The 54,271-nt window shown below is 46.7% G+C and overlaps 1 protein-coding gene across 3 annotated transcripts; it reads left to right on the top strand.

The window, feature by feature from the left end:
* Positions 1-5,637: 5,637 nt before the first annotated feature.
* Positions 5,638-53,773, top strand: APOM (apolipoprotein M). 3 transcript variants are annotated; one of them, XM_073548815.1, is made up of 6 exons: positions 5,638-5,831; positions 9,197-9,342; positions 10,017-10,090; positions 23,353-23,451; positions 33,499-33,597; positions 53,631-53,773. In XM_073548815.1, the coding sequence occupies exons 1-6, from the start codon at positions 5,718-5,720 to the stop codon at positions 53,651-53,653; spliced, it is 555 nt and encodes a 184-aa protein (XP_073404916.1). In that variant the 5' UTR covers positions 5,638-5,717; the 3' UTR covers positions 53,654-53,773. The 3 variants fall into 3 exon arrangements, with proteins under 3 accessions (XP_073404916.1, XP_073404915.1, XP_073404917.1); XM_073548814.1 differs by having other exon boundaries at positions 9,185-9,342; XM_073548816.1 differs by lacking the exon at positions 23,353-23,451 and having other exon boundaries at positions 9,185-9,342.
* Positions 53,774-54,271: the final 498 nt, after the last annotated feature.

Here is a 54,271-nt window from a genome sequence, read left to right as displayed (position 1 = left end):
CTGGCGTGATGTCAGGAGAAGAAGCGTATAATTGGGTGTCATCAGCACAGAGATGGTACTGGGAACCAAATCTACTGATTGTTTGACCAATAGGGGCAGTGTACAAAGAGAAGAGGACGGGACCTAGAACCGATCCTTGAGGAACCCCAACAGTAAGGGGAAGGTGAGAGGAGGAGGAATCGGCAAAAGATACAGTGAAGGAGCGATCAGAGAGGTAGGAGGAGAACCAGGAGAGAACGGTGTCCTTGAGGCCGATAGAGCGGAGCATAGTGAGGAGGAGCTGATGATCCACAGTGTCGAATGCTGCAGAGAGATCCAAGAGAATTAGCATGGAGTAGTGACCATTTGATTTAGCTGTTAGTAGATCATTAGAGACTAGAGATGAGTGACTTTGCCTTTTTTAGGGTCGAGTCGGGTTTCATGAAACCCGACTTGCTCAAAAGTCGAGTCGAACGAAATCAGCCGACTATTGGGAAAAGTCAGAGGTCCGACTGAAACACGAAATTCAATGCAAGTCAATGGGGAATCAAAGTCGGCAGTGAGTGGAGGACAGTAAACACACCTACAGTGCCGGATCTCTCTCTTTCTCTCCGGACGCTGCACATGTCATCTTGTTGCCCACAGTGTACGCCCTTGCTCATTGGCTGAAAAAATTACGTACAAGCATTCTGGGAAATCCGACTTTGACGCTCGTTTTGCCGACCGCATGGCCGACTTCACGCTGTGGTCAGGTTTCGGTCGGCGAAACCCGACTTTGGCATAAGTCGGCGACTTATGAATCTGGCCGACCTGTTTCGCTCCACTCTATTAGAGACTTTAGTGAGGGCAGTTTCAGTAGAGTGTAAAGAGCGGAAACCGGACTGGAGAGGGTCGAGAAGAGAGTTATCTGAGAGACAGCGGATAAGACGGGAGTGGACCAGGCGTTTAGAGATGAAGGGAAGATTAGAGACAGGTCTATAGTTAGCGGCACAGTTTTGGTCAAGGGATGGTTGTTTAAATAATGAATGTATGATTGCGTGCTTAAATGCCATGAAGCTTGGTTTTTTTTTTGGCATTTTTTCACAGCGATCTGCGGTTTTTATGGGATCATTTTGGGTTAAATATTTATTGCATTTTAATTTTTTTTCTGAAGTGCAGTGGCCAAAGGAACGTCAGTGTGGTTCATGTATTTGTATTTTTACCTTACAGGGTAAAAATAATGCAATATATTTATAGATCACCCTCTTTGGGGTGTGGCGATGCCGGGTAAGCCTTTTTCCCCCCTTCATTTTATAAATAAGAACAAGAGGCCAACTGGAATTTTTTTTTAATTTACTTTTTTTTAAATATATTTTAACTTTTTTTTTACGTTAATGTTTATTTTTGATCCCCCATACTTGAAATTGAGCCCACATGGCTATTTATGTATTTGTTTATTATTTTTTTTATTTTATAAATTAGAAAAAGAAAGCGATTGGAATACTTCTTTAATTTATTTATTTCTACTTTTTTATTTATTTTTTTTTACTTTAGTGCTGCTTTTTTTAACCCCCATACTTGAAATTAAGGGCCTGTCACACTAAGCGATATCGCTAGCAATATCGCTATAACGTCACTGTTTTTTGTGACGTAGCAGCGATATTGCTAGTGATATCGCTGTGTCTGATACTTACCTACGACCGGCTCCCCCGCTGGTTATCGGTGATCGCGTCAGAACGTCCAGGACTGTTTCTCGTCGTCAGCTTCCTGCTGGGCTTCCTGTGGCGCCGACGAGCGACGCGTGGACGCGGGCGGGAGGACGCAGGATTGCCTCGTCTGACAGGTAAGTAGCGACCCCCGTCCCCAGCGATGTCGCTGGTGAGATCTGCCTGTGTGGCAGCTCACTAGCGACCACTTAGCGATGCATCAGCGATCCTGACCGCGTCGTATCGCTGGTCGGGATCGCTGGTGCATCGCTAAGTGTGACAGTACCTTTAAGGCTGTATGCCAAATTTGTATTTATTTATTTTAATCTATGATTTAGAAAAAGAGGGAGATTGGAATTTTGTTTTCTTACTTTTTTTAATATTTCTTTTAACTTTTCTTTTACTTTACACTTTTATTTTTTACCCCCTTTACTCGAACTCGATCCTTTATTCCTATTTTTATATATGTTTTTATTTTATGAACTAATAAAGGGGGCGATTGGAAATATTATTTTTCTTTTACATTATTTTATTTTTTTTATACTTTTTTTCGACCTATTATTGTTTAGCCTCCACACTTTAACTTGAGTCTGTGATTCTATACAGCAATATTCCTATCCTTTGATAGCAATGAAGCCTAGCACCAAAACGGCGGCACAGGTCTTTCAGCAGGCTATGGCAACCTCTCAGCACCCCATCAACCAAAACGACAAAATTGATTAAAATTTTCAACATGGGAAAACTAATATATATAATACAAATCATTTCTATAATTCATCCCATTAGGGAATTTAGTATGTAGATGCAAGACCCAGTATGTGTCCCTGAGGGCAAGTTCCCTTTGCCAATTGCCACCTCATTTGGGACAGGGCACCCTTCCCAAGCCAAAAAAAAAGGGGTAAATCTCCTGCACGGGCAGAAACAAAATGTTTGCAAGCTCCAGAATAAGAGCAATTCCTATTGGTAATGTTAGCTATATGCTCGGCAATTTTCTGTTTGAGTTTTCTAATTGCCCTTTTATTAATTATGCATGTATATGCGAATGAAGCCCAAAAATTAGTATGATAGCAACTCTAGTAAGTATATCAACAAGGAGAAACCTGAGCCCACGCTACTGGATAAAAATCATACATTTTATTGAAGAAAAAAAAATCACGCCCCCTGAGGAAGCAACAGAAAGCGAAACGTACATCGGGCACACCGAGGGGGCGCGCTGCCACAACAATACCAATGTGTATTTGTTACTTCACTTATTGTCTGTGTCACTATCCTTTTCAAAGTCATCTACTTTATGTGTTACTTCATGCACTCACAGGTGAGTTTATCACCTGTGATTATGTCAGACTCCCGTGTGTTGGTGAGCATGGATGTGGAGCCCACATTTGACTCTGCCATAGTGCGTGGACTGCTGGAGATGGAAATTCTTCTTGATAGCATTAAATTAAGGACTAAATGAGGCTGAGGAGGTAACATATGCGTGATCATTATCATTAGATGAATGATGGTATGGCTTTAGCAACATGGCGAGGTGGGAGATACTAGAAAGAAGAATAGTATTGCCTGAGACATCCTTTCTGAACAGAGATGTCTCACCTATACACTATGTCTAAGGTGATTGCCTTTCAAAATGATTTCCAAAAAAGAAATATGGGCAGAAGGTCTAGAGACTGTGACACGTACGTTTAAATCATTTGGTTGAAAATCCCTCAAACGTGGATATGGGAACCTCCCAAACAAGAAGGAGGTCAACTACATATCGACCAAACCATTTGATGTGAGGGAGAAATGGATTGTTATCAGTGAAAACATCATTTTCTTCCCACCATGACATATAGAGTATTGTCAAACGGGGAAAAAGGTAAATTTTTATTTAATTTATATCTTTCTTTTTTTATGTTTTTAACTTCTATTTTTTATTTTAATGCTGATTTTTTTAACCCCCATACTTGAACTGGAGCATCTATGCTAATTTTTATTTATTTATTTTAATAAATGATTTAGAAAAAAAGGACAATTGAAATTTTGTTTTCTTACTTTTTAATATTTATTTTAACTTTTTTTTTACTTTACACTTTATTTTTTACCCCTCTTACTTGAACTCGGGCCTGTATGCCTATTTTTGTATTTTTCTTTTTTTTATTATGAACTAGAAAAAGGGTCAATTAGAATATTTTTTTTTTACTTATTGTTCAGCCCCAACACTTGAACTTGAGTCTGCAATTGTTTGGTCATTTGCACTATATACAGCAATATTCCTATCCTTTGATAGTAATGAAACCTATCACCAAAAAAGTTAAATCTATAATGTGTAAATATGAGGGCCCTCATTCCTCTTGGTATCTGTTTTGGTCTATGGGGTTATTGTTATGCTGTAATGTCTATTGTCTGTACAAATCCCCCCTGAAATGTAAAGTGCTGCGGAATATGTCGGCGCTATAGAAATAAAATTATTATTATAAATTATTATTATATATATTCTATGTCTTTATGTATACTGTCTTATATCTTGTTGCTGCTATTTGTGCACTGTGGTTTATAGGGAGAGCATAGTACCTTCATTTGGCCACAAGATGGGGTGCATTTTAGTACACACTGTTCCCAGTATAGTGTAGAAAGTAAGTAAATGGTTAAGCACATAGGAGGGGCTGCCGGGAGTTAAGGTTAGAGCAGAAGGTATGTTAGTTGAGACCAGGCCAGGGTGCCCGAAATGTCCACATGGGCTATAGGCCCAGGATGGCTCGGCAGCCACGCAACATTAAGCAGTGGCAGCCCACATTATCCACGGCCACTGGGCATCATTGCAGTGGGCCAGTACAGTAGGAAGAAGATGTGGTGACTCATAGCTTGGGTGGACGCCTTTAGGGCGGGAGTCGGTTGGAGTGAGGAAAAGAAGGAAGTTGAAACTTCGCAGGGAGCGATACAGATGGGCCGGATGCTTTTCCAGAGGCAACTAAACTGGGTGGCAGATGATTTCAAGTCTGGGGAGAAACAGGCAGAAGGAATTGTCATCATGGCGAGGTTAGGCCAAGAAGCGGCTGGGAAGCAGTCTAAGACGGTCCGGTCCAGACGTGTGCTGTACAGAAGCGTCAAAGTAGGGAAAGCTAAGGAAGCAAGTAAAGTTGAATGTGAATTCAATTATGTGCCAACTGTGGATATAATGTGTGAAGGTCTAAGTAAAGAAAACCTTCAAGTTATTCTGGACTGTGTCTCCATTACTTGGGGTTGCCTGGAAGAAGGGCCGTCGCCGCCTGGGAAGTGCCCAGGGGGACCTGAACTTGGAGACGCAGGTACGCTGAGCAGTGGATTACAGTTTTCTGTGAGGGAAGGTCGGGACACAGATGCTTCGGTGTTTCTGGCCATGACTACAGTCCTGGCCTCCCCTTACAATGGCAGCATCAAAGCTTTCAGTAGATCTCTGGCTGCCATGGCAACCACTCAGCACCCCACGATCATGTCGCAAGGGAGTCAATTGGGTCTAGGCTGGATTTGACTGCTGAAATGTCACTGTCAGAGATTGACAGCAGCATTCAAGCGATTAAATAGCAGCGATCAGAGCTTAGCATAATGGCTGCTATTAGCGTCAGATGATGACTGTATGGCACAACCATCTTCTGCCAAGTATGGAGCAGGCTCAGCTCTGGACTCCCCTCAATGAACCCCCATCCACTGCATGATGTAATAGTATGTCGTGGAGCGTGAAGGGGTTAAAAGACTTCTGGAGGCCCATTGTGGCCATGCTTTTGTTGCTAAGAAACAGTTCACCTGTTCAGGCCATTGCCCACCATTATGCTTCACTATTACAGGCTCTCATCATCTTTCTCATTTAGATATCGGACATGTCGGCCTAATCTGTAAACTGACCATCAGCCAGGAGTTAATGATTGATGGATGCAGAGAACAAGGGTCTGCCAGTGGGCAAAAATAAACAAAAAAAGTGAAAAAAGAGCAAGGTCCCGAGAGATAAGAGGCCGAGAGGAGGCAGAAGGAGGACAGAAGAGACATACAGTCCCAGGAGCAGTCACACACTCCTGACTGACAGAAACGCTCCCAGAAATGATCGTCAGCGCATGGCGGTATTTCCTCTACTTTTATGGACTCATCTTCGACTCCGAACCTCGTTGTGACAGGAATGACCAACTGTCGGCATCACGCATCAACAGGACAGAGGTAACCAAATGGTCGTGGAAGCTTAGATATAGTCATTGAAAGGGGTGTTCCCATCATAGAGTGTTAGGCGTATGGGTTTCTCGGTTTGATGCACGGACCGGCCGCGGGTCTCCTGACACGAACGTGACAGCCTCATACTTTCGCATACTTTCGCGGTCTGATGCATGGACCGAATGCGGGTCTCCTGACACGAACATGACAGCCTCATACTTTCATGGTCTGATGCACAGACCGGCCACAAACCTCCTGACAAACAGCCTCATACATTTGTGGTCTGATGCATGGACCAGCCGAGGGTCTCCTGACACAAACCTGACAGCCTCATACTTTCATGGTCTGATGCACGGACTGTCCATGGGTCTCCTGACACAAACTTAACAGCCTCATACTTTCGCGATCTGATGCACGGTCTGGCCACGGGTCTCCTGACACGAAATTAACAGCCTCATACTTTCGCGATCTGATGCACGGTCTGGCCACGGGTCTCCTGACACGAAATTAACAGCCTCATACTTTCGTGGTCTGATGCACGGATCAGCTGCGGATCTCCTGACTCGAATTTAACAGCTTCTTACATTCGCGGTAAGATGCGTGGCCCATCCATGAGTCCTTAAGTTCACAGCCTCATACTTTCGTGGTCTGATGCACGGATCGGCAGTGGGTCGGTCTCCTGACACTAACTTGTCTTCTTCTTATGAGGTTGTCAAGCTCAGGTCAGGAGACTCATGGCTGGTCAACACAACAAACCCTGAAATACAGATGTATGAATCCAGCCTTTAAGCATGGGTTGATCACAACATTGTGATCTGTGGGGGTCCGACCCTTCAACTGTTTCCCCTGAACAGCAGCGCTCCCATACATGATAACGCAGGCCTCACTCTCATACATAAGAAAAAAGGGCACAGGACACGGAGTTCTAAGTTTGGCATAAAATGGCTGTGGCGTTTATTTTGAGTTACTCAACAACCAATTTTATTTCATCATAACCATTAAAACATTAAATATCTCCATCACTGAATAAAATTATTACTCTCATGACCCAATCTTCCCTAAAACAGGGAGATTATCTCACAAATAAACGACACGACAATACAGTGAAATACTTTTTAACACTATCTTGAAATCTTCTTGAGGTAAACTGAGGTAACTGTATGACACAGCTGATTATATACCACAAATTCTTCCCGCTCATACTCTGTCAGCCAATCAAACAAGCTCAAAAAAAAGAGCAGGAAGCCAAATCTGCCTGACAACAGGGAACCTGCTCCTGAAATATCACAGCTTACTGAAACATTAACTCTTTGTAAACCAGAGCTTAAAAAACCAACTGAACACCATCAAATTAATAGTTACGGGAGCCACGTTATCATGCGACTCCCCTTATATTCACTAAGGGGAGGGCGTTCATTCTCCGTGCAGGAAGTGAAAGCAGTGGCTCATTCCTGTATGTGCAGGAAACACTATCAGAAACCTGCATCAGATCCGAAACTCTAGGATGCGCCATCACTTACTGTGATGGGAAATTCAAAATGATCTTGTGGTACCGGCATAAATACATATGAAGAGGAGACGTCCATAATTTTGGACCCCCACTGACTTACAGATATAAAGTGGACCTGTCACTTGCCATAAATATATCATATTTTATACATGATGTAAATGGCCTGTTTTCCTGAATCCGCCGATGTTTTTCTGTTCCTGCGCCTCTCAGTTCCTGAGATATGGCCTCTTCTTCCCTGTCAATAAATGTAGTCAGTTTAGCCAAGTAGGCGTGGCTTTCAATTCTTCCTTAGGATGACACCCACTTGGTTAACAAGACTAGATATATATAGAGGGCAGAGGGCGCTGTATCTCAGGAACTGAGAGGCACAGAATGAAAAAAAAAACAGCGCCGGATTCAGGAGAACAGCGGCGTTTACATCAGGTAAAAAAAAATTGTGAACCCAAGGTGTTAGGGGGGGATAATATTTTTGTAATAAAATATATCACAATTCAGAGTGTCTGGGGCTCTGTAATATGGAAACATGGGGCCTCTATGTGCCGCCATATTGGCTTGGGATCAAAGAAAAATGTATGTATGAGTATGGCAACTACAGAGGTTTATAAAACTTTAAATTTCAAAGGGATTTCCATAGGAATCCAATGGGGGCAGGGGCTCATTCACAATCTCCCAGGTGGTGGGGCAAGATGGAGCGCTTTTTTCCCAATCTACAGTGTTTTTCTATATGGCAATATTTGTCTAGTGAGGCCCATAAGATATCCGCTTACTATGCTCACAGACACCCACACATGTCAATAGGAGCCGGAGGTCAAATTACAAGAAGATTCAACTTTCAGCGCTTGAGGCAAAAAAAAAGGTGTACAGACCTTCTAGGTAGCCTGTAGTTGGCCCATAAAAGGCAGGCCCAGGCCTCTCGATTAGTTGAGGCCTCTCATGTTAAATTGTCCACTTTCATGTAATCATTTTTGCAACTGGTTTTCATGAAAAAAGAAAATGTTGCACAATTTGGTTTTTACAGGCTCTTTGATTTTCCAGCACAATCAACTTTGATGTAGTCTCAGGCTATGTGCACACTTTGCAGATTCACCTGCGGGTTTTTCCGCGCAGATCCACAGGTAAAACCGCAGGTAAAGTGACCTGCGGTTTTCCTGCGGTTTGGCCTGCGGTTTTGCCCTGCGGTTTCACACCTCTACTATGTTAAAGGTGTGAAACCGCTGCGGAATCCGCCAAAACAATTGACATGCTGCGGTTTGTAAACCGCAGCAAAACCGCGCGGAAAAAACCGCACCGTGAGCACAGCGGTTTTTAAAACCCATAGGGTTACATAGTACTGTACCATGTCTGCGGAACTGCAGTGTTTCCGCAGGGCCAAAACCGCAGCGGAAACGGAGCAGAATCCGCAACGTGTGCACATAGCCTTAGGTCATACATCAGCCTAGAAGGCCTGAGAAGAAAAAAAAATGGATAAAAGAGTTACAAACTCTCCCTTCATTAAATCTGAATGAGCTCACTGAAGAATTCTCAGTTAACTCATTCTGCAGCCAGCAATAAACTGTGAAAACCAGAAACTATTGAAAGTAAATGTTGAAAAAAACATTTTAATGAACCCAACTGGAAAAAAGAAAATTTAGAGCCCCAAATGCATGCACTTAAGTAAAAAAAAATGGCACCCAAAGATAAACAACCCCTTTAATAAAAATTTCATAATGCCTCTCTCAATCCCAAAGAGGAAAATAGGACACAAATATAAAATGTTATTACGTTTCTGAAGTTAGGTAAGATTATAATGTTTAGAAGGCAGAGGGGGGCTTTAAGATTTCCGTGATTCCTTGTTCATATCCTTGCATTAAAGTTCCCATTGCAGTACATGGGGAGCTGGTATTTCTTGGCAGCGGCGGCAGAATCGGGGACTGGAGCGCTGGACATCTTCAAGGTGATGGATAACGGACGGTTCTTAGTCCGGGGAAGTGCAGAGATGGAGAAACTGGAGTTCACAGCGTCCATTAGAATGTGAGATTACCCGTCTGTCTCTCTCGCTCTCTCGGGTCCTCTCGACCACTTCTGCCCTCGCTCTCTCACCTCCTCTTCCTTGGGTCCTCCATCTAAACTGGTATTCAGCCGCTTTAATAGGGAGGGGCAAATAGGGCAATAATTGCAAGGACCCCCGCTGCCTCCACCACCCTGTCTCCAATGTGCTCGTTTGTCTTTGGACCGGTCAGCCCTCCATCTCTGGTTCATCTTTCTGTGCTATTCCCCTCTTGAAAACATGAATAAACTGACAACTGGGCGTTACCATTTTTTTATATGGTATGTTCCTCTGCCAACTGACGCTGGTTAAACTCATTGGACAGTTCCCACTGGATGTAGAAATGCCCTTTTAAAAAGAGGCATTGGTTAACGCCCAGTTGTCAATTAATCCATGCATTTTCAGGAGAAATAATAGAAGAACAACACAAGAGGAATCTAAAGGACCGTTATTCCATAGACAATACTAGCGTTTACTGAAACCTCAGAAGAGATATACGTCCTCTTTAATGAATGTAGGCCAATGTGCTTCTCTTGAGTAATTAAAGGGGTTGTCCTGGGGGTAAAAAATATATTTTCTTATCTGATAAAAAAATCTGCTTTTTATTACTGTGCTTCTTTCCATCTACCTACACCAAGTTCCCTCATTTTATTTCCAGTAAAGATGGGTCGTGTGTTCCCCGCAAGTGGATTTACCTGCTGACCGAAGAGAGCACAGAGCTAAGGACGGAGGGTGAGAGAGCAAGCTGGTGTTTTAAAGCAGAAAAATAATGTTCTCATATATATATATATATATATATATATATATACACACTCCTCAAAAAATAAAGGGAACACTTAAACAACAGAATATAACTCCAAGTAAACCAAACTGTGAAATCAAACTGTCCACTTAGGAAGCAACACTGATTAACAATCAATTTCAGATGCTGTTGTGCAAATGGAATTGACAACAGATGGAAATTGTTGGCAATTATCAAGACACCCTCAATAAAGGAGTGGTTCTGCAGGTGGGGACCACAGACCACATCTCAGTGCCAATGCTTTCTGGCTGATGTTTTGGTCACTTTTGAATGTTGGTTGTGCTTTCACACTGGTGGTAGCATGAGACGGACTCTACACCCCCACACAAGTGGCTCAGGTAGTGCAGCTCATCCAGGATGGCACATCAATGCGAGCTGTGGCAAGAAGGTTTGCTGTGTCTGTCAGCGTAGTGTCCAGAAACTGGAGGCGCTACCAGGAGACAGGCCAGTACTCCAGGAGACGTGGAGGGTGCCGTAGGAGGGCAACAACACAGCAGCAGGACAGCTACCTCTGCCTTTGTGCAAGGAGGAACAGGAGGAGCACTGCCAGAGCCCTGCAAAATAACCTCCAGCAGGCCACAAATGTGCATGTGTCTGCACAAACGGTTAGAAACCGACTCCATGAGGATGGTCTGAGTGCCCGACGTCCACAGATGGGGGTTGTGCTCACAGCCCATCACCATGCAGGATGCTTGGCATTTGCCACAGAACACCAGGATTGGCAAATTTGCCACTGGCGCCCTGTGCTCTTCACAGAAGAAAGCAGGTTCACACTGAGCACATGTGACAGACGTGACAGAGTCTGGAGATGCCGTGTAGAGCAATCTGCTGCCTGCAACATCCTTCAGCATGACCGGTTTGGCAGTGGGTCAGTAATGGTGTGGGGTGGCATTTCTTTGGAGGGCCGCACAGCCCTCCGTGTGCTCGCAAGAGGTAGCCTGACTGCCATTAGGTATCGAGCTGAGATCCTCAGACCCCTTGTGAGGCCATATGCTGGTGCAGTTGGCCCTGGGTTCCTCCCAATGCAGGACAATGCCAGACCTCATGTGGCTGGAGTGTGTCAGCAGTTCCTGCAAGATTAAGGCATTGAAGCTATGGACTGGCCCGCCCGTTCCCCAGACCTGAATCCGATTGAGCACATCTGGGACATCATGTCTCGCTCCATTCACCAACGTCACGTTGCACCACAGACTGTCCAGGAGTTGGTGGATGCTTTAGTCCAGGCCTGGGAGGAGATCCCTCAGTAAACCATCCGACTCCTCATCAGGAGCATGCCCAGGCGCTGTACAGTAGGGAGGTCATACAGGCATGTGGAGGCCACACACAATACTGAGCATCTTTTCCTTGTCATGAGGCATTTCCACTGAAGTTGGATTAGCCTGTAATTTGATTTTCCACTTTGATTTTGAGTATCATTCCAAATCCAGACCTCCATGGGATATCCATTTTGATTTACATTGATAATTGTTATGTTTTATTGTTCTGAACACATTCCACTATGCAATTAATAAAAATTTGCAACTGGAATATTTCATCCAGAGATATCTAGGATGTAGTGTTTTAGTGTTCCCTTTATTTTTGTTGAGCAGTATATATATGTATATGTTTTACAAGTGACTTCCCCAACCTCCTGCAGGATCTGACTACACCGAGTTTGTAGTCTGTCACCATGGAAACCCATAAATAGTTGATACAAAGCATCAGTTGGTTCAGTTAGAATTCAAAGACAGAATGCAAAGTATACGGCCAGGTCGTGTGTACCCAGATATTAATTATGCCTTAAAGGGAATGTGTCATCAGAAAATAGCCTCATGTTTTAAACAGGGTTTTCATGTTAACTGTATTTTTATTTTACTTGTTTGTTTTTAATGTTTTTTTCTATATTACAAACAGTATTAAAAAGTAAAAAAAAATCTTGCAGATTTCACTCCAACTGCCGCCACTTTTTTTTTTTTGTTTAGACTCTAATTTCCAAGTATTTCAGGAAGTAACACATGTGCATTAGCCACAATAGTCGAATCCTGACAGTATCTTTTGTTCTGAAGCATCTAATGAGCGTGTGCAATAGTAATTGTGAAGGGAAGAGTACAGCTGTGACATCACCGATTGTGATTGGAGGAGGAGGTGAGCTGTGACATCACCTATTGTAAATGGTGGATCTTGTGTTGTCAGCTGTGTATAGAGGTGTTACTTTACATATCAAAATGAGGAAATGGTTGCACTCAATTGCATTAAGGCATGTCAATGGGGAATACATGAAGTGTGAATAGCATAATGGCTTTTGAAATTTAGGAAAAACACATGAGATGCTTAGCACAAAATTTGGCCAAAAAATGTGAGCCCATTCACCAACGTCAAGGTAATGATGCATGACCGGTTTGGCAGTGGGTCAGTAATGGTGTGGGGTGGCATTTCTTTGGAGGGCCGCACAGCCCTCCGTGTGCTCGCAAGAGGTAGCCTGACTGCCATTAGGTATCGAGCTGAGATCCTCAGACCCCTTGTGAGGCCATATGCTGGTGCAGTTGGCCCTGGGTTCCTCCCAATGCAGGACAATGCCAGACCTCATGTGGCTGGAGTGTGTCAGCAGTTCCTGCAAGATTAAGGCATTGAAGCTATGGACTGGCCCGCCCGTTCCCCAGACCTGAATCCGATTGAGCACATCTGGGACATCATGTCTCGCTCCATTCACCAACGTCACGTTGCACCACAGACTGTCCAGGAGTTGGTGGATGCTTTAGTCCAGGCCTGGGAGGAGATCCCTCAGTAAACCATCCGACTCCTCATCAGGAGCATGCCCAGGCGCTGTACAGTAGGGAGGTCATACAGGCATGTGGAGGCCACACACAATACTGAGCATCTTTTCCTTGTCATGAGGCATTTCCACTGAAGTTGGATTAGCCTGTAATTTGATTTTCCACTTTGATTTTGAGTATCATTCCAAATCCAGACCTCCATGGGATATCCATTTTGATTTACATTGATAATTGTTATGTTTTATTGTTCTGAACACATTCCACTATGCAATTAATAAAAATTTGCAACTGGAATATTTCATCCAGAGATATCTAGGATGTAGTGTTTTAGTGTTCCCTTTATTTTTGTTGAGCAGTATATATATGTATATGTTTTACAAGTGACTTCCCCAACCTCCTGCAGGATCTGACTACACCGAGTTTGTAGTCTGTCACCATGGAAACCCATAAATAGTTGATACAAAGCATCAGTTGGTTCAGTTAGAATTCAAAGACAGAATGCAAAGTATACGGCCAGGTCGTGTGTACCCAGATATTAATTATGCCTTAAAGGGAATGTGTCATCAGAAAATAGCCTCATGTTTTAAACAGGGTTTTCATGTTAACTGTATTTTTATTTTACTTGTTTGTTTTTAATGTTTTTTTCTATATTACAAACAGTATTAAAAAGTAAAAAAAAATCTTGCAGATTTCACTCCAACTGCCGCCACTTTTTTTTTTTTGTTTAGACTCTAATTTCCAAGTATTTAAGGAAGTAACACATGTACATTAGCCACAATAGTCGAATCCTGACAGTATCTTTTGTTCTGAAGCATCTAATGAGCGTGTGCAATAGTAATTGTGAAGGGAAGAGTACAGCTGTGACATCACCGATTGTGATTGGAGGAGGAGGTGAGCTGTGACATCACCTATTGTAAATGGTGGATCTTGTGTTGTCAGCTGTGTATAGAGGTGTTACTTTACATATCAAAATGAGGAAATGGTTGCACTCAATTGCATTAAGGCATGTCAATGGGGAATACATGAAGTGTGAATAGCATAATGGCTTTTGAAATTTAGGAAAAACACATGAGATGCTTAGCACAAAATTGGCCAAAAAATGTGAGCCCATTCACCAACGTCAAGGTAATCTCATGGATTGGATGGGTCCCTGACCTAACTGCCTAGTTTGAATGTGGCGCCCCTGAGGCTCAGTCGCCACAGAGGCGCTGCACCTCCTCCTGAGGTGTGGTACCCCGCCATCCAGGTAAGTTGGAGGCTCTTGACCACGCTCCAACACCTTCATCCCACACAACACAGTAGTTCAGCAAAGCCACATTGTGGTTCCCTGCTTGGAGTGTAGCAGAGCACCTTTGGTGGCTCCCTGCTTGGAACACGGAATGTGCTGGGAGGCGGGTGGAGTTAGAATACATAAAAGAGCGGGAAGGTTTAGGATTTGACGTCAGTCAGGAGTCAGTGAGAGAGGAGTGAGGAGAGAAGATCCCTGGGAGAGGGATGGAGGAAGGAGGTGCTGCAGCAGATCTCGGTGACCTGGGTCTGCTGGCACGGGAAAGGAAAGAGAAAGACATTGAACTGAAACCTGATCTTCCATGGGAAGGAAAGACTAGTACGGATCGTAGGAGTAAAAGGGAACAGAGGACGTGGGTTAGGAGAGAACCCTGCCTAGAAGTTCTAAGCGCAAGGCCGGGGCCCGGTCCCCGAGATTGTAAGGATACTAAGGGTCCTACAGCAGACACCGGTGGAGTAGTGGGCTGTAAATGCACTACTCCCATCTAAGACTTGGGGGCACAACAGCAACTTGGATAGTGAGCTGGGACTCAGGAGCAAGGAGTCCCCGAAGCAGGCTACAGCTGTCTGCCGTACAAGAAGAGTTCTTGGGAACATCTGTCAGGAGGAACTCCAGTGTAACTCAGTACTAGGAGTACTTCACTTAAAGGCGCTATATGAGGAGACGTTCAGAAAGGTGGGTCGCCCTCCCAGGGCCGTGGGGTACTCGGTACCGGGCCGGTGTCAGCGGGACGTGTCACAGCAGCGGTGACCCAGACCGTGGCCCTGGGTGCCCAATTAATAGGGAGATGTTGTGGTGGAATGTAGTTAGATGAATAGTTCGTGACGCCACCTGTGGTGTTCGGCAAGGGAGGTGTTAAGCCGAACGCTGCAGACAGATCCTCCGGGACAGATGGTGTGGTGCAGCAATGATGTTATAGCCCTCCACAGGCAGGGCTGTTGTCCCAGGGCAGTGTAGATATGGGGACACTTACAGTTGTGGCCAAAAGTATTGACACCCCTGCAATTCTGTCAGATAATACTCAGTTTCTTCCTGAAAATGATTACAAACACTAATTCTTTGGTATTATTATCTTCATTTAATTTGTCTTAAATGAAAAAACACAAAAGAGAATGAAGCAAAAAGCAAAACATTGATCATTTCACACAAAACTCCAAAAATGGGCCAGTCAAAAGTATTGGCACCCTCAGCCTAATACTTGGTTGCACAACCTTTAGCCAAAATAACTGCGACTAACCGCTTCCGGTAACCATCAATGAGTTTCTTACAATGCTCTGCTGGAATTTTAGACCATTCTTCTTTGGCAAACTGCTCCAGGTCCCTGATATTTGAAGGGTGCCTTCTCCAAACTGCCATTTTTAGATCTCTCCACAGGTGTTCTATGGGATTCAGGTCTGGACTCATTGCTGGCCACCTTAGAAGTCTCCAGTGCTTTCTCTCAAACAATTTTCTAGTGCTTTTTGAAGTGTGTTTTGGGTCATTGTCCTGCTGGAAGACTCATGACCTCTGAGGGAGACCCAGCTTTCTCTCACTGGGCCCTACATTATGCTGCAAAATTTGTTCGTAGCCTTCAGACTTCATATTGCCATGCACACGGTCAAGCAGTCCAGTGCCAGAGGCAGCAAAGCAACCCCAAAACATCAGGGAACCTTCGCCATGTTTGACTGTAGGGACCGTGTTCTTTTCTTTGAATGCCTCTTTTTTTCTCCTGTAAACTCTATGTCGATGCCTTTGCCCAAAAAGCTCTACTTTTGTCTCATCTGACCAGAGAACATTCTTCCAAAACATTTTAGGCTTTTTCAGGTAAGTTTTGGCAAACTCCAGCCAGGCTTTTTATTGTCTCGGGTTAAGAAGTGGGGTCTTCCTGGGTCTCCTACCATACAGTCCCTTTTCATTCAGACGCCGACGGATACTACGGGTTGACACTGTTGTACCCTCGGACTGCAGGGCAGCTTGAACTTGTTTGGATGTTAGTCGAGGTTCTTTATCCAACATCCGCACAATCTTGCATTGAAATCTCTTGTCAATTTTTCTTTTCCGTCCACATCTAGGGAGGTTAGCCACAGTGCCATGGGCTTTAAACTTCTTGATGACACTGCGCACGGTAGACACAGGAACATTCAGGTCTTTGGAGATGGACTTGTAGCCTTGAGATTGCTCATGCTTCCTCACAATTTGGTTTCTCAAGTCCTCAGACAGTTCTTTGGTCTTCTTTCTTTTCTCCATGCTCAATGTGGTACACACAAGGACACAGGACAGAGGTTGAGTCAACTTTTATCCATGTCAGCTGGTTGCAAGTGTGATTCAGTTTTTGCAAACAACTGTCAGGTGTCACAGGTAAGTTACAGGTGTTGTTAGAAGAGGGAGGACTGGGAGCTTGCATCGCATCCAAATGAAAACGACTTTGGGCTGAGTTCATTGATCCACAGGTGGGTGCATGAATACGCTGGTGAGCACAGCAGATGTCCACAAGAAGAAAAAAGTTCGTTCAGCACACCGGCATAAATGAAAAAAACTTTATTAGGCTAATATGCCATATTAAAATGCAAAAAACACCTGACACGTTTCCGGTGCACAAAGGCACCCTTAGTCATAGGTAAATAAAAACAAGATGCATAGAAAAATATATACAGGTTACAAACCAATCACAAAGCTTGCAATTAATTACAAAAAGTGGCAACACATGAAAGGAAAAGTGAGCGTTTCCTTGCAATGATACAGATCATTCCAGGATTGAAGTTCCCAAGGAAAAAAAAAAAAAAAAAAGGTACAATAATATAAATGGATATATCTAAAAGTAATTAAATAACTCCAAGATGATCTTCCAATGGAAAATGGATTTTCTGCGCAGAAATAAATGATTCCATGCGAAAGGTGTGAATGAGTGCCTACGGACAATATATAAAGTTAGTCAGAATCAAAAGGAATTTTTTTTACACCTCAAAAATAATTTATAGATGCGCAGGAATGAGTGGTTCCATGCAAAAGGTGTGAATAGGTACCTACAAACAATATATGGAATTAATAACAATCAAATGGAGTTTTTTGCACGTGTAATAAAATATTTCATGCAGAGAGTATGAATGAGTGCTTGTTAATTACACATATTAGAGAAGCATCACATGATTTTTCGAACAGTGCCAATACTTTTGTCCACCCTCTTTTTTATGTTTCGTGTGAAATTATATCCAATTTGGCTTTAGGACAATTCTTTTTGTGTTTTTTCATTTAAGACAAATTAAATGAAGATAATAATACCAAAGAATTTGTGTTTGCAATCATTTTCAGGAAGAAACTGAGTATTATCTGACAGAATTGCAGGGGTGTCAATACTTTTGGCCACAACTGTAGATGGTGTAGTGTCTGGCGCAGGGGGTGTAGCAGTGCCAGGCGGACGAACGCAGGAAGGAATGGAGGACACCAGGGCATGTAGTTCCAAAGCTTTACTCACAGTCTGTAGTGCCCGCTTCTGTGCGTGTCCTCCGGGTCAGGGACTCAGTCAACCTCCAGGCAAGATAGAATACTCCCTTCCACACTCCGCCAACTTATGTGCCTTTTCTGAACGTCTCCTCTATAGCGCCTTTAAGTGTGAAGATCTCCTAGTACCGTGTTACACTGGAGTTCCTCCTGACAGATGTTCCCAAGAACTCTACTTGCACGGCAGACAGCTGTAGCCTGCTTCGGGGACTCTCTACTCCTAAGTCCCAGCTCTCTATCCGTGTTACTGTTGTGCCCTCAAGTCATAGATGGGAGTAGTGAATTTACAGCCCACTACTCCACCAGTGTCTGCTGCAGAACCATTAGCGTTCATACAACCTCGGGGACCGGGCCCCGGCCTTGCGCTTAGAACTTCTAGGCAGGGTTCTTCCTCTAACCCACGTCCTCTATGTTCCCTTTTTCTCCTACGTTTCGTACTTGTCCTTTCCCTTCTATGAAAGCCCAGGCTTCAGTTCAATGTCTTTCTCCTTCTTTCCTTTCCTGTGCCAGCTGGCTCAGATCACTGAGGCAGCTGCAGCACTCCTTCCTCCATCCCTCCTCCAGGGATCCCCACTCCTCCCGAGTGGCTTCCTCTCCCAGACTCTCCGTCTGACTGCCTCAACCTACTAAACCTACTGAACCTCAATCCTGGAACCGTCCCCCTCTTTTATGTATTCTAAACTCCACCCACCTCCCTGCACGTCTAGTGTTCCAAGCAGGGAACCACCAAAGGTGCTCTGCTTCTCTCTAAGTAAGGAGCCGCAATGTGGTTTTGCTGAACTACTCTATTGTGTGGTGTGCGAGTGTTGGAGCGTGGTCAGGAGCCTCCAACTTATCTGGATGGTGGGGCACCACACCTTAGGAGAAGGTGCAGTACCTCCGTGGCGACTGAGCCTCAGGGGCGCCACATAGGCACATGTTGGCGGAGTGTTGGAAGGGAGCATTCCATCTGACCTGGAGGTTGATTGAGTCCCTGACCCGGAGGGCACAGCATGGAGGCAGGCACCTGTGTGTACTACAGACTGTGAGTAAAGCTTTGGAACTACAAGCCCTGGTGTCCTCCATCATTCTTGCGCCAACACACCCAGCACCGCTACATCTGGGTACCGGCTTCTACACCGCTTGTGCCTCTCCTCTCCCCCTACATCTACACTGCCCTGGAGCTACAGCTCCACCTGTGGGGAGCTTCACCATCTTGGCTGCAACACACCACCAGCCCCAGAGGATCTGCATGCAGCGTCGGCTTAACATCTCACTTGCCGAACACCATAGGTGGCATCACGAACTATTCATTTAATCAATTACATTCCACCATTTAATCCCCCATTACTTGGGCGCCCAGGGCCACGGACCGGGTAACCGCTGCTGTGACACATCCCGCTGACCCCGGCCCAGTACCAAGTACCCCACAGTCCTGGGAGGGCGACCCATTTTGGCGTCACGAACAGGATGACGAGACCCGATGTCATTGGGTTCTGTGTGCCTAAGACTTAAAGTTTTTGAAAATGTGCAGAAGACCCAATTTAATAGACTGTAAAGTGAACATTAAAAATGGCCGCTGGCATGGTGAAGAAGGGCGTGATAACATGGGAGGTCCTAAGAAAAGACCACCAACTGTCCTGGGCCTCCCCTGCCTAAATTACTATGCAACGGCAACATGGCCCACCCCCCGAGCGGTTCGTATACTGGCTTGGTATGGAGTAGTTGGACGAAGACGCCGCCCCCAGAAGGAGGAGCGGAAGCCAGTGGCAGGAAAGGAGCCGAGACAGGAAGGAGAACGCCAGAACGCCATGATGGAAAGAGAAAAGAAGTCAGAAGAACGGGGGAGGAGAAGCCACTCGCCCCCAGGCCGCCCCTGCGCAGGATACAGCCACTGATACACCCTCTGCAGCGCCCGCCATTACCCCAACACACATATTGCCATTGGATGAGCCCTGTCCGGAGGAGATATATGAGGGTTCCGGTACAGAATGGAGGGCCGGGACAGGGTCCCCATCTGGACCGGGTGCGGTTGCGCAGGCCTCCACCGACGGCTCTGGCAGAAACTGGCCTTGCCCCTGCCCGAATTCAGCTGCGAACTACCCCATCGGCAACTCCGGGAGTTGCGGCTGCCGCCGTCCACTACCAGGTACAGGGACCGGAACCTCAGCCGGGAGCGCAAGGTATGATTATCGCTCCAGACCTGACCCTAGTCTTAGGAGCGGAACCAACGAATAGGAATGGCCCAATTGACCTCCGCCGGCGACCCCAGACTAGCTGAGGTCCCGATGGACACAGAAGAATCGGACTCCGAGGTACCAGCGTCAACGCCGGCTGAGTCGCCGACCGCAGCCGAAGTGCCATCGGTGGTAGCGGATATGCCGTCCCCGCAGGCAGTTGACATTTCTATGGCCCTTTCAATTACCCCGACCAGTCCTTATCTCACCCATTGGGAGGCAGAGTACATGCAATTGGCAAGCAACCAGCAACAGGATGAAGGCACCCAAAGTATCTCCCCTGGAAGCAGTTCCAGTGACCAGTTTCCAGAAATCCCAGGAGGAGACCACCACTAGCAAAAATAACTCTCGTTACCCAGGAGGGTATTTGCACTGTTGTGCCTTTTGTTTCCCATTTTTGACCATCATGGTTTAGTTTTGTTTTTCCAGTTGTTGCCCAGTTGTATTGGCAGCCTTCACACTTGAACTGTGGAGATCATGAACACTGAATGATCCAGAACTGCAATTTGTACATAGTTTACACCTCTTTAGGTGCTCTCTCTTGGTTTTACATAGGACTCTCTTCCTGAAGGAAGAATTACCTCAGCATAAGGACATTTCCAGACATGTTGGCCGGACCCATGTCTATTATTTGCACTTATTGATAATGGTTAATATATTTTTGAAACAGAAAGCTAGAAAGTGATGTTTAATGACAGATTTTATAGGTTATAATTGAGAAAAGAATATAGTGAATGCTTTACAAATGTAGAAATTTAGTAAACGGTATACTAAAGAAATTTTGAAGTACAATTGCCTTGAATGTGAATAAAGAATTGAAGTTACATGTGATGAACCAGACACCAGCGGTTGTCATGTAAGGAAGAAAGTAAGAGAATGTGTAAAGTAACAGAACAGAGATGTGTTGCTAGAAAATGTGAATTGATATTGAGTTGCTTCCATAGCACTTTAAATTAGGTAGCATAATTTTGAATTTAGATAGCTAGTTAAAACTGTGTGCAACGTTCAAGAAACCGTGCCTCCCACATTGGGAAGTTTAGTATAAGAAATGTTTATTCAGCATTACAAAAATTTTGTATGTTCCTATATTGTCAACTTTGCTTACCTTGCAGCCCGCGGATGTGCTGTGTTTAACGGGGGGTATGTGGCGCCCCTGAGGCTCAGTCGCCACAGAGGTATTGCACCTCCTTGTGAGGTGTGGTACCCTGCCATCCAGGTAAGTTGGAGGCTCCTGACCACGCTCCAACACCTTCATCCCACACAACACAGTAGTTCAGCAAAGCCACATTGCGGCTCCCTGCTTGGAGTGTAGCAGAGCACCTTTGGTGACTCCCTGCTTGGAACACAAAACATGCTGGGAGGCGGCTGGAGTTAGAATACATAAAAGAGCGGGAAGGATTAGGATTTGACGTCAGTCAGGAGTCAGTGAGAGAGGAGTGAGGAGAGAAGATCCCTGGGAGAGGGATGGAGGAAGGAGGTGCTGCAGCAGATCTCGGTGACCTGGGTCTGCTGGCACAGGAAAGGAAAGAAAGAGAAAGACATTGAACTGAAACCTGATCTTCCATGGGAAGGAAAGACTAGTACGGAACGTAGGAGTAAAAGGGAACAGAGGACGTGGGTTAGGAGAGAACCCTGCCTAGAAGTTCTAAGCGCAAGGCCGGGGCCCGGTCCCCGAGGTTGTAAGGATACTAAGGGTCCTACAGCAGACACCGGTGGAGTAGTGAGCTGTAAATGCACTACTCCCATCACAGACTTGGGGGCACAACAGCAACTTGGATACTGAGTCGGGACTCAAGTGCAAGAAGTCCCCAAAGCAGGCTACAGCTGTCTGCCGTACAAGTAGAGTTGTTGGCAACATCTGTCAGGAGGAACTCCAGTGTAACTCACTACTAGGAGTACTTCACTTAAATGTGCTATATGAGGAGACGTTCAGAAAGGCACATGTTGGCGGAGTGTTGGAAGGGAGCATTCCATCTGACCTGGAGGTTGATTGAGTCCCTGACCCGGAGGATAAAGCACGGAGGCAGGCACCTGTGTGTACTACAGACTGTGAGTAAAGCTTTAGAACTACAAGCCCTGGTGTCCTCCATTCATTCTTGCGCCAACACACCCAGCACCGCTACATCTGGGTACCGGCTTCTACACTGCTTGTGCCTCTCCTCTCCCCCTACATCTACACTGCCCTGGGGCTACAGCTCCACCTGTGGGGAGCTTCACCATCTTGGCTGCAACACACCACCAGTCCCAGAGGATCTGCATGCAACGTCGGCTTAACATCTCACTTGCCGAACACCATAGGTGGCGTCACGAACTATTCATTTAATCAATTACATTCCACCATTTAATCCCCCATTACTTGGGCGCCCAAGGCCACGGACCGGGTCACCGCTGCTGTGACACATCCCGCTGACACCGGCCCGGTACCGAGTACCCCACAGCCCTGGGAGGGTGACCCATGAACACTTACCTTTGGCTACTAATATGGTAAAGCCTATACTTATAGGAAGGTTGGATCCAAATGTGATTGGATGTAATTAAAACCACAGCATGGTGAAGGGCAGAGTGCTCAGTGAGAAAGCTAGCATACAAATAACAGAAAACTGACGGCACATCAAGAACTAGTCTGAACAGGTGCATACCAAAAAACAGCTACATATCAAAATGAGGAACTGGTTGCACTCAATTGCATTAAGGCATGTCAATGTGAATTACATGAAGTGTGAATAGCATAATGGCTTTTGAAATTTAGTAAAAACACATGAGATGCTTAGCACAAAATTGGACAAAAAATGTGAACCCATCCACCAATGTCAAGGTGATCTCATCGAATGGGTCCCTAACCTAACTGCCTAGTGTGAACACTTACATCTGGCTGATAACTTGGTAAAGCCCTTCACCATGCTGTGGTTTTAATTACATCCAATCACACTTTGTTTCGACCTACTCATAAATATTGGCTTTACCCCGGTATTAGCCATAGGTAAGTGTTCACATTAGGCAGTCAGGTCAGGGACCCATTCAATGATATTACCTTGACGGTGGATGGACTCACATTTTTTGGCCAAATTTTGTGCTAAGCATCTTATGTGTTTTTCCTAAATTTCAAAAGCCATTATGCTATTCACACTTCATGTATTTCACATTGACATGCCTTAATGCAACTGAGTGCAATCATTTCCTCTTTTAGAGATGTTACTTGTCATTGTAATCCTGCCTCTGATGATAATGAGCCTGCTGAAAAATCAAGCCATGGTGGTCAGAGTGAAAACTGCAATATTAATAATTTAGCTTTTTTAATAAAAATCACAATATTAGAAAATTAAATTGCCAAAAGCAAAAAAAAAATACACGTACAGTAACACAAAAACCTGATTTAGATAGATTGTTTTCTGTTGATTGCTTCCCTTTAACGGATAGGCTGTGTCAATGATTTAGCAGTAGCCCTTTAATATTTGCAGGCCACCCGGATAGACTGACTGAGCTCTTCTCCTGTCACTGCCCGAAGTGCGTTATCCTGAAGGAGTCAGATAATGCGACCTCCAGGCTGCTCCTCTACGGTAAGTGCATTAATGCCTTGTCGCTGTTACTCTCTGTGGGGATCGAGGATTTCGGCTGTGTTGGATCTAGTCTGAAATTCAGCTCTTTTCAGAGGCGCAAACTGTTTTTCTGTCCTTAATAAAGATCTGCTTGTTCTAATTGGCTTCTGTGTGTGAGCAGAAGCCCACCGCGAAAAAATCAGTGTGTAGGGAGCTGATTTCTACTCCATGTACCCGACCCCACCATCACATTGTGTAGGTCCCTGTAACAACCCTGCCGGCATCACTGCATGGCCTCCCATCCCTCACCAGCCTCACTCACTACTTCGGGCCATGCTGTGAGTTCTGTCTGCTGCCGGCTCCATGCTGTGTGCCTCTTGCCTGCTCTCTGCATACTTCCTGGCTGTGGGCATAGGGGGGCGGCGCCCGCACTCTCTGGTTCTTATAGAATCAGTGTGCACCTGCCTATGGTGTTCCCAGCCAATTACCAAGAGGCCTCAGATATTTAGGGCAGCTCCACCCGGTGGAAGCTGCCTGAGCAACGCCTTTACTCAGTCAGTGTCTTGCTGCTGAGTTGCCAGGTCCTATCCTGTTTCTGCCTGCTCTGGAGGCATCATACCCAGATCTGTTTCCGTGTGCTTTGTGTCATGTTTTCTGCCCACCAGGAGGCAGAATATCCTAGTCTCTGTATCCTTGTCTCTGTGCATTGACTCGTACCTTGCCCTGTCTGAACTCAGTCCTAATCTCTGTCTGTTGGTCTCCTTGTTTGTGGCTCCTTTCCCTGCCGTGTCTATCCTTGTGTCCTCTCCATCTGTCTCTGCTCCACACTCTTGCGGCTCTGCCTCTGCTCTGCACACTTGCGGTTTTGCCTCTGCTAAGCACCCTTCCGGTTCTGCCTGTGCTCCGCATCGGCTGCTGCAGAACCTCTTGCTGCAGCTTCTCCGCATACCTTGCGGTTCCTCTTTGCTATGCCCCTGCTGCTGCAGAACCTCTTGCTGCAGCTCCTCTCTGCATACCTTGCGGTTCTGTGCTATTTCTCTTCTGTAGCTCCTGCTGCAGAACCTCCTGCTGCAAACTGCAGCTCCTCTCCGCAGCCTTGCAGTTCCACCCTGCTCCGCTCCCTGTGGTTCTTCTCTGCTCAGCAACCCTGCGGTTCTGCTTTGCTTCCGTTCCGTATCTTGCGGATCCTTGTCCTACCCGTCTGTATTGGTTCCTAGTCAGTACCGGCTTCTCCAGTGTGAACAGGTCCCAACCTGTTCCCTCATACCCCTCACACCTGTCTATGTTCCAGTCCTTCCTGAACCAGTTCCTGCATCTCCTGTGTGAACAGCTCTCTACCTCTTTCCTCATACCCTTCATACCTGTCTATGTTCCCGTCATTCCCGAATCAGTTCCTGCACCGCCAGTGTGAACAGCCCCCTACCTGTTCACATACACTACTCGTCTCAGTCTGAGTCTCTGTCCTGTCACTACCGAGTCAGTTCCTGCCAGTGCCTCAGCTGTGCCCGCCTGCCTGCCAGTGCCTCAGCCGTGCCCGCCTGCCTGCCAGTGTCTCAGCTGAGCCCCCCTGCCTGCCAGTATCTCAAGCCATGCCCGCTAGAGTACCTGTTGTGTCCGTTTGTACTAGCCAGCACCTGCTCGCAGTATCCAGTCCCTCAGTGGGATCAGAAGGCACAGCCAGACACCACCCTGGAGTGGCACCTGGCAGCTACCTGCCGCACAAGCCTGACCTCACCATCAGAGGCTCCAGTGAACACCAAGGTATCTGCTTAGTTACGCCCCTTCCAGGGTAGTCTGATTTGTGGTCCAGTGGGGTCACACACCCCACGCTCGCACCAACCAGACAGGGCGCGATCGTTACAGATTGCTCAGGCCATGTTCCCTGCTGAGTCCCATGTCCTTCCGCTCTCGGAGCAAGATGTACACTCTCCGGTGTGAGCAACTGAGAACATTTTTTACCCAATCTGAAATCCAGGCCTTCACCAAAGTTCTACCTGAACTCATAGTTCCTGCATATGTAGTTTCTCAACCTGTATCAGTCCCAGCGGATCCGCCAAGGTACGATGGGGATCCAAAGCAGTATATTCTTGGAATGGTGCCTACGATACTTCGAACAGCATGCTCCCCGTTTTGCCTCCGATCAGATGAAGGTAGCACTCTTAATGTCCTACCTAACAGGAGATGCCTTGGTGTGGCTTAACCCCCTCTGGGAAGCTGGGGATCCCATCACCTCAAGTCTTCTGGCCTTCCTGGTGGCCTTCTGCAAAGCCTTCTATAAGCCTAGAACAGCGTCTCCTGAAAAGTCTTGCCCCCCAAGCTTCCAGAAACGGACCAGACGAAAGAATCTGTGGGTAACTCATTTCATCTGCCTGTGACCGTCCATGACTCACCTGTTCCACAGCCTGCCAAGGCGGCCTCCCGTGTAAGATCCAAGAGGTCTATTAAAAAGTGCCTGGCAAAATTGCAGCCGAAATCTGGTCTTGAGAAGGAACATCCTGACGGTCTTTGCCCTGTGAAGCCTATACTCCAAAACCCTGGGCCAGTAGCAGAGATTTCTCTGGGTGAGAGTACTTCCTCTTCAATAAAGTCAATGACTGTTTCTCTGCCTTCTGGGAGCTTTGGTGCGTTTAATCCGCCTGCCATACGGAGTCGGTGTGTGGTCCCATACTCCTTCTGCAGGTCATTCTGGCACGTTTGAAGAAGAGGGGCCGTAAAGGAGGGGGTACTGTAACAACCCTTCCGGCATCACTGCATGGCCTCCCATCCCCCACCAGCCTTACTCACTACTCCGGGCCATGCTGTGAGTTCTGTCTGCTGCTGGCTCCAAGCTGTGTGCTTTTAGCCTCTTGCCTGCTCTCTGCATACTTCGTGGCTGTGTGCATAGGGGGGTGGCGCCGGCACTCTGTGGTTCTTATAGAATCAGTGTGCAGCTGTGAGTCACCTGCCAGGGCAGTGGGGTACTCGGTACCGGGCCGGTATCTCAGAGGGAGGTGTCACAGTAGCGGTGACCCGGTCCGTGGCCCTGGGCGCCCATGTAAAAGGAATGGTGTTAAGCGAGGCTGATTAAAGTTTAGAAGTGGATGATTCGTGACGCCACCTGTGGTGTTCGGCAATGAAGGTGTTGAGCCGATGCTGCAAACAGATCCTCTGGGACAGATGGTGTGCTGCAGCAACGATGTTGTGGCCCTCCACAGGTAGGGCCGTAGTCCCAGGGCAGTGTAGATGAAGAGCTAGTGAGGAGAGCGTAATGGTGCAATGTTAAGCACAGAGATGTAGCAGTGCTGAGTGTGTTGGCGCAGGAATAAGCGGAGGACACCAGGGCATGTAGTTCCAAAGCTTTAATCACAGTCTGTTGTGCGTACAGGTGCCTGCCTTGGTGCTGTGTCCTCCAGGTCAGGGGCTCAGCGAACCTCCAGGCAAGATGAAGTACTCCGTTCCAACACTCCGCCAACATATGCCTTCTCTGAACGTCTCCTTTCTAGCGCTTATAATGAAGTACTTGTGGTTGTGTGTTAAACCCAAGTTCCTCCTTTAAGATGTTCCTTTGAACTCTACTTGTAGGGCAGACAGCTGTAGCCTGCTTCAGGGACTCCTTGCTACCAAGTCCCGGCTCACTCACGTTGCTGTTGTGCCGCCAAGTATTGTGTGGGAATAAAGTCGTGACAACTTCTATTCCTCCGGTGTCTGCTGCAGGACCATTAGTATCCATACAACCCCGGGGACCGAACCCCGGCCATGCGCTTAGAATTTGAGGAAGGGCCCTGCTCTGACCCTAGTCCTTAGTTCTCTTCTTCTCCTCATGTTCTGTACAAATCTTTCTTCCTTATGGAGAATCAGGCTTTCTATATCTCTTTCCAGTGCCAGCAGCTCCAGGTCACAGGAGACTGCTGCAGCACCTCCTTCCATCCATCCCACTCAGGGGATCTCTCACAGACTGACCTAGTCCTAATAATCTCCCGCTCTCTTGTGCAACTAAGCTCCACCCACCTCCCAGCACTCTTCGTGTTCCAAGCACGGAGCCACCAAAGGTGCTTTGCTACACTACTATGTTGTGTGGGATGCAGGTATTGGAGTGTGGTCAGGTGTCTCCACCTTACCTGAATGGTGGGGTACCACACCTGAGGAGGGGGTGCAGTACCTCTGTGGCGACTGAACCCTCAGGGGCGCCACATACCCCCCGTTAAACACAGCATGTCCGTGGGCTGCAAGTGAAACAAAGATAAAACAAGTAAGGAACATACAAAATTTTGGAAATGCTTGATAAACAGTTCTTAAACTAAACTTCCCAATATGGGAGGCATTGACTCTTGAACGTTGCAGAACAATTTAACAGACTATCTATAACTTAACATATTACCTAATTTAAAGTGCTATTGGATAATAATAATTACTAAGAAGTTTACTGCTAATTCAAGTACCATCATCAACACATTTTCTTCTTCCTTTTGTCTTTCACATTTTCCACATTTTACTCCTTCTTCTAGACCATGAGTGACAACCGCTGATGCCTGGTTCGTCACCTGCATTCACATCTTTATTCAAACATTACTACAAGACTAAATTCTATAACCCTGTTGCTATCAATATCTTTATCAAAGACTATCATGACAACCTATTCTTATCCTTCACTATAAAATACTAAGCATTAATTATTAAGACATAATTGCAATTATTCTTGGATAAAGTAGACACTGGTCCAGCCCAAAATGTCTTGAAATGTCCTTATGATAGGAGCAGCGCTCCCAGTCCGAGGTTGTTCTTAGTTAAAGAAGGCCTATGTAAAACCAAGAGAGGGCACCTTAAGAGGCGCAACTATTTACAACAAAGTTTTTGGATCAGTCATTGTCCATGAGTTCTCAGTTCAATAAAAACTGGTGCAAACTGGGGAAAACACAAACAAATGAGGGCACAACGGTGCCCATACCCTCCTGGGTAACAGTTTAAACGATTCAGTTTGTTGCAGTAATTTTTGGATGCTTCCTTATTGGTGGTCTCCTCCTGGGGTAGTAGAAGCAGATTTCTTTTGCTGCTTCCAGGGAAGATTGAAACACAAAAAGAAAGCACAGAATGACAAATGTGCAAAAATACTCTGCAGTAAAAAATATGACAAAAATCAGCAAGTGCTGGTAAAAAGATGACAACAAATACAGGGTATTTAGTCAATAGGTTTTTTTGCAAAGCCACTCCACCTCGTCAAGGTAACCCTTAATGGAGCAGTCCCTATCTAATGTATTTAAAACCTTAACATATGAACAGTGTCTAAATGAACAGGATTAAGACAGGCGCTTCCTAGTATGGGCACGTGGTGTAAGACGGCTCTTTATGTGCATGTCACACAAGAGAGGGGTGGGGTCTCTCAAACCATGCAAAAGCAAGGAAAAAAATGGATTAAAAACACATGTGACATGCACAAATGTGAACAAGTCGGTCGGACAGTGTTCACACACCCACTGACTGAAACACAAAAAAAGCACAGAATAACAAATGTGCAAAAATACTCTGCAGTAAAAAATATGACAATAATCAGCAAGTGCTGGTAAAAAGATGACAACAAATAGAGGGTATTTAGTCGATACGTTTTTTTTCAAAAAAGTGTATACCAAGCCACTCCACTCCAAGCAGAGCTCCCAGTCCGAGGTAGTTCTTATTTAAAGAAAGCATATGTAAAACCAAGAGAGGGCACCTTAAGAGGCGCAACTATTTACAACAAAGTTTTTGGATCAGTCATTGTCCATGATCTCTCAGTTCAATAAAAACTGGTGCAAACTGGGGAAAACACAAACAAATGAGGGCACAATGGTGCCCATACCCTCCTGGGTAACAGTTTAAACGATTCAGTTTGTTGCAGTCATTTTTGGATGCTTCTTTATTGGTGGTCTCCTCCTGGGGTAGTAGAAGCAGATTTCTTTTGCTGCTTCCAGGGAAGATTGTCTGCTTTTCCACCTCCTGGTGGGTTAATGAATTGATGGTGTTCCTTCTGTTGGGCTTTGGGGAAGGCTGCCTGTGCAGATGAGGTGGCAGCTGGTGGAACTGCTGCCTGTGGAACAGCAGGGGTAGCAACTTGTACCATTGGATGTTGTACCTCAGCTTCAGGTGGTATCTCTGCTGCCTTGGCTTTTGGTCGGACCGCTGGTGAAACTTTTGCCTGTGGCCGCTTGTAGGGTGAAACGCGGGGATCATGAATCTCTGGAAAGGGGAACCCATGATGCATAGCAACACCCATCAGCTGCCCAGACTCCTCTGCTGAGATCAGAAGATGCCGAATGAGACGCACCTGCTCCAGCCTTGCTCGTTTTAGCAGAGCCTTCTTCCACTTCCCCATTGCAGTCAGCTTAGTGCCTTGGAATTAAGAACACAGCTCTTCCATTTGTCCCACGCGGAGTACAGGACTGTTGGTCACAGTAAACAGAAACTCAGGGGGAAACCCGATTGCAGGGGCGGCGGTCATACCTGATGCCTCCTGGCAGTGTGACTTTGGCTCCGATGCAGGCACTGGACGGTAGCCGGTGGCAGCGGTGGTCACTGGATCTGCCTGGTCAGAGGCCGGGGATGGTGGTGGTGCGAATGGTGTCTCCGGGTCCGCAGGGGCCTCCAGCGGGATCTGCGCAGCTGCGCTTGGTCCAGGCAGAAGCACAGCTTCTTCCTCCTCAGCTCCCAGGCCCTCGGGTAACTCCTCCTGGCAGGCAGCGCTCAGCGGCGGTTACAGCGTGGTGGTGGTGACAGGCGCTGCCGATGGCATCGCAGCAGCCGCAGGTTCCGCAGGTGCTGCCTGAGGGAGAACCAGTGCAGCGGTGGTGGGTACCAGTGGTGAAGGTACCGTTGGTGTAGGCCCCTCCTGGGCGCGATGCAAATTCAGAGTCCACAAAGCCTCCTGCTTCAGCCGCAGATGGTGGGTCAGCTGGGCAATTTCGTCCTCCAGCTGCTGGCGGTCCATGGTGGAAGCGGGGTTGGAGCCTTCCATCAGTGCGCCGAGGAAGATCAGCTCAGCCTCCTCGCGCTCTTCAGGCCTCCACGCTTCTTCCAATATGGCGTCCTGGCGTTCTCGCTCCCTCCTGGGCTCCTTTCCCACCACAGGGCCTCGCTCCTCCTTCGGGGGGCGACGTCTTCTTCCTCTGCCTCCATACCAAGCCAGTATATGAACCCCTCTGGGGGTGGGCCATGTTGCTGTCGCATAGAAGTTCAGGGAGGGGAGGCCCAGGACAGTTTGCGCTCTTTTCTTAGGGCCATCCATGTTTTCACGCCCTTCTTCACCGCGCCGGCGGCCATTTTGAGAGTCCATTTTACAGTCTATTAATTTGGTTATTTTGCACATTTTCAACAATCTTAAGTCCAATGTAATAAATCTTCAGCACACAGGACCCGGTGGTACCGGGCTTCGTCATCCTGTTTGTGACGCCAAAATGGGTCGCCCGCCAGGGAAGTGGGGTACTCGGTACCGGGCCGTTATCTCAGAGGGAGGTGTCACAGTAGCGGTGACCCGGTCCGTGACCCTGGGCGCCCATGTAAAAGGAATGGTGTTAAGCGTGGCTGATTAAAGTTTATAAGTGAATGATTCGTGACGCCACCTGTAGTGTTCGGCAATGAAGGTGTTAAGCCGACGCTGCAGACAGATCCTCTGGGACAGATGGTGTGGTGCAGCAGCGATGTTGTGTCCCTCCACAGGTAGGGCTGTAGTCCCAGGGCAGTGTAGATGAAGAGCTAGTGAGGAGAGCGTAATGGTGCAGTATTAAGCACAGAGATGTAGCAGTGCTGAGTGGGTTGGCGCAGGAATAAGCGGAGGACACCAGGGCATGTAGTTCCAAAGCTTTAATCACAGTCTGTTGTGCGTACAGGTGTCTGCCTCGGTGCTGTGTCCTCCAGGTCAGAGGCTCAGCCAACCTCCAGGCAAGATGAAGTACTCCGTTCCAACACTCCGCCAACATATGCCTTCTCTGAACGTCTCCTTTCTAGCGCTTGTAATGAAGTACTTGTGGTTGTGTGTTAAACCCAAGTCCCTCCTTTAAGATGTTCCTTTGAACTCTACTTGTAGGGCAGACAGCTGTAGCCTGCTTCGGGGACTCCTTGCTACCAAGTCCCGGCTCACTCACGTTGCTGTTGTGCCCCCAAGTCTAGTGTGGGAATAAAGTGGTGACAACTTCTATTCCTCCGGTGCCTGCTGCAGGACCATTAGTATCCATACAACCTCGGGGACCGGACCCCGGCCATGCACTTAGAACTTGAGGAAGGGCCCTGCTCTGACCCTAGTCCTTAGTTCTCTACTTCTCACGTTCCGTACAAATCTTTCTTCCTTATGGAGAATCAGGCTTTCTATATCTCTTTCCAGTGCCAGCAGCTCCAGGTCACAGGAGACTGCTGCAGCACCTCCTTCCATCCATCCCACTCAGGGGATCTCCTCTCACAGACTGACCTAGTCCTAATAATCTCCCGCTCTCTTGTGCAACTAAGCTCCACCCACCTCCCAGCACTCTTTGTGTTCCAAGCAGGGAGCCACCAAAGGTGCTTTGCTACACTACTATGTTGTGTGGGATGCAGGTGTTGGAGTGTGGTCAGGTGTCTCCACATTACCTGAATGGTGGGGTACCACACCTGAGGAGGAGGTGCAGTACCTCTGTGGCGACTGAACCCTCAGGTGCGCCACACCTGCCTTTGGTGTTCCCAGCCAATTACCAAGAAGTCTCTAGTATTTAGGGCAGCTCCACCCAGTGGAAGCTGCCTTAGCAAAGCCTTTACTCAGTCAATGTCTTGCTGCTGAGTTGCCTGGTCCTGTCCTGTTTCTGCCTACTATTGGGGCATCATACTCAGATCTGTTTTCGTGTGCTTTGTGTCATGCTTTCCGCCCACTAGGAGACAGAATATCGTAGTCTCTGTATCCCTGCCTCTGTGCATTGACTCGTACCTTGCCTTGCCTTGTCTGAACTCAGTCCTAACCTCTGTCTGTTGGTCTCCTTGTCTGTGGCTCCTTTCCCTGCCGTGTCTATCCTTGTGTCCTCTCCGTCAGCCTGTGCTCGCACTCTTGCGGCTCTGCCTGTGCTCCACATTCTTGCGGTTCTGCCTGTGCTCCGTTTGGTCTGCTGCAGAACCTCTTGCTGCAGCTTCTCTCCGCATACCTTGCGGTTCCTCTTTGCCTCTCTGCATACCTTGAGGTTCTGTGCTATTTCCCTTCTGTAGCTCCTGCTGATGCAGACCCTCTTGCTGCAAACTGTAGCGCCTCTCCGCAGCCTTGCGGTTCCACCCTGCTCCGCTCCTTGCGTTTTTTTCTGCTTCGCAACCCTGCGGTTCTGCTTTGCTTCCGTTCCATATCTTGCGGATCCTTGTCCTACTCATCTGTATTGGTTCCTAGTCAGTACCGGCTTCTCCAGTGTGAACAGGTCCCAACCTGTTCCCTCATACCTGTCTATGTTCCCGTCCTTCCTGAACCAGTTCCTGCATCTCCTGTGTGAACAGCTCTCTACCTGTTCCCTCATACCCTTCATACCTGTCTATGTTCCCGTCCATCCCGAACCAGTTCCTGCACAGTCAGTGTGAACAGACCCCTACCTGTTCACATATACTACTCGTCTCAGTCTGAGTCTCTGTCCTGTCACTACCGAGTCAGTTCCTGCCAGTGCCTCAGCCGTGCCCGCCTGCCTGCCAGTGCCTCAGCCATGCCCGCCTGCCTGCCAGGGCCTCAGCTGTGCCCGCCTGCCTGTCAGTATCTCAAGCCATGCCCGCTAGAGTACTCGTCGGGTCCGTTTGTACTAGCCTACACCTGCTCGCAGTATCCAGTCCCTCAATGGGATCAGCAGTCACAGCCAGACACCACCCTGGCAGCTACCTGCCACACAAGCCTGACCTCACCATCAGAGGCTCCAGTGAACACCAAGGTAGCTGCTTAGTTACTCCTCTTCCATGGTAGTCTGTTTTGTGGTCCAATGGGGCCACACCCCCCACGCTCGTGCCAACCAGCCAGGGCGCAAGCGTTACAGTCCCCATCTTCCTATTCAGAGGCATAATGTGAGCCCCAATAGAGCCTGCCATTTTTGGGGCTTATTCATTTCTAATACCCTCCCCACTATTTCTTTTCTCTAGCACGTTCTACACAACTGGACGAAGACTGTGTGAGCGATTTCCTACATAAATCGACATGTGAAAACTACAAAGAAATTCTACAGCTTCCACGATCACTAGGTAATGCCCGGCTCTGCCACGTATTGTGCGTCTTATCATATGTGTGGTGTGGTTGCCGTGCTTTCTGGTCAGTCGAGACATTGACACTATAATAGCCTATTTGCCAATTCATCTGGAAGATCCAGAAGGTGCCAGGAAAAAAATGGGAGACCTATCGGACCCCTGGAAGAGTTGGTAAGTCTCATTGGTGAAACGGAAAGTTCACGAAGAGAGACACTTCTTGTATATTTGTCCTACTTGGATGTCCCATCAGTGGTTCCTCAAACCTCTTGGTCCAGAAGAACAGTTGGGGTTGATGCAGCAGAACAAGGCAGGTGGAAGCTGAGTCTGGCTGAATGGGAACTGGAGGAGTGGAACTGAGGAAGCAGAGTTCAAGTCAAAGCAAAGAGTTTAAGTGAAGTAGCAGAGCGATGAGAAACAACTGAAAGATACAATAAATTCAGGGGTAAAACTGGTCTGGCGGTATAGCAGGGTTAAATGAGTCAGTAAGCAGAGCTGAGTTTCTAACAGAGTTCAAAATAGAGCCAGCACAGAGATTAAGAAGGATTACCAAGTAAAACAGCAGAGCTGGGTTTGTCATAGAGTCCAGTTAAGAACCGATCAACAGTGTAGCAAAGTTGAGTAGTATAAGTGGTCCAAGATCTAGGAGGAAGTACTTAGTGGAAATGGGATGAAAACTACCTGCATACTCAGGTGGAGCCTCACCAACTGAGCCTGCCTGTACAGCCTGAGGAAATGACATCACAGGAGCGGGTAGGATGACAGGCAGAAAAGCAGGAGTCGGGTGAGACAACACCTGGTGCTGGATTCAGGAGAGGTGAGGAACAGAGACCCACATGCAGATTCAGGAGCTGGTAACAAGGGTGGAATAAGGATGGAGGGGCACAGAGTGGAAAAGGGGGTATGGTTATGAAAAAAATTTGTGGTGGTGCATAACCATCCCTTTGGATTTTGTCCCAGATACAACTAAAGCTGTGCCCCTGGACATGTGTTGTGCTGTTTTGAAAAATTCCCATTAGAGATTTCTGATTACATCTTGGGGGTCCAACAGCAATTCACCAAATATCCATTCCAGGTGTAGTTCGTAATTGACCTCTCAAAGGCAATTAGAGACTTTCTTCCTTGGTGGAATAAACTGTCATACCTTGTTTTACCAGCAGGAGCGCTGTAGGAAAATATTCATACATTTCAAAGCTCAGAAACTACTGTGATCATCAGAGGAAAAGTATTAAAACCGGACACTTAGCACCCCCCAAAATAACACAAACCCTCTGAAGGGAGATAACATTTATAGCTCACTGACTAGAGATCGCAGAGAAAAATTGCCAGGCATAAAAGGCTTGGACGCTCGTCTTGGCATAGAAGACGAACGCCGGAGCTTCGTAGTTCTGCACAAACCATAACAAATAATGTGACGGATTTCAAAATAGTTTCCGTCGTGAAAATATAAAGCTTGCGAGAGTGTCTGCACAATGTCAGGAGCAGGCAGCGCAGACATGGGAAAATACAGGAGACTGTCTGGCTAGAAAATGGCTGAATTTGCTGTTAACGCCCCAGGAGCGATTTGTGGTCGTATATATTATGTTACAACTATTTTTTTCAGGTTTTAACCCATTTTATGATGTGCAACAGGTGTTGGCAATTTTAGAAGTAATTGAAAGCTCCACAATGTTATAGAAAAAGCCAACAAGCTGCTGTTGACGGATCCGGTGTTCTTAATTGTGGGGGGTTGGGTTGTCCTAACTACTTTAACTCATAATTTCACGCAATAATTAGAATAAAATAAAGCTATAAGGTTCATTAACCCCTTCCTGAGCCTGTCTATACAGGATAGGTGCCAGCTGTGTTATACAGCCGGCACCTGCCTCTGAAAGCAGCGACTTGAGCCAGCTCCGATAACTGCTGTTTAACCATTCACATGCCGCTGTCAATCTCGGACATCAGCATTTGAATGGTTCTGATTTTCAGGCATCTACGGCTCCCTCAACTTTCCCTTTGCGACGTGAATGTTGGTTGTCCATGGATTACCACTATCTTTGGGCAACGTGAAGCCCGATCCTATCGGCTTTTTTATTACGTGTATATTGGTGCCATACTGTACCATTGAAGTATATAGTGCAAACAATCAAACAGAATTGAGTCCCCTAGGGGGATTAAAGAATAAAGCAAAAGTTAATAAAAAAATAAATAAATGAAATCACCCAGGAAATAAAAATAAAAATGTGCCTGGTCACTAATGGGGTTAACATCAGCTGGCCTGCTTGCTGATAGTCTCCCAGATTTGAAAACAAAATCAATGTTACTTGAAGCAAAAGTGATAAGTAAGAGATGTACAGAAGGGTCATGATGGGATGTAACCTGGCGCCTCCTCTAGAATAGAGACCCTTGTGTTTTCTATTCGGACACACGAGCACATTACAGCCGCCATTGTGTACAGAACAATCACACCCATTGTGCACTTCTGGCCACAAGCTGCCATTAATGTCCACTGACCGAGGATGAAATGAAGCCATTGTGCATTCACGTGAAATAGCTTTTTATTAGGGGGTCTACAGATTAAAAATGGAGCCATCAAATACATGAAGCCAGCGGACATACATTGACTCTTAAAGGGTTATTAAAAAATAAGTTAGCCCCTAGATAGATAGATAGATAGATAGATAGATAGATGATAGATAGATAGATAGATAGATAGATAGATAGATAGATAGATAGATAGATAGGTAGATATGGGATAGATAGATAGATAGATAGATAGATAGATAGATAGATAAAACAGACAGCAGCACAAACTTGAGCAGATTTTGGGTGCAATACTTCCTGAGTAATGCGGTTGTCCAACGCAAAATATAAATGGAAAAAAATCAGGCAGCACTCCAGTTCAAGGAAAAATTGTGGACTTTAATCCAGCACCAAGTGGTGCAACGTTTCAACCTCACAGCACGTGCTTTACAATGACCGCTTGCCTGATTTTTTTCCATATAGATAGATGATAGATAGATAGATAAAAAAATCCTAAAAGCAGGAACAGCACACCGGTTTTTCAGGGTTAAATGAGAGCTGATTATTTAGCCCATAAGTGCAACTTTTCAGTTCAAGTGGGTTTGGTACATGCCTTTGGGACCCTTGTACCTGGACTCTCTTTTGTATTTTTGTGCTGCTCTATTTCTTGTCTTAGATAGATAGCTAGACAGACAGACAGACAGACAGACAGACAGACAGATAGATAGATAGATAGATAGATAGATATGGGATAGATAGATGATAGATAGATAGATAGATAAGATATAGATAATAGATAGATGGTAGATAATAGATAGATAATAGACAGATAGATAATAGATAGATAGATAATAGATAGATCATAGATACATAATAGATAGATTATAGATAGATAATAGATAGATGATATATAGATGATAGATTAGATAAATAGATAGATGGATATATAGATGGATAGATAGATAATAGATAGATCATAGATAGATTATAGATAGATAGAGAATAGATAGATAGATACAGAGGCGTATCTAGGCTTCCTGGCACCGGGGGCAAGAATTTGGTTCGGCGCCCCCCCCACTCCAAATCCCCCACACATTAACCCCATCCCCACTCCAAATCCCCCACACATTAAATAACCCCCATCCCCACTCCCAAATCCCCCCCACACATTATGTACCCCCCACTCCAAATCCCCCACATATTAACCCCATCCCTACTCATTAACCCCCCCAAACAATAACCCTCATCCCCACTCATTAACCCCCCGTCCATACTCCCAAATCCCCCAACACATTATGTACCCCCCCACTCCAAATCCCCCACACATTAACCCCCATCCCCACTCATTAACCCCCCAGACATTAATTCCATCCCCACTCATTAACCCTCCACAAATTAACCCCATCCCCACTCATTAACCCCCATCCCCACTCATTAACCCCCCACACATTAACCCCATCCCCACTCTTTAACCCCCATCCCCACTCATTAACCCTCCACAAATTAATTCCATCCCCACTCAATAACCCCCATCCCCACACATTAACCCCATCCCCACTCATTATCCCCCATCCCCACTCATTAACCCCCTACACATTAACCCCATCCCCACTCATTAACCCTCCACAAATTAATTCCATCCCCACTCAATAACCCCCATCCCCACACATTAACCCCATCCCCACTCATTAACCCCCATCCCCACTCATTAACCCCTATCCCCACTCATTAACCCCCCACACATTAACCCCCATCTCCACTCATTAACCCCCCACACATTAACCCCCATCTCCACTCATTAACCCCCCACTCATTAACCCCCATCCCCACACATTAACCCCCATCCATTAACCCCATCCCCACTCTTTAACCCCCCCACACATTAATCCCCATCCCCACTCATTAACCCCCCCCACACATTAACCCCCATCGCCACACATTAAAACCCCCATCTTCGGTGGTTTCTTCAGCTCCACATTGGAGCACACTTACCACCAGTGCTGAGCGTTCACTCTGGGCGCCGGGGAGTGACGTCAGCAGCGTGATCACATGACATGTCACGCTGCTGACGTCGCTCTGGCCCAGCGGTCAGAGCTGCAATTGTACTGGCGTCTATACAGACGCCAGTACAATTGTTCCCTGGGAGCCGGCACGCGCACCTTCTCTGCGCCAGCTGTCAGCTTGATAGCTGACACAGAGAACCGCCGACTCTCAGGCCAGGGGGGCGGCGGAACGCAGCCGCCAGGGAGGACACTGCGGACCGCTGCATTAGGCGGCCCGGACTGCGCCCCCTGCCGGCTGCGCCCGGGGCAACTGCCCCGGCTGCCCCCCCTAGATACGCCCCTGGATATATAATAGATAGATAGATGGATAGATTATATATAGATGATAGCAGAGGCGTATCTAGGCTTCCTGGCACAAGAATTTGGTTCGGCGCCCCCCCCACACACCAAGTCCATATGCGACGTGCACACTTAGCCATGTACCCACGAGCTGCTCTCCCTAATGCTCTCAATGTTCAGTAAAAAACTGAAAGCAGGAAGAGAAGCTCGTTGTCAAGTATGAAAATCGCATATGAGTGAAGTGTCCGTGTGATGGCACTGGAACCTGCAGAGCTGAATCCTGACATTGCAGCTTCTGAATTCTCACAACGAATGCACCGCACACTTTTAGGATTCTCCCTTGCCGATTTACAGTCATGTCAGCACAAGCATGTGATTTATATACCTCTGGCCACACTCCGACTAGACGTGCCCGGCCTCGCTCCGTTCATTTTCATTGAGTGAGGCCACACATGTCTAGTCAGCATGTGACCGCATGTATGTAAATTACCGGCACGAGAGAATCCTGACAGTGTGCAGTGAGCACTGTGAGAATTCAGAAGTCTGCAGTCACATAGAATGACTGCAGACTCATCACCGACCTGGACAACCCCTTTAATGTTCCTAACAAATAAAAGCAAGATAATAAGTCAGTATCACAAATAACATTTCCATCCAGGTACCTTATTGATGACGTCTCTGGAGTCATTCTCCTTTTCTTCTTCTTGTCCAGACCTCATGATGAGTTTTCTCATCCACAGCCATCTCTGTAGACTTCCATCTTCTCCGGTCTTCTGCAGCAAATCTCCACACGATGCCCTTAAAGATAGAAGTGTCATTATAATGCTCCTAAATAAAAATATCTGCAATATACTGTCGCCTCACACTATTCCCATCCTTCCACATACTGTCTCATCTAACATCCCTCTGTTCACCATACTGTCTCTTCTACTGTGTCCACATACATTAACCCGTTCACTCCCCATACTGTTTCCTCATACATACTCTGTGTCCTCAAATCTCCCCACACACATTAAATCCCCCCATCCCCACTCATTAATTCCATCCCCACTCATTAACTCCCCGTCCATACTCCCAAATCCCCCAACACATTATGTACCCCCCCTCCAAATCCCCCACACATTAACCCCCATCCCCACTCATTAACCCCCCACACATTAATTCCATCCCCACTCATTAACCCTCCACAAATTAACCCCATCCCCACTCATTAACCCCCATCCCCACTCATTAACCCCCCACACATTAACCCCATCCCCACTCTTTAACCCCCATCCCCACTCATTAACCCCCCACACATTAACCCCATCCCCACTCAATAACCCCCATCCCCACACATTAACCCCATCCCCACTCTTTAACCCCCATCCCCACTCATTAACCCTCCACAAATTAATTCCATCCCCACTCAATAACCCCCATCCCCACACATTAACCCCATCCCCACTCATTATCCCCCATCCCCACACATTAACCCCATCCCCACTCATTATCCCTCATCCCCACTCATTAACCCCCCGTCCATACTCCCAAATCCCCCAACACATTATGTACCCCCCCACTCCAAATCCCCCACACATTAACCCCCATCCCCACTCATTAACCCCCCAGACATTAATTCCATCCCCACTCATTAACCCTCCACAAATTAACCCCATCCCCACTCATTAACCCCCATCCCCACTCATTAACCCCCCACACATTAACCCCATCCCCACTCTTTAACCCCCATCCCCACTCATTAACCCTCCACAAATTAATTCCATCCCCACTCAATAACCCCCATCCCCACACATTAACCCCATCCCCACTCATTATCCCCCATCCCCACTCATTAACCCCCTACACATTAACCCCATCCCCACTCATTAACCCTCCACAAATTAATTCCATCCCCACTCAATAACCCCCATCCCCACACATTAACCCCATCCCCACTCATTAACCCCCATCCCCACTCATTAACCCCTATCCCCACTCATTAACCCCCCACACATTAACCCCCATCTCCACTCATTAACCCCCCACACATTAACCCCCATCTCCACTCATTAACCCCCCACTCATTAACCCCCATCCCCACACATTAACCCCCATCCATTAACCCCATCCCCACTCTTTAACCCCCCCACACATTAATCCCCATCCCCACTCATTAACCCCCCCCACACATTAACCCCCATCGCCACACATTAAAACCCCCATCTTCGGTGGTTTCTTCAGCTCCACATTGGAGCACACTTACCACCAGTGCTGAGCGTTCACTCTGGGCGCCGGGGAGTGACGTCAGCAGCGTGATCACATGACATGTCACGCTGCTGACGTCGCTCTGGCCCGGCGGTCAGAGCTGCAATTGTACTGGCGTCTATACAGACGCCAGTACAATTGTTCCCTGGGAGCCGGCACGCGCACCTTCTCTGCGCCAGCTGTCAGCTTGACAGCTGACACAGAGAACCGCCGACTCTCAGGCCAGGGGGGCGGCGGAACGCAGCCGCCAGGGAGGACACTGCGGACCGCTGCATTAGGCGGCCCGGACTGCGCCCCCTGCCGGCTGCGCCCGGGGCAACTGCCCCGGCTGCCCCCCCTAGATACGCCCCTGGATATATAATAGATAGATAGATGGATAGATTATATATAGATGATAGCAGAGGCGTATCTAGGCTTCCTGGCACAAGAATTTGGTTCGGCGCCCCCCCCCACACACCAAGTCCATATGCGACTTGCACACTTAGCCATGTACCCACGAGCTGCTCTCCCTAATGCTCTCAATGTTCAGTAAAAAACTGAAAGCAGGAAGAGAAGCTCGTTGTCAAGTATGAAAATCGCATATGAGTGAAGTGTCCGTGTGATGGCACTGGAACCTGCAGAGCTGAATCCTGACATTGCAGCTTCTGAATTCTCACAACGAATGCACCGCACACTTTTAGGATTCTCCCTTGCCGATTTACAGTCATGTCAGCACAAGCATGTGATTTATATACCTCTGGCCACACTCCGACTAGACGTGCCCGGCCTCGCTCCGTTCATTTTCATTGAGTGAGGCCACACATGTCTAGTCAGCATGTGACCGCATGTATGTAAATTACCGGCACGAGAGAATCCTGACAGTGTGCAGTGAGCACTGTGAGAATTCAGAAGTCTGCAGTCACATAGAATGACTGCAGACTCATCACCGACCTGGACAACCCCTTTAATGTTCCTAACAAATAAAAGCAAGATAATAAGTCAGTATCACAAATAACATTTCCATCCAGGTACCTTATTGATGACGTCTCTGGAGTCATTCTCCTTTTCTTCTTCTTGTCCAGACCTCATGATGAGTTTTCTCATCCACAGCCATCTCTGTAGACTTCCATCTTCTCCGGTCTTCTGCAGCAAATCTCCACACGATGCCCTTAAAGATAGAAGTGTCATTATAATGCTCCTAAATAAAAATATCTGCAATATACTGTCGCCTCACACTATTCCCATCCTTCCACATACTGTCTCATCTAACATCCCTCTGTTCACCATACTGTCTCTTCTACTGTGTCCACATACATTAACCCGTTCACTCCCCATACTGTTTCCTCATACATACTCTGTGTCCTCAAATCTCCCCACACACATTAAATCCCCCCATCCCCACTCATTAATTCCATCCCCACTCATTAACTCCCCGTCCATACTCCCAAATCCCCCAACACATTATGTACCCCCCCTCCAAATCCCCCACACATTAACCCCCATCCCCACTCATTAACCCCCCACACATTAATTCCATCCCCACTCATTAACCCTCCACAAATTAACCCCATCCCCACTCATTAACCCCCATCCCCACTCATTAACCCCCCACACATTAACCCCATCCCCACTCTTTAACCCCCATCCCCACTCATTAACCCCCCACACATTAACCCCATCCCCACTCAATAACCCCCATCCCCACACATTAACCCCATCCCCACTCTTTAACCCCCATCCCCACTCATTAACCCTCCACAAATTAATTCCATCCCCACTCAATAACCCCCATCCCCACACATTAACCCCATCCCCACTCATTATCCCCCATCCCCACACATTAACCCCATCCCCACTCATTATCCCTCATCCCCACTCATTAACCCCCCGTCCATACTCCCAAATCCCCCAACACATTATGTACCCCCCCACTCCAAATCCCCCACACATTAACCCCCATCCCCACTCATTAACCCCCCAGACATTAATTCCATCCCCACTCATTAACCCTCCACAAATTAACCCCATCCCCACTCATTAACCCCCATCCCCACTCATTAACCCCCCACACATTAACCCCATCCCCACTCTTTAACCCCCATCCCCACTCATTAACCCTCCACAAATTAATTCCATCCCCACTCAATAACCCCCATCCCCACACATTAACCCCATCCCCACTCATTATCCCCCATCCCCACTCATTAACCCCCTACACATTAACCCCATCCCCACTCATTAACCCTCCACAAATTAATTCCATCCCCACTCAATAACCCCCATCCCCACACATTAACCCCATCCCCACTCATTAACCCCCATCCCCACTCATTAACCCCTATCCCCACTCATTAACCCCCCACACATTAACCCCCATCTCCACTCATTAACCCCCCACACATTAACCCCCATCTCCACTCATTAACCCCCCACTCATTAACCCCCATCCCCACACATTAACCCCCATCCATTAACCCCATCCCCACTCTTTAACCCCCCCACACATTAATCCCCATCCCCACTCATTAACCCCCCCCACACATTAACCCCCATCGCCACACATTAAAACCCCCATCTTCGGTGGTTTCTTCAGCTCCACATTGGAGCACACTTACCACCAGTGCTGAGCGTTCACTCTGGGCGCCGGGGAGTGACGTCAGCAGCGTGATCACATGACATGTCACGCTGCTGACGTCGCTCTGGCCCGGCGGTCAGAGCTGCAATTGTACTGGCGTCTATACAGACGCCAGTACAATTGTTCCCTGGGAGCCGGCACGCGCACCTTCTCTGCGCCAGCTGTCAGCTTGACAGCTGACACAGAGAACCGCCGACTCTCAGGCCAGGGGGGCGGCGGAACGCAGCCGCCAGGGAGGACACTGCGGACCGCTGCATTAGGCGGCCCGGACTGCGCCCCCTGCCGGCTGCGCCCGGGGCAACTGCCCCGGCTGCCCCCCCTAGATACGCCCCTGGATATATAATAGATAGATAGATGGATAGATTATATATAGATGATAGCAGAGGCGTATCTAGGCTTCCTGGCACAAGAATTTGGTTCGGCGCCCCCCCCCACACACCAAGTCCATATGCGACTTGCACACTTAGCCATGTACCCACGAGCTGCTCTCCCTAATGCTCTCAATGTTCAGTAAAAAACTGAAAGCAGGAAGAGAAGCTCGTTGTCAAGTATGAAAATCGCATATGAGTGAAGTGTCCGTGTGATGGCACTGGAACCTGCAGAGCTGAATCCTGACATTGCAGCTTCTGAATTCTCACAACGAATGCACCGCACACTTTTAGGATTCTCCCTTGCCGATTTACAGTCATGTCAGCACAAGCATGTGATTTATATACCTCTGGCCACACTCCGACTAGACGTGCCCGGCCTCGCTCCGTTCATTTTCATTGAGTGAGGCCACACATGTCTAGTCAGCATGTGACCGCATGTATGTAAATTACCGGCACGAGAGAATCCTGACAGTGTGCAGTGAGCACTGTGAGAATTCAGAAGTCTGCAGTCACATAGAATGACTGCAGACTCATCACCGACCTGGACAACCCCTTTAATGTTCCTAACAAATAAAAGCAAGATAATAAGTCAGTATCACAAATAACATTTCCATCCAGGTACCTTATTGATGACGTCTCTGGAGTCATTCTCCTTTTCTTCTTCTTGTCCAGACCTCATGATGAGTTTTCTCATCCACAGCCATCTCTGTAGACTTCCATCTTCTCCGGTCTTCTGCAGCAAATCTCCACACGATGCCCTTAAAGATAGAAGTGTCATTATAATGCTCCTAAATAAAAATATCTGCAATATACTGTCGCCTCACACTATTCCCATCCTTCCACATACTGTCTCATCTAACATCCCTCTGTTCACCATACTGTCTCTTCTACTGTGTCCACATACATTAACCCGTTCACTCCCCATACTGTTTCCTCATACATACTCTGTGTCCTCAAATCTCCCCACACACATTAAATCCCCCCATCCCCACTCATTAATTCCATCCCCACTCATTAACTCCCCGTCCATACTCCCAAATCCCCCAACACATTATGTACCCCCCCTCCAAATCCCCCACACATTAACCCCCATCCCCACTCATTAACCCCCCACACATTAATTCCATCCCCACTCATTAACCCTCCACAAATTAATTCCATCCCCACTCAATAACCCCCATCCCCACTCATTAACTTGCCACACATTAACCCCCATCCCCACTCATTAACCCCACACACATTAACCCCCATCCCCACTCATTAACCCCACACACATTAACCCCCATCCCCACTGTTTACCCCCCACACAGTAACCCCCATCCCCACTCTTTACCCCCCACACAGTAACCCCATCCCCACTTATTAACCCCCCCACTACACATTAACCCCATCCCCACTCTTTAACCCCCCCACACAGTAACCCCCATCCCCACTTATTAACCCCACTACACATTAACCCCATCCCCACTCTTTAACCCTCCCACACAGTAACCCCCATCCCCACTTATTAACCCCACTACACATTAACCCCATCCCCACTCTTTAACCCCCACACACAGTAACCCCATCCCCACTCTTTAACCCCCCCACACAGTAACCCCACTACACATTAACCCCATCCCCACTCATTAACCCCCACACACATTAATCCCCATCCCCACATTAACCTTATCTCCACTCAATAACTCCCCCACGCATTAACCTCATCCCCACATTATCCCCATCCCCACTCATTAACCCCCATCCCCACTCATTAACCCCCATCCCCACTCATTAACCCCCATCCCCACTCATTAACCCCCCATCGCCACACATTAACACCCCCCCATCTTCGATGGTTTCTTCAGCTCCACATTGGAGCACACTTACCACCAGCGCTGAGCGTTCACTCCGGACGCCGGGGAGTGACGTCAGCAGCGTGATCACATGACCTGATCACGCTGCTGACATCGCTCTGGCCCGGCGGTCAGAGCTGCAATTATACTGGCGTCTATACAGACGCCAGTACAATTGTTCCCTGGGAGCCGGCACGCGCACCTTCTCTGCGCCAGCTGTCAGCTTGACAGCTGACACAGAGAACCGCCGACTCTCAGGCCGGGGGGGCGGCAGAACGCAGCCGCCAGGGAGGGACACTGCGGACTGCTGCATTAGGCGGCCCGACTGCGCCCCCCTGCTGGCTGCGCCCGGGGCAACTGCCCCTGCTGCCCCCCCTTAGATACGCCCCTGGATGATAGATAGATAGGTAGATAGATAGATCGATGGCTAGATCTGTAACAAGGTGACACGGAGTGGTAGTCGTGGGCGAGTTCACCAGACATCAGTCAGTGAGTAACCTGGCACCTTGCACATGAAAAGACAAGTGAAGTCCCAGTCCTTGCACTGCTATACAGTTGGTAACACAAAAAATATTGCACGCACGTGATGAGTAGTTGTAGGTGCTCAAGTAGGGCGTCCAGCCTGTCGTATCACCAATATAAGAGAAGTTGGCACTTCTCTTATATTGAAATAAAGAGACGGAGGTCGCACGCCGCAGATGTGCTGTCCTGGCATCTACTCCGGCATCCAGCGCATACCCACAGCAACGGTCGTCGCATGCTACAGACACGCTGCTTCCACATACCAAGGCATCCAGAAGCCTAACCAATAGCCATTTCTGAAGCACCATTCTATGTGGCAAATTATATTCCACTTCATCTTTACTTCTGAACCAGACTATTCTGATAAAGGTCCTGTTGTGGACCGAAAACGCTCAATAATGGCATATTGTCTGTATGCTTAACCCCTTAACGACCGCCGATATGCCTTTTAACGGCGGTAATTAAGGGTACTTAAACCACGCGCTGTGAATTCACGGCGCTGTGGAGTAAGTAAATAGCGCCCCCCAGTGTCGGATTTTCTCCAGGGTCTCGGCTGCAGGGGGTAGCCGAGACCCCAGAGAACATGAATCGGATCGGTTTTTACCGTCCCCGCTTTTGCAATCGCCGTTATTAACCCTATAACGGTAACCGCAAAAAAAAAGCTGCGATTTTGCATTTAATTTCTCTTTCCTCTGATGTGATCGCACATCAGAGAAGAGAGAAATAGGGTCCCCGATCTCCCCCCCGGTACCTCTCTGTGTTCCAGGATCCCCTCCCGGTGGTCCTGCGTCCCACCAGCGTCCTTCGGTGGGTGCCGCCATCTTGGATCCGGAAGAAAATGGCAGGCGCATGCGCAGTGCGCCCGCCGGGAATCTGCAGGCTCCGGCTGGCAGATTCCATTCATTCATTTTGATCACTATGATAAAGTATCATAGTGATCAAAATAAAAAAAATAATAAATAACCCCCCCCCCCGTTTATCACCCCCTTAGTTAGGCAAACATAATGAAATAAAGAAAATTTTTTTTTTTTTCATTTTTCCATTAGGGTTACGGTTAGTGCTAGGGCTAGAGCTAGGGTTAGGGTTAGGGTTAGAATTAGGGTTATGGCGAATTAGGATTAAAATTAGGATTAGGGATGGGATTAGGGTTAGGGCTGGGATTAGGGTTAGGGGTGTGTTAGGGTTGGAGCAAGAATTGTGGGGTTTCCACTATTTACCAACTTTGGGGGTCTAAAAAATCACTTTTGTTGAAATAAAAGACTTTTTACTTTCACGGCTCTGCGTTATAAACTTCTGTGAAAAGTGCTCACCAGACATCTAGATAAGTTCCTTAGGGGGTCTAGTTTCCAAAATGAGGTCACTTGTGGGGGGTTTCCACTGTTCAGGTGCATCAGGGGCTCTGCAAACGCAACATGATGCCCGCAGACCATTCCATCAAAGTCTGCATTCCAAAATGGCACTCCTTCCCTTCCGAGCTCTCCCATGCGCCCAAACAGTGGTTCCCCCCACATATGGGGTATCAGTGTATTCAGGACAACTTGCACAACAACTTTTATGGTCCAATTTCTCCTGTTACCTTTAGGAAAATAAAAAATATCGGGCTAAAAAATCATTTTTGAGGAAAAAACAATTATTTTTAATTTTCACGGCTCTAGGTTTATAAACTTCTGTGAAGCACTTGGGGGTTCAAAGTGCTCACCACATATCTAGATAAGCTCCTTCGGGGGTCTAGTTTCCAAGATGGGGTCATTTGTGGGGGGTTTATACTGTTTAATCACATTAGGGGCTCTGCAAACGCAACATGACGCCCGCAAACCATTCCATCATAGTCTGCATTCCAAAATGGCGCTCCTTCCCTTCCAAGCTCTCCCATGCACCCAAACAGTGGTTCCCCCCACATGTTGGGTATCAGCGTACTCAGGACAAATTGCACAAAAACTTTTGTGGTCCAATTTCTCCAGTTAGCCTTGTGAAAATAAAGAAATAGCGGGCTAAAAATCATTTTTGAGGAAAAAAAATGATATTTAATTTTCATGGCTCTACGTTATAAACTTCTGTGAAGCACTTGAAGGTTCAAAGTGCTCACCACACATCTAGATAAGTTCCTTAAGGGGTCTAGTTTCCAAAATGTGGTCACTTGTTGGGGGTTTCCACTGTTTAGGAACATCAGGGGCTCTCCAAATGTGACATGGCGTCCGATCTCAATTCCAGCCAATTCTGCGTTGAAAAAGTCAAACGGTGCTCCTTCCCTTGCGAGCTCTGCTGTGCGCTGAAAAAGGGGTATTGGCGTATTCGGGAGAAACTGCACAACAAATTTCGTGGTTCATTTTTTCTTTTAACACTTGTGAAAATAAAAAAAATTGGTTCTGAAGTAATTTTTTTGCAAAAAAAAGTTAAATGTTAATTTTTTCCTTCCACATTGCTTTAGTTCCTGTGAATCACATAAAGGGTTAATAAACTTCTTGAATATGGTTTTGAGCACCTTGAGGGGTCTAGTTTTTAGAACGGTGTCACTTTTGGGTATTTTCTGTCATGTACACCCCTCAAAATGACTTTAAATATGATGTGGTCCCTAAAAAAATGGTTTTGCAAATTTTGTTGTAAAATTGAGAAATCGCTAGTCAAATTTTAACCCTTATAACTTCCCAACAAAAAAAAATTTTGCTTCCAAAATTGTGCTGATGTAAAGTAGACATGTGGGAAATGTTATTTATTAAGAAATTTGTGTGACACATCTCTCTGATTTAAGGGCATAAAAATTTAAAGTTTTAAAATTGCAAAATTTTCAAATTTTTTGCCATATTTCCATTTTTTTCATAAATAAGCACAAGACATATCGAAGAAATTTTACCACTAACATAAAGTACAATATGTGAAGAAAAAAACATTCTCAGAATCAGCGGGATCCATTAAAGCGTTCCAGAGTTATAACCTCATAAAGTGACAGTGGTCAGAATTGTAAAAATTGGCCTGGTCATTAAGCTGCAAACTGGCTCTGTCACTAAGGAGTTAATAAACGGAAATTTCTTTATTTCACTACTTGAGTGCCAAGTGCCCAAGTTCTCTTATATTGGTGAATGCTATACAGTTGGTTATCTCCATCACTCCAGCTTCTGGATTCCCAGTTCCAGGAAACACCACAAAGTCACAATTCTTTTCCAACAGTTGAACTTTACTAGACAACAGCGTATTAATCACATATGCAGCACAAGTCAAACACATAGACATCTTCTTATCTGCATTCTTCACACAAGCAGCACAAGTTAAACACAGAGACACCTTCTTATCTTTCCCTGTCATCCGGACAGACTATCTTTTGCATCAGCTTCCCTTTCCCGGCAAGGTCAACTATATCCCTGGACAATCCATGTCCCACTGGTTTCCTTGGACAATCCATGTCCCTCTTCTGGACAATCTCTGCCCCACTCGAGCTCCAGGCCCAACAGCTTCCTGCCGTTTCCCTGGTCTGGCTGCGAGTTATAGGGTAACGGGCTCGCCAACTCAGCTGCCTCCTAATCCCAGCTGCTAGCTTCGGATCCTTCCTTGGAACAGTTCTGTATAAGCTGGTGACCACCTGCATGATTCTCAGCCCCGGGCCTCTTAAGCCCCCGTTACACACTGCGATATCGCTAGCAATATCGCTGTAAAGTCACCGATTTTGTGACGTTGCAGCAATATTGCTAGCGATATCGCTGCATGTGATACTTACCTCCGACCGCTCCCCCGCTGGTAATCGCTGATCGCGCGAGAAGCTCCTGGACCATTCCTCGTCGACCACTTCCTGCGGCGCTTCCTGCTGTGACGACGAGCATCGCGTGGAGCCGGGCGGGAGGACGCAGGATCGCCGCGTCTGACAGGTAAGTAACGATCCCCGTCCCCAGCGATGTCGCTGGTGAGATCTGCCTGTGTGGCAGCTCACTAGCAACCACCTAGCGATGCACCAGCGATCCTGACTGCGTCATAACGCTGGTCGGGATCGCTGGTGCATCGCTAGGTGTAACGGTACCCTTACTGACACAGCTTTATCCCCACGGCCTGTAATACTCTGCTCACACATCCTGCCCTTGTGTCTCTAATCAGAAAGTGTCTTTCCTATACCCCCCTGCTCTGGGTTGCTCTGCTGTGTGACTCCTCCCATCTGCATAACCTCTATGCTGCTTGTATCTAACTAACACTCTTATCTATCCTATTCTCTATCTCTAATGTGCCCCCCTCTATTCTAACCCCGCCATTACTCTACGCTAACTTCTATCTCTAATCCTAAACATATACACAGTGCATGGCAGATACATGACATCACAGTACATAAACATTACATTACACAATAATAACAATGAGGTGCCGCATTAAATCGTCCAGTGTCCAGGGGAGAGGAGGCACGTGAGGTTCCCTGCAACCTCGTTACAGATAGATAGATAATAGAGAGATAATATATTTTTTTTTAGATCATATATTTTATAGAGTCATTACAAACAGAGTGATCTATTTCACGTACTTCTGTTACTGTTGATGATTTTGGCTTACAGCCAATGAAAACCCAAAAGTCATTATCTCAGTAAATTAGAATACTCTATAACACCAGCTTGAAAAATGATTGTAAAATCCGAAATGTTGGCCTACTGAAATGTATGTTCAGTAAATGCACTCAATACTTGATCGGGGGCTCCTTTGGCATCAATTACTGCATCAATGCGGTGTGGCATGGAGGTGATCGCCCGTGGCACTGCTGAGGTGTTATGGAAGCCCAGGTTGTTTTGATAGCAGTCGTCAGCTCGTCTGCATTGTTGGGTGTGGCGTCTCTCATCTTCCTCTTGACAATACTCCATAGATTCTCTATGGGGTTAAGGTCAGGGGAGTTTGCTGGCCAATCAAGCACAGTGATACTGTTGTTTGTAAATCAGGTATTGGTACTTTTGGCAGTGTGGACAGGTGCCAAGTCCTGCTGGAGAATGACATTTCCATCTCCAAAAGGCTTGTCGGCAGAGGGAAGCATGAAGTGCTCTAAAATTTCCTACTAGACGGCTGCACTGACTTTGGTCTTGCTAAAACACAGTGGACCTACACCAGCAGATGACATGGCTCCCCAAACCATCACTGATTGTGGAAACTTCACACTAGACCTCAAGCAGCTGGGATGGTGGCCTCTCCACTCTTCCTCCAGACTCTGGGACCTTGGTTTCCAAATGAAATGCAAAATTTACTTTCATATGAAAACAACACCTTGGACCACTGAGCAACAGTCCAGTTCTTTTTCTCCTTGGCCCAGGTAAGACGCTTTTGGCGTTGTCTATTGGTCATGAGTGGCCTGACACAAGGAATGCGACACTTGTAGCCCATGTCCTGGATACGTCTGTGTGTGGTGGCTCTTGAAGCAATGACCCCAGCAGCAGTCCACTCCTTGTGAATCTCACCCATCATTTTTGAATGGCCTTTTCTTAACAATCCTTTCAAGGCTGCGGTTATCCCAGTTGCTTGTGCACCTTTTTCAACCACACTTTTTCCTTCCACTCAACTTTCCATTAATATGCTTGGATACAGCACTCTGTGAACAGCCAGCTTCTCTAGCAATGACCTTTTGTGGCTTACCCTCCTTGTGGAGTGTGTCAATGACTGCCTTCTGGACTTCTGTCAGGTCAGCAGTCTTCCCCATGATTGTGGAGCTACTGAAACAGACTAAGGGACCTTTATAAACACTTAGGAAGCCTTTGCAGGTGTTTTTTGTTAATTATTCTAATTTACTGAGATAATGACTTTTGGGTTTTCATTTCACCAGCATTCACAGAAATAAACATGTGAATTAGATCACTCTGTCTGTAATGACTCTATATAATATGAGTTTCACGTTTTGTATTGAAGAACTGAAATAAATTAACTTTTTGATGATATTCTAATTTTGTGAGAAGCAGCTGTAGATGGATAGATAGATAGATAGATAGATAGATAGATAGATAGATAGATAGAGCTGTTGTGCGGTGCCAGACATCAGTAGCACATGACAGGGCAGGTAGGTGAGACTGAGTCACACATGCCAGTAATTAGCAGAATATTTTTGTGTGGGGTGTGTGGGTGAAGGAATGCATTTCATGCCAGGCTTGTGTCAAGTGGCTTCAGAACAAAAAGTGTTGCTATGTCTACTGTGTTATGGTGTAGCAGTCTACAGCACAGAGACTGGCACTGATCATTATGTGTATACTGTGCTGTGAAAACTGTGCTGTGCTGTGCACACTGTATTGTGCTGTGTGTACTGTACTGTGCTGTATGTACTGTCCTGTATATACTATGCTGTGTATACCGTACTGTGTGTACTGTACTGTGCTGTATGTATTGTATGTACTGCGCTGTGTATACTGTACTGTGCTGTATGTACTGTGCTGTGTATACTATACTGTGCTTTGTATACTGTGTATAATGTACTGTGCTGTGTATATGGTGCTGAGTGTGCTGGGATGTGTATACCATACTTGTGCTGTGTGTACTGTACTGTGTATACTTTCCTGTGTATACTGTGCTATGTGCACTGGGATATGTATACCGTACTATGCTGTGTATACTGTGCTGTGATGCATGTACTTTACTGTGTGTATTGTACAGTACTTTTGCTCTGTGTGCTGTGTATATTCTACTGTACTGTGTGTTCTGTGCTGTGTGTACTATACCATGTGGACTGTGCTTTTCATATTTGAACTGTATTGTGCTGTGTATACTCTATTGTTCATTGTACTGTGTTATCTGTACTGTACTGTGTATATTGTACTGTAGTGGGCAGTGTGTTCTGTATTGTGCTGGGTGTACTGTACTGTGCTGAGTATACTGTATTGTGAGTACTGTACTGTGCTGCATGTACTGTACTGTGAATATTGTGTTGTGTGTACTGTATTGTGCTGTGTGTACTGTGCTGAGTGTACTGTACTGTGCTGTGTACTGTACTGTGTTTATTGTGCTGTTTGTACTGTATTGTGCTGTGAGTACTTTACTGTATGTACTGTGCTGTGTACTGTACTGTGCTATGTGTACTATACTGTGCTGCATGTACTGTACTGTGCATAGGGTGCTGTGTACTATACTGTGCTGCATATACTGTACTGTGCATACTGTACTGTACATATTGTGCTGTGTACTGTACTGTGCTATGTGTATGATACTGTGCTGCATATACTGTACTGTGCGTACTGTACTGTGCTTACTGCACTGTGCTGTGTATATTGTGCTTTGTGTACTGTGCTGTAGTTTGCGATTAACAGGTCACATAGTGGTTAACAGTTACCACACAGTGTCATGTTTTGTCTACTGCCATGTAATACTTATATAGTATCATATTGACGCCAATAAATGGTGTCCTAGACTGCGTAACTATGCTCAGATACATAGGTAGTATTCTGTAGTACAATTCTGACGTTCACAGTGCCCCAAATACCCTCTGTCTGGGTCACCACCATGTACCGCTCACCCTCGCTACGCACGTGGTCTTCTGCGCTGTCTGCCCCCAAGGGGGAGACTGCCTTCTGCTGGCAACTACTGGCAACTACTGGTATATCAAGCTGCGCTTCTTAAAGACATTACTAGAGCTTTTCACTATTATGTTTTCTCTTTTCATTACCAGAAAAGTGTCCTCAAGACGAATAATCCCAGCGCTTATAGTAGAAGAGGAAAAGCCGGAGTGAAATAACTAATAAACCTGATCTGTATTTTTCCAGGGAATTTATGTCTCTTCATTTCTCAAAAATTAAATTCCATCTCTTATAATCAACTGTGAAAAACTGTTCATCAGTATCCTCAATTATTCTGTGTTGCTGACCTAACTCCATATGGCAGCCAATGAGATCCTGGAGGTGGCAATGAATTTTTGCTTTCTTGGCCTTTTTTCAGAGAATATGAATGATAACACCAAAACTTATTCTCAAACTACTCTGTTTTCTGTTTTTAAATCATAATGACAACCCAAAACATCCAAATGACCCTGATCAAAAGTTCACATACCCTGGTGATTTTGGTCTGATAACATATACAGAAGTTGACACAAATGGGTTTGAATGACTACTAAAGGTAACATCCTCACCTGTGACCTGTTTGCTTGTAACCAGTGTGTGCATAAAAGCTGAGTGAGTTTCTGGGATCCAGACAGACTCTTGCATCTTTCATCCAGCCACTGCCGTTTCTGGATTGTGAGTCATGGGGAAAGCAAAAGAATTGTCAACGGATCTACGGGAAAAGGAAATTGAACTGCATAAAACAGGAAAAGGA

The sequence above is a fragment of the Dendrobates tinctorius genome, unplaced genomic scaffold, assembly GCF_039654945.1.
Source record: "Dendrobates tinctorius isolate UK_male_01 unplaced genomic scaffold, ASM3965494v1 ptg000158l, whole genome shotgun sequence".
Classification (NCBI taxonomy): domain Eukaryota; kingdom Metazoa; phylum Chordata; class Amphibia; order Anura; family Dendrobatidae; genus Dendrobates; species Dendrobates tinctorius.
The sequence above is the reverse complement of the archived record's forward strand: the minus strand, read 5'-3'. Positions and strand labels throughout refer to the sequence as shown.

Coding starts and splice junctions, on each gene's coding strand:
- APOM (XM_073548814.1), top strand. CDS start 5,718: ATGATCGTCAGCGCATGGCGGTATTTCCTCTACTTTTATGGACTCATC. Junction 9,343..10,016: donor TTCACAGCGTCCATTAGAAT/GTGAGATTACCC, acceptor TTTTATTTCCAG/TAAAGATGGGTCGTGTGTTC. Junction 10,091..23,352: donor CACAGAGCTAAGGACGGAGG/GTGAGAGAGCAA, acceptor TAATATTTGCAG/GCCACCCGGATAGACTGACT.